The following is a 71,415-nucleotide window of genomic DNA, read 5'->3' as shown; positions in this document are numbered from 1 at the left end:
AATTTTCAGGCTTCTCTAAAGTGACAGCTTCTGGGTGCTTGAGGCTAAAATGAGGTTTGCGTGATATTGCATTCACAGATTGGAAACTAAGCTGGATTTGAAAGCTTATTTGGGAGGGGCTTCTGGAGCAGTCTTTCTTCTAAATCTAGACTGAAGATAAAATCAATAAGATACCTGAAACTAGAAATAGAAGGCCAAGTAAAAACTCTGAAGTCTTTCAGTCCTCTCCATAATAAAGATATTTTTTCTTAACTTTCTATTTTAGGATTAGAGAGTGTCACCAAACTATTAGAATCTTTAAATTGAGTCCTCAAATCCATCTTAACACCTGCTCTGACTCTTTCCCAATTGCCCATGCTAATGGAGGATATAAGAGGGAGGGGAAGAAAATACTCAATATCTTAATTTTCAGTAAAAAGTAACATAGAATTTCAAATACTCTATCCTTCCTTTTTACCAAACTATTTACTTGTAAAAGATTAAAATAGCTACTTTGTGTACAATCTAGATTATACTTTGAAATATTAACTGTTAAGAGATGCAAGGAAAGAATCCTTTGGCTTGGTGTTAACATGATTTCTTAAAGTTTCTTCATAGCTCCTGACTGTTTCTTAATAGCTTTCTTTTATCCTTTCTCCCTCCCACTGACACATGCCTTTTTTTTTTCTTTCTTCTTTTGGGCCTGGTGTCATTTACTCGCCACTTAGTGAAACTCAATTTTTATCACCAAGAAGCAGCAACAGATCAAAGTTCAAATTTATGTTGCCTTATCTTTGTTCCTTGTGTCTGAACCTTGGCCTAATAATCCACAGCACTAACTATAACCACAGGGAAGATCAAAATGAGGGTAAGGGCTGAGTTAGTGTTATAAGAGATAAAAGAATCAAAAACAACATTGATAGTGACTTTCATTTTAAAGTAATCAGTCAGTAGGTGGTTCTTACCTAAGCTGCAGTGGACCAGTTATTAAACTTGGATGTTCTCTTTTCACATGGTTGACTATTTGGGGAAACTAATTGTTCTCTTTGCTGTTGAAAACTCAATCTTAGGAATTACAATGGAAATGATTATTTTAGATTTCAGTAGTTGCAGTTAAGGAAGCCAAATAAATTTGAAGTCAGAATGTGTGCTGGTCTGTATTATCTACTAGATAAAGGTCCTCAGAGTTGAAGGTAGAGAATCATAAGGACAGAAAATCCAAAGAGGTCATCCCACTCATCTTTGAACCCTCAGTCGAGTCTCTCAACCGTCACAGGAAGATACTAACACAGGCAGTGGTACACTGAGACTGACTCACAAGAGCTCAAAGGTGCACGTCTCTTCCCAAGCCCTCCTTTGTAAATTCACAATGGTAGCTTGACTTGGCTGATTTCTGAAATTTACAACTCAGAAGTCAGAAAATGCTACAAATCAGGGTTTTGTTTTATTTTCTTGGAAATTCAATTGTTAAAACTGTTAAACATTTATCAGTGCACCACTGATGTCACTTAGTCTAGTGTTCATAAAGGGAGGAAATGTCCATCTCCCAGAGTAGCTGGTATCAGCAGGGAGTAAGACCATGGCTCAGTTGATGCATTTCTTACTTGTTAATCCCTCTGATTTTCCCCTTCAGTCTACACAGTGCAAAAGTTACAAATTGCCCCACAGGCTACTAAGTAATTTTATATCCAGTACCTAGTCTTCTGAGACTTGATTTTTTTCTTTCAAAACTATACTACAAATTTTACCTACACTGTTATTTATAGCTGAAGTATTCACTAGTGGAAACAGTGATAAACACAATTTATCACTATTTGATGAAAAATTAATTTTTTCCCCCAATTTTTTGCTCTTAAGTCTAAGAAGATTACTTTGTATTTCTCCTGGAGCATGTGAGTAAAATTTTCTTTTGAGTATATAGTTAGGATTGGAGTTGCTGCATTATAGGGCAAGTGATTAAAATAGAATAGACAATATTTTTAAGTAGTTTTACTAACAGCATATAAGCCACCAGTAATATATAAGGCATCCAGCGAATCTGTATCTTTAGCACTGGCAACTGTCAGCCTTCACAACTGTTGCCAGTATGAGTTTCTCCTTTGGCAAAATAGTCATTCATACTTTTTTCCCATTTATATGTTCTGTTGTTTTGTGTTTTTCTTACTGATTTGTAGTAGTTAACAAATCTGGTTACTAGTACTTTGTCAGATATTCATAATACAAATGTTTTTTCCTAGGAGTAACCACCCTTTTCAGGCTTTTCAAGGTGTTTTTAGTGAAAAGAAATTCTTAATTTTAATGTAACAAATGTACCTATAATTTCTCTGCTGGTTGGCTTTTTCTTTGTCTTAAGAAGGGGAGGCTATAGCTCAAGTGATAGAGCACATGCTTAGCATGCATGAGGTCCTGGGTTCAGTCCCAGCATCTTCATTAAAAAACAAACAAACAAGCAAATCTAGTTACACCCCCCCCCCAAAAGAAAGAAAGAAAGAAAGAAAGAAAGAAAGAAAGAAAGAAAGAAAGAAAGAAAGAAAGAAAGCAAGCAAAAAACAAAGCCTTTCTAACATCAAAGCCAGAAGAGCATTTCCTTAGATTTCCTCCTAACAGTTTTAACACTTCCCTTTTCATATTTCTGTCTTCAACCCTTAGGGTTGAATTTTTAATCCTGTGCAATGTAAGGATTCAATTTATTCTATGTTTTCATATCATTAACCAGTTTTCCCAACCTCATTTATGAAATAGTGTCTCCTCCTCTGTGGACCTACTTTGTCATCTCTGCGAAATATCAAGTTCCAAATATGCAGGTTCTACTTCTAGTCAATTTTTTTTTCATTATTCAATTTGCTCATCTCTGCACTAACACCACAGTGTCACAGTTACTATAGCTCTAAAAGAGTCTTGACATACGGTAAGGCAAGTGCATCTTCATTCTTCTTCTTCTTTTTTTTTTTTTTTTAAATTTTTGGAGTGTTTTGACTTTTCTTGACCCTTTGTTCTCCCTTACAAATGAGAAAATTAGTTTGTTAAACACCATGAATAACTCTGCTGAGATATTTACTGGCCTTGCATGGGCTCTGTAAACAGATTTGGAAAAACTGAATTATTAATGATACTGTCTCCTCATTCTTGAATTTGGCATAACTCTCCATTTTTGGAGGCTTCTTCAATATCTTTTGTAAAGTTTTACAACTATCTATCTTGCACCTTTTGTTAGATTCATTTTTATGTATTTTACAGTTTTTGTTGCTACTATAAAAGGTGCTTAAAAAACTATTTGCTGGTGAATGAAGACATAATTCATTTGTTTATACTGACCTTGCATCCAGTCATCTTGCTAACCTTGCCTTTAGATCTAATAATTTGTAATATGTTGTTAGATTTAAATTTTTTTTCATGTAGACAGTTATATCAAGCAAAATCAACAACAGATGTATTTCCTCCTTTCTAATCTTTATGCTTTTAATTTCTTTTTCTTGACCTACTGCATAGCCAAAACCTCTAGCAAATTGGTTACTATAAATAATGACAAGGGAACAGTCCAGCTTTTGGCTGATTTTAAAAGAAATGCTGCTGACATTTCTTCACTTAGAAGGTTGACTGTTGTGCCCATATAATAAGTGCTATCCAAGTATTAGCAATATTTATTATGACTTTATTGTTAGCTTTTACTTCATTGACTTGGTTTTACAGAATAGTATTCTACTCCTTTAAATAAATAATTTGTATATTTTTCAAAAGTATTTATAGCCAATAGAGTATTTATATACTAGAATTTTATAGTATAATATAGTAAATACTATACATTATAATATTTCTTATGCTCACCTATCATCCCTCCTTCCTTCTGCTGAAAAGTGAACACTTCTCTTTATGAAGAATGCACTTTAAGTGGTTTAGATGGGGTAAGCATCACCCACTCCAAACACAGGCCTGAATGTTCAGTTCTTCCAAGCCATAGTGACTGCCAGCCCAGTCAGAAGCCCCCTGAGCTGGAGCAACAGAGAAAGGAATGCTTCTCTCCTTCTGAGATCATAGGTGCCAAGGACTATGTAACCCTGAAGTACAAGGAGTTATCTCAGCTGAGATGTAGGAAAAGCCTGGTAACACACTACCCAAGGGGTGAGCAAAGCTGGAAAATGGAGAGTGACAGGTCCCTGGTCCAAGACTGCTTGAAAGATAACCTCCACCTTTCAAGGGAACCCTCCTACACTGCTGGTGGGAATGCAGTTTGGTGCAGCCACTGTGGAAAACAGTATGGAGATTCCTCAGAAGACTAGGAACAGACTTACCATATGACCCAAGAATCCCACTCCTGGGCATATATCCAGAAGGAACCCTACTTCAAAGTGACACCTGCACCCTAATGTTCATAGAAGCACTATTTACAATAGCCAAGACATGGAAGCAGCCTAAATGTCCATCAACAGATGACTGGATAAAGAATTTGTGGTATATTTATACAATGGAATACTATTCAGCCATTAAAACTGACAACATAACATCATTTGCAGCAACATGGATGTTCCTGGAGAATGTCATTGTAAGTGAAGTAAGCCAGAAAGAGAAAGAAAAATACCATATGAGATCGCTCATATGTGGAATCTAAAAACAAAAAACAAACAAACAAACAAAAACAGAACATAAATACAAAATAGAAACAGACTCATAGACATAAAATGCAAACTTGTGGTTGCCAAAGGAGGGAGTGGGAAGGGACAGACTGGGATTTCAAAATTTGTAGATATTGACAGGCATATGTAGAATAGGTAAACAAGATTATATGGTATAGCACAGGGAAATATATATAAGATCTTGTGGTAGCTCATAGCAAAAAAAAAAAGTGACAATGAATATATGTATGTTCATGTATAACTGAAAAATTGTGCTCTACACTGGAATTTGACACAAAATTGTAAAATGACTATAAGTCAATAAAAAAAAAAGTTTATAAATAAATAAACAAATACCAGATTAAAAAAAGATAAAAAGAAAAATAACCTCCAGTTTTCAGTTACATGTGCCAAAAATTCCTACTGACATCTACCATTTTTATCTCCACCATGTTAATTTTCCATTTCTTCTGCTTACAATGAAAAGAATCCTAAATATCACACAGATATTTATTCTCTTTACATCCCAGCAGTCCTCAAACTATGAACACAGAAGCCATATCTTTTTTTATCCACCATTGCATCCAGAGTACCATCACAATGGCTGGCACGTGGCAGATAGTTGATTTTTGAGTGCATTAGTGATGGGACTAATAAGCATGTAAAATTGTATTTAGTTTTATATACAGCGTATGAGCTGACATATTTTGTCACATCAGTTTAAATTTCTTTTGACAACTTAATCTTTTATGCACAACCCAATAATGATAAAGAATTATTTTTTATGAATCTTTTCCCATCATTTTAAAATTGTCACTCCTGTCCTTTTTCTCCTCCTTTTACTAAAAGGGTATAAACTCTGATTGCTGGTCTTGTTCTCCTCTCCTCCAAGTATTCACTCAACAAGCATGTACCCTGTGCCTATATGACACCAAGTTAGATATTCCAAAAGACTCAAGATGAATAAGGCATGATCACCAACTTCAAAAACCATCCCATGATCTTCCCTGTGAATTTCAGATGTCTTCTGTGTAATTCACAGAAGCAAAGTACAAGCAGGGCCGAGAACTGTGGTCACTAAATGGCTTTCTAGTAATCAAAAAAATTAAAAAGCTTCAGGTATATGATCTTGCCTGAGACAAGTGCAAAAGTAAAGAGGAAAAATAAGAGCAAGAAAAAAGGAGCATGACGAGGAGGTAAAAATAAAGAGAAAGGGAGACAGCCAGGAGCATGTAATTAGAACTGAAACAGATGCTGAATTACCAGCAGCATCTTTAAAATCGCATTTCACAAACAACCAATCATTTCTAAAGTTTTAGTCCATAAGCATTATTTTTCATACAAATTACCTACATTTGGGTGTAACCTCGGGAGTCTGCATTATGCCAGGAGACTCAAGGAAACAAAGCTCTTACACAGCATTCAAACTGTTTTCACTGCCAATATTAATTTGGTCATTTGTATTGGTGAAGCAAAATACAGCCTGCAAAGTATTGAACGTCCATTTCCTCATCTGTAAATGTTAAGATGCAGAAGTTCCAGCATGCTATTTCACAGTGATGTTGGGGAAATTAAATAAAATGACGCATTTGAAAGTACAGCGTACAGTGGACTTGATGCAGTTAGTGAAAGCTGCAAGGTCACTACATCCGCAGACATATTTGCCATTAACACAAAAGAAGTGTCCTAGGTTCAGTGTGCCAAGCAAGACTCACAAGTTACCATCAACCCTAGTGGCTGCTTCTTTCTTCTCCAAATCCTACAAACCCCTCCCACTGGCACAGCACAGATCAGACAGTTCACAGAGCAGAGATCAGACAGAAATCCATGAAGGAGAGAAAGCCATTCCCAGGATAACAGGCTACAGGTACTTCCCAGGAAATCTAAAGAAGGAAAAAGAACCGTCGTATAAAGCATCTTTGCTCAGAGAGGCACAAGTCATTAGAATGAAGGCAACACCTTTAGCTGACTCTTAGCAACCTGCAGAGAACCCCAGGCTCAGATCAGCACTGTGCTTCCCAGTGGGGCCGCCCCACTCTCCTGCTATGGGTGCCCAGTCTGGACAAGCTAAAGCTGAGCTTTCCTGTACTTGTATTTTTGACAAAAATAAGGGACAGTATGATATGAAGAGGATCAGAGGACGATGTCCCATAATCAGGACTGCAGAAATGGGGCCAGCGCAAAGGCAATACTGCATGCTCACCGGTTATGAACATATTAGATATTTGTTATGTATATGATTATGCGTATATGCATATGTTCATATAATATCCATATGCAAATCACACACGTGTGCGTATTCATACACACATTCATATTCATGCTTCAGCCGGTTGATAATGAATAAATAAACTAATTGACAAGTAAAAATAAATAGAGCCTATTTCATCGAGTGGACCCTAATTCTAAGGATGGTTTTTAAATGCCTACGTTAAGAACATCCCTATATGTTTTTCTTCATTTGTCCTATGTGCGGTGCTGAAATTTAAAATGTTTGTGTAGGCATCAACTCTTCAGTTGTCAGATCTGGATGGTGAGAATGTTCAGGAGGGTCTAGACAGCTTGGAGGGAGAGGGACGAGGAAGAAAGAACACCTAGGAGGATCAGGGAAGCAGCCTTTCAGCAACCAGTTCAGAAGCGTTTGAATATTTCAACAACCAGTATGACTGGGCCAGTATGTACCCTAAAGGCACCTCCAGTGAGCAAGAGCGGTTAAGATCCTGGCGCCCAGAGTAAACCAACCAAGTAAGCAGCCCCCCTTACAACACGGAGATTGAATAAGTCCTGCCCCTGCTTGGGTGGATTCTGTTATATAAGAGAGCCTGTTATATGACCCAACAGAAAAACAGTGAAATATTCACTGTAAATACACATGCATTCATTACAAACATGTATGTATTGCCTGGGTGTTGTGGGAAAGAAAAATATATATATACTGTTAACCCACCAAGGACTAGAGCTTAATCCTGTGATTAAATCTTTTCCAACAATGTTGATGCCCATGTGCTTGTACTCAGGCTCCCACAATTTCCTCCATGGCAACCAGCCACATCCTTCCACTAAGAGGCCAAGAGAAGGTTTCAGCATGTCTTGTGTCCCAGCAGAAGTAGACCCTGAGCAAGGACACAAGTACCAGCAGTTTGAGAAGCGCAGAATATTCCTATCAAGGAGTAGGGGTATAACAGCAAAGGGAAGGCAGCCAAAAAAGGCCGCATCACCAGCCAGCTCCCACTGCAGGTAATGAATGATATAGAGCACACCCTCAGAGTCATCCTCCAGGGGTCAGGAGTCAGACCCCATGGCCAGTTGCTGAGAGCTCTGAGGGTGGGGAGAGTGCTGGGTAACTTCTTGGTGCTTCATAGGCTGCAGACACACCTGCCTTTGGAGTCTTCAGAGAAATCCCTCAGACAAGTTACAGACAATGGCTACTGAACATGACCTTTGGGCAATGACACAGTGCTTTAGCTCAGACTTCCTTAACAAAATACCATAGACTGGATGCCTTAAACAATAGAAATTTACTGTCTCAAAGTCCAGAAGTCTAAGATCAAGGTGCCAGCATGGCTGGTTTCTGAGGAAGGCTCTCTTCCTGGCACCTACGTGGTCAACTTCTCCTGTGTTCTTAGATGCATGTCCCCAGTTGGCAGAGAGGGGAGAGCAAGCTCTATAGTGTCTCTTCTTCTAAGGGCCTTAATCCCATCATGAGGACCCACTCTCATGACCTCATCTAAACCAAATTATCTCCCAAAAGCTTTGTCTCCTAATACACTGGAGGCTATGGCTTCAACTTATGAATTTAGGGCAAACACAATTCAATCTATAGCATTGGTAAGGTCCTCAGGACAGGGAACAGGCTACTAGCATATTTCCAGACCTAACCTGGCCATATGGAAACAGGCTAACATCTTGATCCATTATCATTCTTGTCTAACCATACAGAGTCATCAGATAGCAACCTTTCCATCAAGGGCAGACCGGAAAATTAGCCCTCTCTAAAGAGATTACAATCATATTTCCTCAAGAATATTTTACTTACAATTATTCAAGGAGTAGGATGAACTGAATTACAATGTTTCCAGTTCCCTAGGCAAATGTAAACTTCACAAGAATTAAGTGGAATTTTTAAAAAATTTAATTAGTGAAAAACACTGTCTTATCCTAAAGAGTATTCCCTTTTCTGATAAAACAAAAACTATGTAAAAATATCAATGAATGTTGTTTAAATTGGAAGATCATTCACCGTGTAATAGAAGCACCAAATGGATTTGTAGATGGAAACTAAATGAGCTGGAAATGAAGAAGTGAGGCACGAGGGACGCTATTCTTTATATAACACATTTCTGTGTCTGATGGAATCAGAATTGGCCACCTCTCCAGCATCTCATGAGATGGAAATGCCATCATAGAAGAAAAATGCTAGAACTAAAATTCTGATAGTCCAGGGTATTCACGGAATTCTTATCATATGAAGCCTTAGAGCTTCAGTTATCTTTCTGTGCACACGTGGATTATCTTCCTGCAACTAAACTAAACTGAGCTCCTGCAGGACTAAGGCCGTATCTCAACAGATCATACCTTTTTTTTTTTCAAACTGTAAAATGATTCAACTTTAAAACAATTAAGCATACACAATGATGACTGTTAGTGCAACCAACCTAACACTTGGACATTTTTCTGTCTTCCTTTGAATATTTTTATCCATATTCACACAGTTTCATAGATATCATGATATCTCAGATACAATTTCATGTTGCCCAGTAGCTATAGCATCTTCAAAATATTCCATCTAGTTTAATCTTGTCCAAATTTTTCCATTACAAGTAATTTTGCAACAAACCGCTTCACACAAATAGACTTTATTTTAAATTACGTCCACAGGATACATTTCTTGAGTGGGAAACATTTTCTAAACCAACAACAGGGTCTGAAACTGCTTTGTATCAGTAAATACAAATAAATATAAAAGACAACATTGAAAATACTCAAGGAAAAACATGGAGAGTAATTAAGATCTACAGATCAGGAAAACTAACCAAAGTATGGAGTGGCATCTAAGATGTTAAAAGTCTACTAATTGAACTCAGCAGATGAAAATAAACAGTTTGCATTACCAGGAGAAAAAATATAGGGTAATTTAATAAAATTTAATTTAATTGAATGTGGAAAATTAAATTTAGTTTGAAAATTTTAAGATTGAATCTTTGCAGTGGTTTTTACAAGGTCATACAGTGTCATGTGGGTTTGGGACAACCCGCTCTGCAGGTTGTTTCCTCTGGCCCAAGTCCTGACCTTCCCACAGTCTCCCTGAGCTTGCACTCTGGGGGCTCCACCTCCTCAGTTGGGTCCCCAGTTTCAGGATTAGTGGCTGAGAATCGCAGTCAGGTTACAATTAAATCTTATCCTTCAGGGGAAGTTCTAGTTTCTTCTTCCCCATTTAAGAAGAATTACCCCCCAAAATAAGCCAGTAACATTTAATAACGTCTCATACCTTGGCTATTTTGGACTCTGCTAATTGTAATTACAAATCAGACAGGGTAAAAGATGATAATTTGATAGGTCAGTAAGAAAAATATGTTTTGATGGGTAAGCAGGACCTCTTCCATGGAACCTTTCCAAATATGACTTACAGGTGATGGCATGGCCTACCTAATTATGTATAAAGGCCCCTTATCATTATGAAAAGTCTATTTAGTATCTCATAAACAATTCTAAGTCACTTGCTTAAAAGAAAAATAGAAACCTCTCTTCTCTTTTTTTTATAGTCTTTGTACTTACAGGCAGATTAAAGAGGCAGACTAAGAAGCCACCCAGAGCAGGGGGACTTCAGGCAGGCCCGGAGGCCCCTGCACAGCACAGCCAAGGAAAATGGAACAAGAAAGCATATAGGCTGCTGAGCAGTGTGCATGTGTACACCCCTTTTGAAAAACAATTTGTTACTAGCTATCAGACATTTAAAAATGTTTTCCCATCTTTTGATCTACTAAATTTATCTCAAAGAAAACTCCTACATAAATAATCTCGTACAAAAGAAGTTCCATGCTCAAAATATTCTTCTTGGAAATATATGTAATGGGAAAAATAATTATCAATAGCTTAAATGTCTATTTATAGGGACCTGGGTATGAATCTTGGTTCTTCTACTTTCTGGCTATATAACTAGAGACAAATAACTTCTCCTGTGTCTCAGTTTCCTTATCTGTAAAATGGGGACAATATTACTTACCTCACAGCCTCATGGAATTATTGTGAGAATTATATGAGCTAATTAATATAAAATGCAAAGAAGATGTAAAGACAGCAGATAAGCACATGAAATGATGTTTGTCCTTATTAGTCATTAAGTACATGCAAATTGAAACCAGAATGGGCTACAACTTCACACCTATTAGGAAAACTAAAATTACATTTAATACTAAATACTGGCAAGGATGCAGAGCAACTGGAACTCTGATGCTTCGCTGCTGGGAATGTAAAATGACGCAGCCACTCTGGGAAAGTCTGGTGGTTTCTTACAATATGTAAACATTTAATTATCCTATGACCCAGCCATCCTGCTCCTGGGAAGATGAAAAATCATGTTGGCAAAAAAACTGGATGTGAATGTTTAGAAAAACTTATTTATAATCCTTCCCCAAACTGGAAATGACACAAATGTCCTTCAACTGATGAATGGATAAAAAAATTGTGGTCCTGCCATACAGTGGAATATTACCCAACAATGAAGAGATGCAAACTATCAACACACACAATTCGCGTGGTTACCAAAGACATTATGGTGAGTGAAAGAAACCAGTCTCAAAAGGTGATGTACCATGTAATATCGTACACATGACGTCCTTCAAAAGACCAGACTTCGGTGATTGAGAGCAGCTCAGCAACTGCTGGGATTGAAGGGCAGAAGGAACACTTGACCACAAAGGGGTGGCACAAGAGAGGTTTTGGGGAGGATAATGAAACCATTCCGTATTCTGATTGTGGTGGTAGTTACATGAATCTAAATAAGTGTCAAAATTCATAGAACTGTGTACCCCTGCACATCCACAGCCTCCCCACTGTCACCATTTCCCACCAGAATGGTATATTGTTTGTTTCCTGCATGCATTTCCAGGTAAATGGCCTTATTTTATTAAATATGGAGAATCAAATTATGTCCCTATTTCTAATAAATATAAATTTTAAATATTTACCTTAATATGGTATTAAATAAATTGTCGTTCCACCTCTCTTCAGAGTTACTTGAAAACCTCTTGCTATTTTTAATCCCAAAAAGGGCACATCTGTTAAAGCTGGCCTTTTTATTTTTTTTACCCCCTTCACTTCGTCTTTATTGCTTTATTTTTTCCTTTACGTGTAAGTGTGGGCTAGCTGATAAGATAGCTCAAGTGATGTGTGTGTGTGTGTGTGTGTGTGAATATATGCTATTTGGGTAAGGGATAAGTAAAATATAATTCAACATTAGCCTTAAGTAATCCTTTTTTTACTTCAGTAAATTCTACATAGATGCAAAATACAAACGACACTTAGTTAAGTCTGGTCCTTTTATTTGTCTAAATATCTACAAAGACATTAAGAACATAGGTACTGAATAATTTACTTTGAATTTTTATTGGAAGAAAAAACCTTTTGGCCTAGATATAAATATATATATTTGATTATGTTATTGTTAGGTTATGAAAAAGAATTTGGAATTTGTTAGAGATATTTTATGGGCATGTCTTTGGGTGCTACCTCAAATGATTCCAGTAACTCTGAAAATTTTGAAAAAACATTAGAAATAGAAGAAAATTAGAACTTCTAATATCATAGAAAACTGTAGTGAATTTCAATTAATATTGTTACAGGCAGCTGAGCAGAGCAAAATTATAAACTTCACTATGTCCCTGCCCATATTTGACATACAAAATAGTAAGAAACATAGCAGATTATTACTTAGAAGGATACTAAAGCTTGAAGCACATGTATTAAATTTGGGCAGTCTTGGTGAAAATGAGATCGGGTTTCCTCATTATACAATCTGACATCTTTCATCTAAAACCAAATGAGATAATAAAGTAAGAGAAACGAGATATATTTTCTGCATAAAGAACCATATAATCCTTTACCTCATTTAAATAATACTCATAATTTTATTCCAACTAAACTATCCTATGAAACCAAAACTTGCTTGATGTCCAAACCATACACGATATTCTTGTACTCTTATTATGTGCAGAAGAATTCACGTTTTGATTTTAATCTAGTCATTTTTATGGAGTATTTCATGTGCCATATACTAGAAACTATAAGAATATAAGGCAATAATTTTCCAAAAATAAGATGAGAAATAGTTTTTAATATAAAGCTGACAGTCAAAGAGGCTGAACTGACATTATTTAATGCCCCTATGAAAATGTTAAAACAACTAAAGTGTACCACCCTTTCTTCATACATTAAAAATCTCTTCCATATTCTGAAGCAAAGTGGGTAATGGGATGAACATCATGTGCCTAATTATTCTCTATATTTTTCTGTACCCTTGAAATTTTTCATTATATAAAAATAATTTTTAAATACTTCAAAATCTTTAATTTCACAAGTACCAACAAAATCTCTAAAACTTAGAATGTTATAAATGATTATATCTCACATTCAAACATTTAATACAAAAATGTAAATGTCAATTTCATGTAACAGTATATTATGCCCAGTATAATACTATATTTCTAAGTATGAACTAGCAGACACATCCCAGTCCCATCAACCCTACCAGTTTCTCCCTAAATTTCTTATAAGTAGGAAACATAAAAATTAATCCATTTTTCCAAGATTATTGCATAAAAAGGCTCTTAAAATGTAGTTACCCTAGTCACAAACCCTTTATGAAGTCACAAAACACAAATTCCTTAATTCCGTTCAACTAACAACACAGAGTAAAGATAGGAACCTTCCCTAAAGCTAATGGGGCTGTCATAATAATATACCAGCAGATACTCATGGAAGTGTTTTCATTAACTAGATTTTATACCCAATAACTCACATTAAATAGAGTTCACATTTCTTGAGCTATGCACTCTAATCAAGTTTTTAAAGAAAAATTAACCAAATCCAAAATAAGGAGGAACGTGGCTCCCTAGCAGCTGGAAGTTCTCACGGCTATAGTTGCCAAGTGGGGATGCTGGGCTTCTGCAGAGCAAGAGTAACACTTCCCATCTTCCTTCTTCTTCCAGCCTGATCAGCGTCATTGGAATGATGTCCAAATTCAATCCCTCTCTACTCAAAATACCCAGAGTGGTTTCTTGCGTCTGACTGGACACTGCTGACTGATAATACTAACATGAAATAGATCCATCTGTTTTATTTTCAATTTAGCTGGATAGCTGGTATATGGGAGAGAATGCAGAGAAATACCAACTGTGTTCAAATTACAGATTATTCTTATCATCATCATTTTATAGAAGCTGCATAAATATAAATAGAAGAATTCAAGGTCAAAAAAGAGTAAAGTCTGATAGAAAACAAACTTATGGTTACCAAAGGGAAAAGTGGAGGGGAAGGATAAATTAAGAGTTTGGGATTAACAGATATACACTAATGTATATAAAACAGATAAACAACAAGGACCTACTACATAGCACAGGGAATTATAGTCAGTATCTTGTAATAACCTATAATGGAAAAGAATCCAAAAAAGAATATATATATACATATATATATGTGTGTGTGTGTGGGTGTGTGTGTGTATAACTGAATCACATTGCTGTACACCTGAAACTAACACAACATTGTAAATCAACTATACTTCAATTTAAAAAATTAAAAAATAAAGAGTAAAAGTCTGGAATAAAGGGCAGTTACACAACAGGCTATATTCCAAATAATGTATCCTCATACTCATAACAGACAGCCCCAGCACCTATTATCTGAAGAGAAGACAATGTGCACTAGAGGGCCTTTCCCTAAATAAGCTTTGGGTAGATATCCACTCACTGACCCACAGTCCTTCAAACAAAATCCTCATCAATCAGAATAACTGTAAAACACTCAACTCTTCAACACACTGTGTAATAGCTGCCAGAACAGTAAACAAATAGCAGATCTAAATGATTTAACATGTGTAATAAAATTCCATGATAAAATAGGGTGGAAAAAAATCAATATATTTATGTAGGCCACCAAAAGTTAATGCTGTATTTGAAAATTCTGATGGAGTGTGCAAACGTAGAATGAATTCTAACTCTATGAATTTTTCTGATAGAAGTTTATTAGCTAAGAAATACTAAGATCACATTTATTATTTTAATAATACATTTAATAACATTAGCATTCACTGTCTGTTGATCTAATGTAATATTTATCAATTTCCTACTATGAGCTAGGAATTTCAAATATAAAGACAATTAGAATAGTACACCCATCACCTTAAGAACCTCAAGACCTAATCATTTTTCCCTTTAAACAATGGTCTTCCTAGCTATGTTTGAATATTCAACTTTGAAGATATGACACTCATTTTTGAAGCAGAAGATCTTAGTTTGTTTTCAAAAATTAATATTTTACTTGAAAAATAAAGTTTTAACTTACCCAATAAATTATGACACTTTAAAGAAGAAATCTATCTAAATTAAAGTGTCCATATAAAAACTATATAACATTAAAATAATGTGTAAAGTGATGCAACAATGAAAATCCAATGATCCAAATTATCCTTCACTGCTTGGAAAAGATATTTACAGTAAAAAAAAAAAACCACTATCTGGAAAATAGACATTTTTGTCTTTTTACTATGAGCCAGACACTGTGTTAGACACTGGAGTAGAAAGGACTTCTAATCTAAAGGACTCAAAGTCCAATCTAATCCAGCCTTACATTGTAAAACTAGTCACTTAAAAATACCGCAGACAGAGGAATGCAATATACTTATAAGAAGAATAATTGACTATTATTTCCCTTACAAATTCATTACCAGATATGCCTAAAACATTGAAATTTGCTATTTTTATTTTAATTCAACAACCTACAAAAGCATATTTTCAATGTAAGGAAAAATATATAATGACTCTTTGGTTAGTTTATTTCTTAAACTAATACATATTATAAAGCTCAGTTCATGCAAATTACAGCCTTTTTGGCAGAAAAGGCAAAAAAAATTTGATTTAAAAGAGAACAAAAAGTCACCTTGGATGCATCCCATTTTCCCATTGTTGCCAAACTTTAATTGCCTTCAGTGTCATGAGAAAGGAAATACCTGGTCATTTAACCAGGAGTTTTGAATAACTTACCTACACTTATAGTCAATTTCCATATAAATAAGCAGTTTCAAAACAAAACACTTTTCCACACACCTAATGCCAAGTCTCTACAATCCGTGTTACCACTGACACTTTTTTTTTTACATGTTTTTAATGATCGATGAACTGTCAAGTTTACGTATAACTCTAGCTATTGATAAACCAGTATTAATCACAAGATTCCACTTTACTACAAATTAGTTGATCAGCCTTTGTTGATTTTCTCTAAACACACAGTGGTTACTATGCATATGTCAGGCAACAAGCTAGAATACCTGTAACTGATTTATTTCTCAGTGTGAATCAGGTGAGTTGCAGATAGAAAACATTTCTTGTTTGATTGGTTGTTCACTTTTTTAAAAAAATCTGATTTCAAAAACGCTTTTTGGCTTTTCCTTCCCAAGATACCTTAAGACACATTCAATAATGTATGGTTGCTTGAGCATATTAAATTCTGTACAGACTCTCCTTCTAGTAACAGCAGAGTGGATGACCCCTCCATAGATAACAATTATATAAACTCTAAACAAAACAGGTATATAAACAATCATTCTAAGTTAAGGTACTAAAAACTGAGCAAAACTTTCCGAATTTAAGGAGAAAAGACTTTTGAAAGAGTAATTGTATTGCATGAAATTCGTGTTCACGCAGCTTTTTCTATGAGGGCACTTCCCAGTCTGGGCAGCTCTGTACCTTGTGAACTCAGAAAACTGAGTTCAGGTCTGAAAGAGAAAACTCCCAGTGAAGAGAGCTATAAAGATGAGAGACCAAATCTGCTTGTAGATTCTACCCAAATCCTTCACTGATCCCTGAACTACACATACTCCAGGGCAGCGGGTGAAATTAACATTTGGAGGCTCAAGGAACTGAGAGGAGATTTCAGCTGCTTGCTCACCAGAGAGATTATAGAGTTAGGATTTGAAGTTCAAGTAAGTTAACTGTCTGCTGGGACAAAAGCCAAGATTGTATATGAAAGACAACAAAATCCAGAGCCCCTACAATACATCAAACATAATGGTCATTATACAACAAAAAATTATTTGACATTTAAAACCAGGCAATATGGCACAGGGAACTATATTCAATAGTATATATATATTGAATACTATATATATAGTATATATATATATATTTAATATACTATATTCAGTAGTAACCTACAATGAAAAAGAATATGAAAAGGAAAATAGGTATGCATATATATGACTGAAACCTTATGCTGTACACCAGAAATTGACCCAACATTATAAACTGACTATACTTCAATTAAAAAAAAAAAAAGGTTAAAGAAAAAAAAAGGCAGAACAAAACCAAAACTTGTCCCATAGTCAAGAGAAAGCCCAGCCAACAGAAACCGCCTCTAAGATTATCGTGATACTGGAATAGCACAGAATTCAGAGTAGCTATGATAAACATGTTCAAAAATGTAAAGGAAAATATTTTCAAATGAACAGATGAAAATGTTATCAGAAGTTTGGAAACTATAATACTGAACCAAATGGAAATTATAGAACTGAAAAGTACAAAAAAAAATTTGCTGGATAGTCTTAACAGCAGCTTTGTGGCACAACAAACTTGAAGAGAGATAAAATGAAATATTCCAATCTAAGGAATAAAAAGGAAAAAATATTTTTAAAAATTTTGTAAACAGGCCAACCAAGTTAAATGTTAAAGGGTAGCGAAATAAATGTCAGATAAGCTTTGACTGCATGTGTTTGAGATTCCACTGACCCATCATTAAAAATAAACTTAAAATAGAATTATCCACCTACCATCCCAGAAAATATCATATGATGCTTCCAGTTTCTATAATAAACTTACTGAGAAGGGACCCTGTGTAACTGGTATTTCCTGCAGTGCTTCTAGCTCATTAACACCCAGTAAATATGTAACAACAAAAATCAAAGAATAAAATGCCACGTGGAAGAAGTTAAACAAATCTGGGAAAGCCAGGCACACAAAGGAGAAAATGTAAGCAGACTGTAAATCTGGTTTGTATACTCAACTGAAATACCAGAAGCCCTGCTCTGGACTTCCTTCCACACCAAGAGCCAATGAGACAGAAAACTTTCTGCCCTTCTGATCAGCAAAATAAAATAAATATTTCCCTCTCCTGTCCCAGTGTTTTGGTCCGTATGAATCAGATGAATATATAAACCTAAATCATTGTTCATGGTTTTGGGCTATTCTAACCAAACAGTCTCAGAAGCCAATAGATAATGTCCAGGCCTGGATGGATGACATTTTTTACATAAAATTTCCCTCTAAAAACAATTTCTATAATAGCAATGGCAGATGTGTCTTTTCTAAGGATGTGCTTGGCTTTGATTTCTCTGTCCTTAACGCAACTGTGTCTTGTCTGTTTCCAAAAAAAAAAATAATTCAGAATATGCTTTAGGTGTCCACTGATGAAGCTTCTCCCATAAATTCTGACAACTAGATGTAAAGCAACCATTACTGATTATACCAAATACTCTGGATAAGTAATAATAGAGTAGTTCAGAATTCAGGATCGGCAGTCGGAGAGATCTTGGTTGGAATCCCCACTCTATTTTTCTATTAGCACTATGATGTTGGGCAAGGTACTAAGCCTCTCTAATCTGATCTGTTTTTATGAGGGTTAAATTGCATTAAGTACAGAAACAATTTTGAGGATTTTTAAAAATTTACCCAAATCAAGAAACAGCCCAATGATCAATAGATTATGTCTCTCTGCTCAAAAACCCTTCAATGACCTCCCATCTTAGTATAAAAATCTAAGAGAACCACAGGGCCGCCCCCATAACCATGCCACCTGCTCCTCTTTGACCTCCCCTCCTTCTGTTCTTCCTTTACACTGGCTTTTTCCAAGATCCTCTAACCTGCCAAACCTCATGGCATGTTCCTCTGCTCAGGACACTTCCTCCAAACGGATAACTATGTAGTTTATGCCCTCAAATTCCACAGATCTCTGGTCAAAAGATCATTTATCAGAATCGCCTCCCTTAATCACTCAAAAATGGTAAATCTCTCTTCCTTACATGTCCTTACCCTGCTTTATTTCCGAGTATATGTTTACCTATATCTACCTAAGTGATATACTGGGTTATTGGTTTACTGATATGTGATTGTTGGTTTATTATCTGATTCCTCCCACTAGATTGTAAGCCCCTCGAGGTCAGGGCCTTTGCCTATTTTTTTCACTATTATATTCTCAATGCCTAGAACAGTGCCTGGAGCATAATACTCATTGAACAAATATTTGTTGTTAAGTAGGTGAAGATGAGTTCCATACACTTCCTAGTGGACATCTTTGTAAGATTAACCAGGAGGTCTGGACACATGTCCTACATGGGCTGAGTAAGATGTGCTGTGCTCTGCTTAAAAAATGAAAATAAAAATAAAGAAAGAAAGGAACGTAGCCTATAGTTCTCAGAAGAGAGATGACAAAGGACAGAAAACCTTATTTTACTTTGAAACAATTGTTCTTTAATACACATTTGTTTAATTAACTTTGTTTTATCAATATCACACATTTTGTTCTTTTCATTGTGGCAATAGGTCAAAATGGCAATTTACATATTCTTCCTATCATATTTAATATCACTTTTTTCTCCCTCAGAAAACAACCAATATTTGTAATAATTCGCTCATTCATAATCCCATTTAGTTAGTGTTAAATGTGGAAAAATTCATCCTCTTAAAAAAAACTTATTCTACAGACATCACAAAAACAATTTCAACATCTAAAATGAGTGCAAATTCAGCAAGAAGCTTTCTTTCAAATTCAGTATTTAATTCAAGCATATAGTATATGTTTTCATGGCAATTTTGTATTAAAATGCCTGGTGTGTTCATTAACCCTCACCAATAATATATTTTTCTCAGAGCCAAATTTACTTTTAACTCTCATGCTCTAAATAATGATGCATGACATAAAACAAATGTGTTCATATTTGACAGTTCCTTCCAATTTTCACCAGCCCCGTAAGGATGCATGATACCCCCATCAAAAATAATTTTAAGAGGGATCCCGCTACCAGCGCTGGTACCCGCCGCGGCTTGCGAGCCGGCGCGGGCGGCGGCGCCACGGCCCGGGCTGCGGTTCCGGTCGCGGGAGCTTCACGGCCGGGCGGTGCCGGCCGCTGCAGATGACGGAGGAGCAGTGAGCATCGCCGTGGCCTTGTGGAGTTCCAAAAGATTAGTCGTGGACATTCAGAAAACAACAATTTCCTGAACAATAACAACCAAATGGTATTGGACATGATCCTTTATCCATCAATTGGAATCCATCAGACCATCAACTGGGAAACTGTGGCAAGGCTTGTGCCTGGCTTAACGCCCAAAGAGTGTGCAAAGAGGTTTGACGAACAGAAGAGCGGTGGAAGCTCACCCGTCGACAACCAGTATAGCCCCCTAATGGCTGCTGGCGAGAGCCCTGTTGAAACTTTAGCCACGTGTATCAAGTTCTCACTTCTTAACACACAGGGAGAATTTCAGGAGACTCCAGTTGGTCAGGACGCAGTTTCTAAAACAGGCCAAATGCGGTGATCCACGTATGAGATGAAGCCAAAAACTTGAAAGATTTTATTTGCTCATGAGATCTTTTGGTATCAGAAATGAATTACTTTGCTTAATCATTATCTATGGATGCCCAGTGCTGGAAAGAGGTGAACATTTCAGTTCATTGTGACGTTCACATTTTCAACTGGTTGATAAAATATGTTAAAAGGAGCACTAAGGAGAATAAAGATTGTGAGATGCCCACTTTAGAGCCAGGAAATGTCTTTTCAATTCTTATTTCTTCAGAGTTTTTGAAAATGGATTTATTGGTTGAACAGTGTATTCACAACAATATGAATGCCATAGTAGCTACCCCATGCAACATGAACTGTATTAATGCAAATCTTATTACACATATAGCTGATCTTCAACACAATGAAGTTGACGACTTAAAGGACAAGAAAGGTAAGTTTAGGAGTAAACTTTTTTGTAAGAAGATTGAAAGACTGCTTGATCCTGAGTATTTGAATCCAGATTCTCGGAAAAATGCAGCAACATTATACAGATGCAGTTTGTGTAAGAAGCTTTTAACAAAAGAAACAGAAAGAAGAATTCCTTGCATTCCTGGAAAAATCAATGTGGATCAACGTGGAAATATTATCTACATTCACATAAGTGATAAGACTTGGGATGTTCATGAGTATTTGAATAGTCTTTTTGGAGAACTAAAATCTTGGAAAGATATATATTGGTACTTGTGGGGAACAGTCAACTGGCTAACTTGTTCAAGATGTTATCAAGCTTTTCTCTGTACAGAATTTTCACATTGTCAGTATCTCTCAGAAACAGTGATTTATCCTACTGCAGGAAGTTCACTGAGTACTGTTGGCACTGGAATTTATCCCTGCTATAACCAAAAGGTTCTTTGGTTTGACCCCACTCAGCTTACAAAGTAAGGGACCACATGGTTGCTCTTCATGATCAAGGTGAGGGTAAAGATTTGCTGTCCTGTCCAACTGCTAGAATCCTGGATGATCTGCACAAACACAAAGATGTCATTCTTGTGCCTTTTGCTAAAGACACAGTTAGTGATTCTGGGGTTGGTCTCCGTGATGAAAAAGGTCTAGACTGTGATGTTTTACTGGAACCAAATACACCATGGGGCCCCAAAAGTGGGGAGCTCAAAGCTTTCTGGTCACTGAAAAACTGGACTCTGCAACTGAAACAACAGTCATTATTTTCAGAAGAAGAATATACCACTGGATCTGAGGTCACTGAAGTTGAAGTTGGAGATGAAGAAGAAGTATCCAAGAAACAAAGGAAAAAGAAAAAGCCAAAGAAGTTCACTAAACAACCAAAAAACAGATGTCTTCACCCTGTGGTCAGAAGAAAGAAAAGGCATTGGAGAAGTCAACTTCTAGAGATGTGTCTCCTTTCACTGTGAGTATGCAGAAGAATAAGTGGGATGCCACAAGATCCTTGAGGTTCAGTCAAGATGCACAAAGAGAAGATGATCAACGGCAGATGTCTGAAATTACCAGGTACCTAATAAAGATGAGATTGGGTGACCTGGACCAAGTCAAGTCAAAAGAAGCAAAAGAATTTGCAGGAGGCATTCACTCCAGGTTTGAAGCACAAATCAAGGCCTCAGTGCCAGTCACTGCACGGCAGAGCAGCTCAGAGAAAAGCACAAGGTCTAAAAGTCGTTTTGGTCAAGGTCGTCCTGTGTAAATCACCTTAAAATATACCTAAGATGAGAGAAGACACACCTGTGGATGTCTGGAATTGCGTACTTCTTAAAGATCTTCAGAACAATGACTTCTAAATATTTTAAGTTATTTGTTAATTATTCTTGCAAGTCACATAAGTCATAGTGCTAAGGGAGATACATAGTTAGGTCTTATGAAATCTAATTATAAATATGAAACTTCTCAAATCTAATTTTCCTTTGGTGTGATGCTAGGCTATGTTAAGACTAATAATATTTGTTATCTTTATTTATTTGAAAGAGAAGAAGCCTAAACTCTCAAAGTAGCTAAGAGATTTTAGACTGAATAATTAGGGGAACAAAGCTGATTGTAGTACTGTGCATGTGCACTGATGATAGTGTCTTTTGGGCTGTAAATCTCAGGATAGCACTGAGAACTGCAATTTGTGTGATGAAGTTTCCAGTGATGCTAATTTTAAGTTTGCATGACTGTTAAGGAGCAACAGATCTTAAGACTGCATTAAATAAAGTTTCAAGGGGAGGTAAAATAATAATAATAAAATAATAATAAAATAATAATAATAATAATAATAATAATAATAATAATAATAAATTTTGAGAGGAATATAAGTTAGGGAGTAGAAATATCTTCTTCAAATTCAATTCTGAAAGGTTTGAAAAGAGTAGAACATTCTTCAAAGAAATGATTTCAAACCCTGAAATGATGCAAACTAACACAGAATTCAAATGTGTGGCTAAGCCAACACACGTCCAATGGGAATGTTTCCTACTGTGTAAAATTCCTATTGCCCAAAGGTCATGTATAAACTTGTCAAATATAGTAATGAGCTTCACGCATCTGTGTACATCACAAACTTAGCAGGGCACTTACAAGTATATAAACCATTGGGATAAATTATTTCCTTGACTTCTTGGATTACAGTGTTATTAGAACTTGGCATTCGAGGGAATTGGAACCTAATGAACTTCAGATGAACTGGGACATGGGCAGTTGCCTCTAATGAATCATTGTGACAGAGGCTTCTTTCCTTCCCTTTTTCTTTTCTTTTTTATTATTTTTTAATAGGAAAGTGAGCTGGGTGAGAGTCACAGTTTATTTCCATCAAAAGCTCACTGAGAATCTGCAAGGTGAGTGGGGATATGAGCCTTTGTTTTGATGAATAGCTGAAAGGCTTCACTTGCTGAACACGAGTTATCCAGCAGTTTGCCAAGTGTCTAGAGGACAGGTCTTTCCACTGTGTTTTACAAAATCAACTTGGAAGCAATTTAAAGCACAACGATTCTCCCAAACAGTTCATCACTCAAAAGCCACCTAACTTCCCACTGGCACACTCTCAGCATCAACCCAGGAGACTGCCCTTCGGTTTTCAGGCATGAAGAAGGGTTTCCTTCTATTTCAAAGGAGGAAGTTCCAAGGCAAAATAAAAATGATGCAATTACACAATTCGGAAACTCAAATCAAAAGACACGAATGCTGACATCAACTACCCCCCCAAGAAGAATTTCACTTACAAGTGATCATTTCCATATACCCAATGTCTGACTCAGAGTGTTATGCTTCTTAACAAAGAAGACAAATTTGAGCCTACCACATACTCACTTAATTTTCCCTCCCTCTTCTCCTTTCTCTCCTCCTGCCAACCCCACAGCTACATGTAAGTTTGCATCCCTACCCATTTGCCTATGAACTTCGGGGCAGCAGCTACCATTTTAGTCCCTAGAGCAGGCACAGAAATCACAACTAATCACCAAGCAATTAATCTGAGTGTAAGTTACACGATATCCTGAATAACCGCGGGGAACCAGAAAAATAAAAAGGAACATCTTCTTCCTGATGCAACTTTTTTTCTCCTCTCTACTCCAGATGAAAGAACAATGCTTATTAATGACTGAGATATTATATAATTTAAAGCAACACGATGATCAGTGGGACATGCTTCAGGCAGAGCCCAGCTCCTCTGTGTTCGGCTTGGCTAAACAAGGTCTCACTGGCAATTAAAAAGCCTCCACCTTTATTCCCCTGAAAGGCTTTTCAGAGGCTGATGCTGCCAGTTTCTACCAACATGCTCAATCAGACACATCGTTAGGTTAGCAGCCTCTTAAACTCAAGCAGGTTGAAGTCTACCACTAACTTCAGAATTTTCTCTTTGATTCTGACGGAGCTGCACAGACTAGGAGAGACAGACCCAGATAGGCACTGCCTCCCAGAGGTGTTGGTGCTGTCACAAATGTCTGCTCTCGTGGTGATGGAGGTCAGAGGGAGAGAGGGGGCCAGCTGGCTAGGGAGACTAGAAGGTTGTACTTTCCGTGTCCTTTTAGCTCATCACCAATCAAACTATTTACAGGCTACTCTCTTCGTCAGACTGTACTGGTTCTGAAGCCAGACCATCAGGGTTAGAATCCAGTTACACCACTCCTGGGCAAGTTGCTCGTCCTCTCTGTAACTCAGTTTCCACATCTGTGACATGGGCATAATACTTCCTAACCTCATGGGATTGTTGTTCTGTAAGAACTGATTTAGTTCATCATTATAAGTCTATCAAGTACTTGGTGGTGGTAATGGCAGTGATTATGTTGAAAGAGACCAAATCTTCTTTGTATCTGTACTCCCAATGGTTCACCCAGTGTTTAACCAGTAGGAGAGACTTAAAAGCATGCTAATCATGTAGCCTTGGGCAAGACATTTAAATTCTCTGAGCTGGAGGAAGGAAAAACATGCTGGGGGGGGGGGTGGGCAGGAGAGAAAACAGAGATGAAACAAGATTGGCAAGTATCTGTAATTCTTGAATCTGGGTTTCACAGGCTTTCTTGACACCAATTTCATTATTCTTACGTATGCTTAAATATTTCTATAGTAACATCTAAACAAAAACTATTATCTGAGCCTCATCTCTTTCACCTGTAAAATGAGGATAATGATGGCCTTCTTGCTGGAAAGGATTAGAGACAGGTGAAGTGTGAGGTGGAACATGGTAAGGGCTGGACCAACAGTAGTTGTGAACCTTATTCCTCTTACTAGCACATCAGCCCAACTGCTACACCAGCAACACCAAATGCAGGCACCATGTTCCTCAGTCTATAGCTTAGATTTTTGAAAGTCTAGAACCTCTGTTATATCAATGCACTCAAATAGTTTCTCAAACCATGATTCAAGCTAACCAAACACATAGAAGTTAATAAATAAACCTGCGCACCAATTTATTGACTTACTCTGGAGCTGCTTGGGAGACTCCAATACTAGTTGGAAAAGGCAAAAATCAAGATCAACAGGATCCCAATAAGCATTTCTTTTGGCTAGAAAACACATAATAAAACCAGAATTCTGATAAGTTCATGACAGCAATTGAGCTATGCTTGTATCTCAACGCTTAGTCTCTCCCAGACTAAAAACAGGAAACCAACTAAAATCTCACCTCAACCCCCTCCCCTTTCCACATACTGTCTGTCCCACCTTCCCTCATGCTTCCCTCCAAGCCTCATTTCTTGAGAAAACATTCTATGTGTGTCTCCATTCATCATCTCCAACACTTACCCTTATTCTAATTTGGCTCCCACATGTCTTCAGAACTACTCTCCACCTCAGGTCACCAGTGACCTCACTGCCTATCTAATGTCAGTCATGCAACATTTTAGCCTTAGGGTTTCATTGCCATAGTTCACACATCGCCACCTCATTCTACATGGATGACCCCTCTTTCCTTTCTAAAGCCCTCTTTTCACTGACATCATGATATTCTGGCTCCTTCTCCCGTGTCTGGCCTCACCTTTACAGGGTCATCACCCCTTCATTGCCTTTAGAGGGTATGGCCTGGCTCAGTTCTACCCCTTTCTTTCATCATTATATGCTCTCTTCCTAGGATCACCCATATTCCCAAAATGGACACTTTTCACCCAGAACTCTCCTCTGAATTTCAGAACCACATAATAAGCACCAGTTGACATTGCTTTTTAAGATGCCACAAAGTTACTTTGTAATATGTAAAAAATTAAAGTAAGACAGCTTAATCTTTTTATTTTATTTTATTTTTGTGTGTTGGGGGTGGCTAATTAGGTTTATTTAATTTTTAGAGGAGGTACTGGGGATTGAACCCTGGACCTTGTGTGTGCCAAGCATGCGCTCTGCCACTTGAGCTGTAGTCCCCCCCACTGTAAAAAAAATTGGATTCATCATCTTCCCCTCAACCCAGCTTGCCTCCTGCATTCCCCACAAGATCTAGCTCTTCATGTCAAAAGGAGTTACACTGTTGGATCATAAAATCTATGTTGAGTAGTAGAGAAGTTAATATTAAAGCGAGCAAGGACTGACAGAAATCATGGCAAGGTCAACGGATTAGAGGTCTCCAGGGGTGGTCAAAGAAAATGAATGGAACAGGCTGGAGATCATCAATGAAATGCTTACAACTGAGGAACAGACAGGCCAAGTTTTGATGAAGGGAAAGAACTACATTACAGTCACTGCTAACCATGACAGGGGAAAAAGACACCTCCAAATTAGTCTCATTCATTCATTTTTGCCACGGCTCCCCAGTACATGTCACTATGTATGGAAGTGTCCAGCAGTCTTCACACCAGGTTATTACAACACACGTCACAGTTTTTATATTTATTTCTATGGGCAGGACCAGAGTTATTTCTAAATTACTTATAACAGTATTTTTCTTAAAAAGAACAATAATAATAAAAAATAAGTAGACCTACTGAGGATAATATCAATGTTCACTAGAGTCTTATACAAAAAAAAATAAAATTAAATTAAAAAGAACATTACAGAGAAAACATAGCTATAATAGGCACATTAGTAAAATTCTGCACATACAAAAAGTCTGGGAGTAATACCTAAAACAGACATTGAAAAAAATTTTACTTCTGTAGTAATGGCTTAAAAGGTAAATGTGGATAAGCAAAATGAGTCCCAATATATTTTATTCTTCAGAAACACCTTACACATGGCATTGTAAAAGAATGATACTGCAGCTAAGGTTAAAAAAATAAAAGCAAGAATTTGCATTCCTAGTAAATAGCTATGACACAGGAGATGTGACTCAGTGCTTCTTATAAGGTGACAGAAACAATGAAGTTTACATTATGTTTCTTCTTTAACCAAAAATATCCAAGTCAGACAATGAATGAATCATGTAGTAGAAAGTCTATGACAAAGTTGGCTAAGATGTTCTGACACATTGTAAAGACATTCCAACTGCTTGTAACTGTTATGATTTCTGGGCCCTACAATTAACACTTTTATTTTTAAAAGACCATTTGGGAAGTAAATATGTTGTGTTATATATAACAAACAGCATTATTTCACAACAATTTTTAAAAACCACAATGAGATGTATGTCAGATAATGTTTTGCCTATATTTTCTTGTAGGAGGTTTATTGTATCTTGACTTATGTTTAAGTCTTTGATCCATTTTGAGTTTATTTTTGTGTATGGTGTAAGGGAGTGTTCTAGCTTCACTGATTTACATGCTGCTGTCCAGTTTTCCCAACACCATTTGCTGAAGAGACTGTCTTTGTTCCATTGTATATTCTTGCCTCCTTTGTCGAAGATTACTTGACCAAAAGTTTGTGGGTTCATTTCTGGGCTATTCTGTTCCATTGGTCTATATGTCTGTTGTTGTATCAATAACATGCTGTCTTGACTACTGTAGCTCTATAGTATTGTCTGAAGTCTGGGAGAATTGTTCCTCCAGCCTCTTCTTTTTCTTCAGTAATGCTTTGGCAATTCTAGGTCTTTTGTGGTTCCATATAAATTTTATTATGATTTGTTCTAGTTCTGTGAAATATGTCCTGGGTAATTTGATAGGGATTGCATTAAATCTGCTGATTGCCTTGGGCAGTGTGACCATTTTAACAATATTGATTCTTCCAATCCAGGAGCATGGGATACCTTTCCATTTTTTAAAGTCTTTAATTTCCTTCATCAATGGTTTATAGTTTTATGTGTAAAATTCTTTCACCTCCTTGGTTAGATTTATTCCTAGGTATTTTATTACTTTGGGTGCTATTTTAAAGGGATTGCTTCTTTACTTTCTTTTTCTGTTGATTCATAGTTAGTGTAAAGACATGCAATTGATTTTTGTACATTAATCTTGTAACCTGCTACCTTGCTGAATTCTTTGATCAGCTCTAGTAGTTTTTGTGTGGAGCTTTTAGGGTTTTCTATATAGTAACATGTCATCAGCATACAGTGATGCTTTTACCTCTCAAAAATGTTCTCCTAGGACAGTCTACACAAACAATAGAAATAAAAGCAAGAATAAAAAAAATGAGACTTAATGAAACTTACAAGCTTCTGCACAGCAAAGGAAACCATAAGTAAAATAAAAAGACAACCTATGGAATGGGAGAAAATTTTGCAAATGAAACCAACAAAGGCTTGATCTCCAGGATATATAAGCAGCTCATACGACTTAATAAGAAAAAAAAAAACAACCCAATCCAAAAAAGGACAAAAGACCTAAAAAGCAATTCTCTAATGAAGAAATACAAATGATCAATAGGCACATGAAAAAAATGCTCAATATCACTAATTATCAGAGAAATGCACATCAAAACTACAATGAGGTATCACCTCACACCAGTCAGAATGGCCATCACTCAAAAATCCACAAATGACAAATGCTGGAGAGGCTGTGGAGAAAGGGGAACCCTCAAACACTGCTGGTGGGAATGCAGTTTGGTGCAGCCACTGTGGAAAACAGTGTGGAGATTCCTCAAAAGACTAGGAACAGACTTACCATATGACCCAGGAATCCTGCTCCTCGGCATATATCCAGAAGGAACCCTACTTCAAAATGACACCTGCACCCCAATGTTCCTAGCAGCACTATTTACAATAGCCAAGACATGGAAATAGCCTAAATGTCCATCGACAGATGACTGGATAAAGACGATGTGGTATATTTATATAATGGAATACTATTCAGCCATCAAAACTGACAACATAACACCATTTGCAGCAGCATGGACGTTCCTGGAGAATGTCATTGTAAGTGAAGCAAGTCAGAATGAGAAAGAAAAATACCGTATGAGATGGCTCATATGTGGAATCTAAAAAAAACAAAAACAAAAACAAAAACCATAAACACAAAACAGAAACAGACTCATAGACGTAGAGTACAAACTTGTGGTTGCCAAGGGGGCAGGGGGTAGGAAGGTACAGACTGGGATTTCAAAATGTAGAATAGATAAACAAGATTATACTGTATAGCACAGGGAAATATATACAAGATCTTGTGGTAGCTCACAGAGCAAAAAAAGTGACAATGAATATACGCATGTTTACATATAACTGAAAAATTGTGCTCTACACTGGAATTTGACACAATATTGTAAAATGATTATTACTCAATAAAAAAGTACTAAAAAAACCCACCACAATGCTTCCCCATAACCTCTAAAGAACATTTTGTTCTAGTAAGAACACAGTTACACAATTCAGTTGTGTTATTTCATACCCTCTTCAAGATTCTCTAAATAAGTATTAGACTGAGATTCAGAATGTCTTACTGTCTAAGTTACTCAGCAAAGCACACACTCAAACCAACAGTAATAATTTCATACTTGTGATTATATAACATTTTAAGCCTGTGATTTGTCTACAAAATGCTTCTAAAGAAAAGGAACTATTCAGTTACCTTATAAGCATATCCTTTTATGTAGAACCATCCTTTTAAATTGATGATAAAAATGCCAGGCCAAGTCCTACCCATACAGATAAACTCTTCAAATACAGGTTTTGTAGTGCTTTCGAAATTTTTAGTTCAACGTAACTCACAGACCAAGAACAGGTGTGAAATCCAAAGATGTGAGAACCCTGTCTTATTGCTGATTTCCTCAAAGTTTAATTACAGAAACAGCACGGGGAGCACATAGACTGGTCCTTCCTACTTTGAGACTACATGAGAAAAAGGCACTTTTCCAAGGTAACGCAAGTCCAATCATAACACATTTCCATTTAAACTCAACATTTCAAATTGCAACCTGGAGGTGAATTGCAAAACTGCTATAAATGCTGATGAGCCTCATATTTCAAGCAGCTGAACGAAAATGTCCAATTTTAAGAAAGCAGAATATTTCCCAGGTATCACGAGGCCCTTGCCTGAACAGAAAGGAAAGTCTTAAAATGCAAATAATACTTCGTGAGATTTTTTTTTCTGAAGCACCAAAAAAGGGGTTGGGGGGGCAAACTGCAGAGATTCTAGGAATGAGAAAATAATTAAAGTGATTTGTCTTCAGATGTCAGGTGTTAACTAGCACTGTTGAAGACAGAGTATCAATCGTTCCAAAAATTCTTTTTAAAAATATATTCTAAATTTTTAAACATAAAACTGAGAGAAAAAATAGTATCTCAGAAGTGGTAATTGTATTTTCCCTCCTTTTTCATGATTTTGCTACTCATTATCAGAGAACAGATTGAAAAAAGTTGGGGATCTCAAGTCAGAACATTCTGCTACTTGCTCCTAGTTCCCAAGACTGTTTTGGTGGCTGTGAGCACAATGAGATATCAGCTCACACCTGTCAGAATGATCATCATCAAAAAGAACACAACTAACAAACATTGGTGAGGATGTGGAGAAAAGGGAACCCTCATACACCATTGGTGGGAATATAAATTGGTGCAGCCACTATGGAAAACAGTATGGAGGTTTTACAAAAAACTAAAAATGGAACTACCATGTGACCGAGCAATTCTACTCCTGGGTATACATCTAAAAAAACCCCAAACCAAACAAACAAACAAAAAACCCAGTAATTCAAAAAGATACATTCACCCCAATGTTCATAACAACATTATCTATAATGCCATGGTATGGAAGCAACCTAAGTGTCCATCAATAGGTGACTGGATAAAGAAGATGTGGTACACACACACACACACACACACGCACACACAAATGGAATACTACTGAGCCATAAAAAAGAATGAAATTGTCTTATTTGCAGCAAAATGGACTTGAGGGGCATTACGCTATGTGAAATAGCTCAGACAGAGAAAGACAAATACTGTATGATATCACTTATATATAGAATCTAAAAATTACAACAAACTTGAATAAAATAAAAAAGAAGCAAACTCAGATATAGAGAACACACTAGTGGTTACCAGTGAGGACAGGGAAGGAGAGAGGGGCAATATAGGGTAGGGAGGAAAAAAGGGTTACTATGGCATTATACAAAATCATGTGTGAAAATTTTGAATGTTATAAAGCACTACAGAATTTAAGGAATCTTTCATTCAATAAAAAAAATTTAATTTAAAAATTTAAAAAGTTAAAATAAATAAATAAGGAAAAGATCTTATGCACTGACTGATGCAATTATGATTTCCAGGGCTCTTTTATTCTTTTGCTTGGGATCTGCAGAATTTTCCAGCTCTCTGTCTACAGCTTTGATCAAATTTGGAAAAGTTTCAGCCATTATTTTTTCAAGGTTTTTCCTACTCACCTGACTTGAGAAATTCCAATTACATGTATATCAGGTTACTTGAAGTTGACCCTAAACTCAGTAACTTTTTAAATTTGTGTTTCATTTTTGACTGTCTATTCCTATGCCTTCGAATTCTCTAAACTCTTCTTCTGTGAAATTAAATCTTCCATTAATCCAATCCAGTGTAGTTTTTAATCTTAGATGTTACAGTTTTCATTGCTAGAAATTTGAGTTATATTTTTATATCATTCATATCTCGACTTAATTTTTTGAATATTTGAAAGTGTTTACTTTAGGACTAATTATTTCACACTACTGAGTCAAGAACCTCTGAGTACTCTACCCGGGGCTTCATAATTGTGAAGTTTTCCAGTCTAGCTGAGGAGACAGGCACTATTTTGACCTTGATCACCACCTACTGCTCCAGCTAATCCTTTCAAAAGGTTCCGTCCTTGGACTCAGGCCCATTGGTTTCTCACATGCATGTGCCGAACTTGTAAGACCCTCTTGCAGATCTCAAGGACTCTTTCTTTGTACAGCTCTCTTTTCCAGGATGCTGGCCCACAGACTCAAGCTGATCTGGTCACCTTGAACTCTCAGGTCCATTTCTCAATTCAGGGAGTCTGCTGGATTGTACCAGACTTCCTTCACCCTGCACTACAGCCTGGAAATTCCCTCAAGGCTGCTGTAACAACCACAGGGCTCACCTCACTTGATTTCTGCCTCTCAGCCATCACTGTCCTCCACACACAATGTCCAATGCCTTTAAAACAGTTTCATATATTTTGTCTAATTTTTTATCTGTTTGTTTCGGGAGGGAAAGTAAATCCAATAGGCACAAGACATTTTTAATTTTAGAAATTTATGACCTAAGTGATGGTAGGATTTTTATTTCTTAAAAGTTATCGGATAAGGCCCCCAAGGGTTTTCAGCCAGGGCACAAGACAAATCAGACCCACCAAATAAATGTGACTATGTATTAGTCATTAGCCTTTATACAAAGGACCATTAGATAAAAAAATAAAATTACCTTTTCTTTATACTCCACAAGTTATTTTTGTTCATTGTACCGGTTATTCCACTACAGGAAAAACTTCGATGACTCTGAGTTGTAAATGGGATTCATTCACTCATGAAATCCTTCACTGCCATTCGCATAACTCCAACCACCTTCTATCAATGATAATTGTTGAACTTTCTTGTAGAATGAGGCATTTACTTTGTCCTCCGAGAGTTTTCAGTCCACATTTCCTGCCCATTAGCTGTCAATGGAACTTAAAACCTGCTGCACCCTGGTTATATTCACTGCTCACACGGAAGGACCTGACCATGGGATCAGACTTCACACAGAAAGCTGTTTCTGCAGTCACAGATCTGGGAATCTTTGGATCCTGGATTACTCGCCCTAATGGCAACCCTGGGCCTGGGTCACTGGCCTTAAAGACACACCCTGGGCCTGGACACTGGCCCTGAAGACACACCCTGGGCCTGGACACTGGCCCTGAAGACACACCCTGGGCCTGGACACTGGCCCTGAAGACACACCCTGGGCCTGTGTCATTGGTACGGAACGCACATCCTTGGCCTAGGTCACTGACCCTGAAGAACCACACTTATCCTGGGTCACTGGGCTGGAAAAACACCCTGGACCTTGGTGTCTGGCCTGAAAGTTCATTTGGGTCTTTTTTGTTTGTTTGAGATTCCACATATGAGTGATGTCATATGGTATTTTTCTTTCTCTTTCTCTGAGCCATGATTTCTTGCAGGTAAAATAATGCTGCCTACTTCATGGAATCAAATGAGATAACATTAAAATGCTTTCCTATTCTAAATTACTACAGAAATCGCAGACATTATTAAAGTAGAGCAGAAGCAAATTCCTTGTCAATTGATGATCATTTGTCACCAGCCAGAGATTGATGAGGATTTTTTTTAATGGAAAAGGGGAAAAAAAAAATTCCTGTCTTGCCTTGGAAGCTGAATGAAATCTCTTTAGAACATGAACTGTTATTTGGGAGTTTAAAATAATTCAGTGTTTGGAAAATGGTGTTTAATCTGGAGTCCTGTTGATTTAAATTTATTTGGACTTTGGGGCTTAATTGAACCCACCCACACAAGAAACTCCTTAGCACTTGATGTCCTGATGCGCGAGTGTAAGGCACTGAGAAGTCCCAAAGTCAGACATGATGATGATGATGACAATGATTATCATTAGCATTAATCATTTATACAAATTTTTAATTAATGATTAAAAAAAAAGAAAATGCACAGAAAAACCTCAGACTGGGAGAATAAATAGTAATCAGTTGCACTTTTACATACCAATGTATATAGGAAGTACAATGAAAATAATATTCCATTTATATAGTGTAATACATAAGATATCTGTATTCCAGACATAAACTTCTAATGATGAAATAGCAGGAAATAATAATTGGAATGTTATACCTTATGCCTTGTATAGACCATAATAAAGATGACAACAGTTTGTAATTTGTAAACATATTGCAATGTAAGACTAGTTAATTTTTCTCAGGATATTTTAAATAATATTTTAAAATGGGATTTCCAAGCCAAGACAACATGCCTTTGTTTTTAGTTTATAAACTATTTTTAATAGTGCATTTTTATCAGATTGGATTGGGGCAATAATTCTGTAATTGGTCTTTGATTTGTTAATGGCTATTCAAACGAACTTAAAAAAAAAAGGTTAAGAATACAGGAATAAAAATTAGGCCATGAGCAGCTCCAAATACCATAACAAGAAGCATAATCTTAAAAAATGTCCTGAAGACGTATGCTTTAGCTGCAGATAAGGCACACACCCCTATTATTGTTGAAATTGCACTTTGTAACACGGGGTAGCCTAGCAGATACAATGCCTCGATGGTTTTTTGGTTTACTGAGGGCTTTGGACTGGAAACAAACGCGTAGGAAATGTGCGCAGAAAAATCAAAAGAAAACCCTATACAAATGACAAGATTAATCATGGATATGGAGTCAAGGTTGACATTCCAGAACGCCATGAAACCTGTTACTCCCACAATCACAGAAGCAATAGAGAAAGTTACCCACAAGCAACAGAGAGGGTGTGGAATTAACAATAAGGAAACAATTAACATGGCTGCTGATGCAACAATTACATTTTGAATCGTGTTTTCTAATATTGCAGCATACTGATCAAAATATATGAATGCCTGGTTATACACCATTAGGGGAATTTCACACTTTTCAGCCAAATCTCGGAACTGGCGTAACATCAGCTTCTTATTGGTTGAAGAAGAAATACCCATGGTCTGAATGAAGGCCCGGGAGCAAATGATTTCATCTGATGTAATATTAATATCATACATAAAAAGTGGAAAATCTGATTCAAAACTGGGAATATTGTGTATAAAAGAATTCTTATTATTTATATCTTGGTGGTGACTGTCCATAAATTGCACATAGTCTCGTAACCAAAACTCTGTAAGATTTTTATCTGCATAGTCACTGTTTTCAAAATCTGCCAGACAGTTTTCCAGCTTTTGCCTAGCATCCTTATCCCAGTAGTCAAGAGGTTCAGTAATGATGACCATAACTCTGGGACCGTAACTTGAAAAATTCTCTTCTTCCACATTGAAATATGGTGCGATGTAGGAGTCGTCGCTTGCTAAATTCCGAAGGTCTAAACCTTCCTGCACTTGGAAACACCCAAGTATACCGCTTACAATATACAACACGTATGTAAGCACTACAAAACACTTGGACACAGTGTTGGTGAGGAAGGGACCAAAGTAGTCTCTAAACAACAGACTCACTGGGTGGGCACCTGTCTGATGTTCATCTGGGAGAGAACCATATGGGAAACAACAGCACTTTTTTAACGAGGAACATTTTTGGTCAGGAGTTTCTGGCTTCTTCAACCAGTGTAGACAGACCACATTTCTTTTACTATCCAGGGCCATAAATGCTCCAAAACAGGTGATGTTATATAAATAACAAAAGAATAGGGTTGTTCCCGTGTAGATGCAAAAGTATTGTACGGACCTGAAAGAGGTCATGATCCCTGTATAGAAGGCCAGGACGTTGGTGACAGTGGTGATTGTAATGGACACTGCCGCTTCTGAATAGACGTCAGACATCCGCTTTCTTATGCTATCCGTGACGCTGGTCTTCCACCAGGCAGAAATCATGATAAACATGTCATCGACCCCAACACCTGTTAAGAAAAAGAAATTTCATCTTCATACATGTTAACATCCATTAAAAATTAGCCAGATCAACTCAAACCACTTTCTTTGTCCATCTCTTCAGGTCTTACTGATCTTGCCCAGTCTGTGTTTGACACTAGTTTCTCCGAGGCTTTCTTTTTTCTCTGAATCCACAGGAGAATTTCTCTCTCCTTGCTCTGTAATAACTCTTTGCTTTGCTCACACTCCTGTTTACACACAGCACAGTGTACTGTACTCCTTGTCTTCACTTAGGGTGTTTCAATGAGTGCGGGAACCTGGCTGACTGGATGTTAGACGTCAGCAATGTATATTTGCTTCCATTAGAATAGTTGAGAGACCATTTTCTCTCCTAAACCATTTCACTCTTATGTACTAACATCAAACCAACATTCTGTTGCTTAAAATACAAGCTGTATTTATCTGTTCTCCAGCTAGCATCTAGCTGTTCATGTGGTATGATTTTAGAGGTATCACATAGTTTATACACACACAAGCAGTATCCTGATAGCCTGTTTTTGATACCCACGTTGCTGTCATTCAGGATTCACTTGCCCAGGTGAAGGCATTATCTCAATAAAATGCAAGTGCTCTTGGGATCAGAAATATGTACCAAAGTAAATCTTAAGAATCCACCGCACATTAAGTGCCTGTTAGGTAATCAGTCTTTCCCACAATGATGTCATGACTGGTTTTGGAATAAGGAGGGCAGGACAACATTTGAGGACTTTGGAGTCATCACTGAAATCTATGGAAGGAGGTCGACAAGATCAGAAAGGACAGCGTGGGCCTGTTGCGGACAGAGTTCACCCCCCTCGAGCTTTCTGCTGCTTTGACGCATACACACCTTTGTTTCTGTGTCTGCTGGTACAAGGTCAACACTTGGAACTGAAACGCTCGTCTCAATTTCAACTCAGGGGGTTTTCTCCATGGATTACATGGGAGGGTACCAGGAATTTCACTCTGCCTCTAATTCAGGTTTCTATGTGTGTGATCAAGGTCAAGGGGTCTGCACTGACACAGGTTTATGTAGTCCGACATAAGCTTCCTCCTGAAATTCCCCTGCTGCCAGCTTTGTGGATTTCAGTTGCACCCAGCTGGACAAAAGGGAAGAGAGAGTCAGAAGTACTAACGACCACAAATGAACTCATTGATATTTATTAGGTATTTTAAAACCAGTTTTATTATGTATAGAACATCATTCAGAAAGTCAGGGGAGGGTAGCACTCAGTGGTAGAGTGTGCGCTTAGTATGCATGAGGTCATGGGTTCAATCCCCAGTGCCTCCATTAAAATAAGTAAGTAAGTAAGTAAATAAATAAATAAATAAATAAATAAATAAATAGAATGAATGAATTACCCACCTAAAACAAAACAAAACAAAAATTAGAAAAAATTAAAAATTCCTTGCTTGAATTGCTGAAATCAAACCCCCTCACACACACACCCTCATACTTCTATGAATACACAGACAATGCAAAAATGGTTTGTATTAAGTCAGTTATATATACTTTAACTATAGTTATGTGTGCCTGTGGGGAACACTGAGTAATTTAACGTGAGTATGTACTAGGAATGTGAATATCCAGTGTAACATTTCCTCTACAATCTCCCCCAGGAAACCAAATGTTATTTCTTCCAAGTTGCTTACTTTCCAAAATATAAACACCTTTGTCTTCTCATGCTTATTGTAAAATAAATTCTGAAAGTATTGAAAATTACAAAGAAAAAAATTAAACAATGGTAATTCTACCTTTCAGGATACTCCTTGCTAATATTTTATGTATGTCCAGCCAGAACTTTCTCTATACAAACATACACATAAAACTGTGTCTCTCTATTTCAAACATCTTGTTTCATGACCAGCATTTTTCATTTACCCTTGTATATTTATCTCTTTTTAAAGACTGAATCGGATTCCAAACCTTTAAAATGCTGTGTTTGAGTCTACCAGTCCCATGTCAATATGCGATGAGGTGGTTTTGTTTTTTCCTATTCTCAATCACACCGAAATGAACACACTTCTACTTTTTGAGCACTTGTCCAATAATTCAAACAAATTCCTAAAAGTGGAGTTGGTAGGTCAAAGGTATTTCCTTTCAAATTTTGAAGTCTTTTGATTTGTTTCAAAATTGGATTTAAAAAGTGTATCAACTTACAGTTTTCCCCCAGCAGAACATGAGTGTTCATCTGCATACAACCATCCCTAAACCTTATAAGTCCTTCAGTCTTGTTGATACTCATTAATCTAACAAGAAAACAAGGTGTCCCACTTTTGGTTTAATTTGCATCCCTTGCTTAATTGAGAGGTCACATTTTCTCCCCTGTATTTTCAGTGATTAGTATTTTGGAGTGAGTGAGTGGGAGAGAGAGAGAGAGAGAGAGAGAGAGAGAGAGAGAGAGAGAGTGTGTGTGTGTGTAGACTGCCTATTTATGTATTTATGTCCCTGGTATGCATTTTTGCATTTGGGGTACTAGATTTTTCCCAACTCTAAAGGCACATAATTCCATTTGACTTTCTTCTTTCATCATTTTGGATCTGTAAAACTGCCCAAATGCAGTTATTTTGCTTGACCCAGCACAAGCTCCCTCCTTGATCTACCCCCCCCCCCCACACACACACTGTGTAGCCTCATGCTTTGTTTTACTCACCTAGAACAAGAAATGGTGAATTTGCAACTATGGTCACAAATGGCACCCCAATGAACAATAACAGGCCGAAGCTGCTCACCACTGCCAAGACGACAGAAATCACTCCAAAGGCTGCCACCCACATTTGGTTTCGTGCACAGTCACACCTGTAAATTTGGAGGGAAAAATCATGGAATTTGTGGTGATAGCTTCCATACTGAAACTCCATCAATTCCTAACATTCCTGACTTGGACAGCTATTCAGAAACCTCTCAGACAGTAATTCCCACACCCGACTGCCAGAGAACTTTAACTTTCAGGTACTAGCCCAGACCAACTGAAAAAAGAAATAAAGAGGGAACAGGAAAACTGTGCATCTGTACTTTTACCAGACTATCCTGGTGGATTCTTCTGCAGCTAGCCAAGCACTAATCCACTGAATGGCGTTTCAGAACCACAAAGATACACTAAAACATCGCAGACAGTTAATTCCACTCTGATCATCAGAGGAATGCAAATAGAATACAGCAGCAAATGGAAGGCAAGCAGCAAGAAAGTACAAACATATCCAGTCATCTTCTCACCCACCCCTGACTCCAGTTGGCCATGAGCACAATTGTAAATAGCTCCTGCATTTCAAAGCTGGTTCAATATTATCATGGCTAGCAAAAAGTATGAGAGCCTCCTTCTAAAAGGTATTTGAAATTCTCCTCTTCTGGAGAAGTTGGCTCTAGAAAAGTGGCTACAAATTGCTAAAAAAAAAAAAAAGAAAGAAAAAAAGTTAAGCAGGATTTGGGGGAGGCAATGGGGGGGTTATTGCTTAAAAGTCACAGTTTCTGCTTAGGGTGATAGAAAGTATTTGTAAATAGTTGTGATGGTTGCACAACAGTGTGAATGTAATTAACACCACTGAATTGTACACTTAGAAACAGTTTTTAGAATGGTATATTTGATATATATATATTATATACACACTAATATAACAATAAAATGTTTTTTAAAGTTAGAGTTTAAAAAACTAATAAAAGCATTTTTACCTGTAGCATGATGTGATTGCAAATAGTACGATTAGAAGGTATGCCATGTAAAACAGAGGGATCACTGTCCTAGAAGTTGCCTCAAATTCCAGTTGTCTAGAAAGTGACGTAAAGAAGACCACCTGCCATGGAAATGCACTCAGGTTAGTTTCTAAGTCCGATATTTGTGTGTGAGTTTAAAATGCTATTGAAACACCAGCTTCTTGACTGAAATGTTAAAATTCAGTTTAAAAAAAAATCAAAATACGTGGATTATGATTTTAGAATAAAAGTAAGAAAGACTTGCTTCCTCCCACAAATCTCTGGCATGCTTTCCAAAGTTTCTTTCAAAAATCTAAAGTTTAAAACTCCCACATATACAGAATCTGAATCTTACATAAACCTGTGTAATCGTTAGTAACTGTAGACATTTTGGCTTTTTCTGAACTTCTATCAGGATGTTATCTTTTACTGTTTTAATGGCACAAGGGTCATTTCAGAAGGCCTGGGTACTTGAAGGCGTTTTCCAGTAGGTGTCTCACTCTCACCAAGCTTATCCAGCATATTAGATTTGCCAGCCCAACGATTACTGAACAGCTAACTGCGTGGCACTATGTGGTAATTTACTTTAAAAATACTCAGGTATCTTTCTCAACAACACCATGGAATTTTTGCTTAAAGATTTGTTTCTTGATTCCAATGAACTCCAAATCAATTGTTAGGGGGCTCCCAGGAACAGCAAAGACTTTAACCAAATGTAAGAACTTCAAAGTAATCTGACTAGGAAACCAAACCCCAAAACTAAACTTGAAGGTCAGTGTCTGCACTGGACAGACCTCCCTTGAGGATGTAGGATTTGTGTCTTCCACCAGAACGTTACCAAGGACTTAAGATGTGTGGCATCCTTCAGTGTGTTATTTTAGGAAACTGTTAAAAGGACCAGTTACAGCAGAGCACAGCCAGCTTCAGGTCAAGGACGCCATCACATAATCAGAGAGTGCTATTGCTATGGTCCTTGGAACACATCTTCTTACCCCTCCCCCTTCTCCTGGCCCTCCCCCATGCGCTGGGTACCTGGATCTTCTTCAAGGCCAGACTCTTTTCCATGTTGCCGAACTCCTGCAGGAAATGCATCAACCACGCCTTGCTGCGCTCGTTATCCCCTGCGTCCTCGGTTTTCAGGTAGTACTGCAGTCGCATGGCTTTGGCCTCCAGAAGTAACTGGCTCCGTCCCACACTGTCACCTAAGACAGTTCCTCCAAGAAGATTGGCCAGGTAGAGGACCTGATAGCCTAGCGTATAGATGGGAAAGGTGATGTTTCTCAGGTTGAGGTTACTGTTCCTTTTCCAGGCGAACAGGAGCGGGTTGGAGGGCACGCAGTGGCCCTGGTTCGAAGAGCACACCTGTTGGTAGTGGATCTGGGTTCCATTTTCGTTGGTCAAAGACAAAGCCTGCACCATCTCGTCCAGCTGACTGATTTCCGAAAGGACGTCTTGTTCCAGCAGCGAGTTGCTGTTGGAGACCACTAGAATTGATGCGTAACTGGCCTCGGTGCTCTGCCTGGAGACGGAGAAGTGGTCATGGTCTTTGGCGATGAAGTGCTTCTGCACAAAGCGCCGCTCGGCCTTGGCCGGGCTCCCTATGGGGGTGTAATGCTCCTCGAGGTTTTCTTTGCCCTCGGGCAGGTAGATCAGGCCAGTGCCCAGGATGGCTGTTAGAATCACAGGCAGCAGCAGGAAGATCCAGGGGTGCGAGCCCACCTCCCACCCCAGCCTTCGGAAGGCCCGGGAGAGAGGCGCCTCCAGGCAGTTGGTGTGGCAGCGGGGCCCCCCCAGCAGCTGGGTTTCTGACTCTGTCGCTGGCAGGGGTTGCTGACTTGACCCCAGGGGGCTCTCACTCTCCTGCCGCGAGGCCACGACGTGCTCCGGGTCCGGCCCTTCGGGCGGTTGCGACCCGCTCCTCTCAGAGTCTGGCCCAGGCCCTGCCTCCATCTCCAGCACAACCTTGGAGGGTTTGAGGCCCACTTTCCGCAAGGAAGGGCACCACATTGGAAAGCAGCCACTGGACGGAGCGGCCATCTCCACCCCTCCTGACAGTTTCCTGCAGGAATTCCAAGGGAGTCCGTTGGAGCTCCAGCTGCTCGTGCCCAGATGTTGGAGCTTCCGTTGGCCGAGCTTCCGTTGGCCGAGCTTCCGTTGGTGGAGCTTCCGTTGGTGGGCATGTGGTTTGACCCATAGCCTACCCAGCCCCAGATTTGTCCCTGGCGCCCATCCCCCCAGGATTCAGTTAATACAAGAAACACTTCTTGAAGGCGAATGAAATGTGTGGCCATCCTACAGGACTCACAGTTTACTGGGACAATTTGACTTGTTCATGGACATGCGCGCACATGCCCCCCCACCGGCACAGGTATCACATGTGTTCTGAGAGGTACCTTTTACCTCTGGGGGATCAGCTAGGAGCATGGTTCTTAGCTAAGACTTTGGTCTAATTCAGTTTCTCTCTCTCTCTCTATTTTTTTCTTAATTGAAGTATAATCGGTTTACAATGCTGTGTTAACTTCTGGCGTACAGCATAGTGTTTCAGTTATACCTATATATATTCTTTTCACCTTCTTTTTATAGTATAGGCTATTACAAGATATTGACTATAGTTCCCTGTGCTATACAGTGGGACATTGTTGTTTATTTTATATATAGTAGTTTGTATATGCAAATTGTGAACTCCCAATTTATCCCTTCTCACCCCCTTTCCCTCCTGGTAATTTGTTTTCTATCTCTGTGAGTCTATTTCTTTTTGGAAATAAGTTCATTTGTGTCATTATTTTAGATTCCACATATAAACGATATCAATGGTGTTTGTCTTTCTCTTTCTGGCTTACTTTACATAGGATGACAATCTCCAGGTCCATCCATGTTGCTGCAAATGTCATTATTTTATAACTTTTTATGTCTGAGTTGTATTCCATTGTATAAATACACCACAATGTCTTTATCCAGTCATCTGTTGATGGACGTTTAGGTTGCTTCCATGTCTTGCCTATTGTATATAGTGCTGCTATGAACATTGGGGTGAATATATGTTTTTGATTTAGAGTTCCCTCTGAATACATACCCAAGAGTGGGATTGCTGGATCATAGGGTAACTCTAATTTCAGTTGTTTAAGAAATTTCCACACTGTTTCCCATAATGGCTGCACCAAACTACATTCCCACCAACAGTGCAGGAGGATTCCCTTTTCTCCACAAACTCTCCAGCATTTATGGTTTGTAGACTTTTTAATGATGGCCATTCACACCAGTGTGAGGTGATACCTCAACGTAGTGTTGATTTGCATTTCTCTGATTATCACCGATACTGAGCTTCTTTTCATGTGCCTATTGATCACTGACCCAGGCCAAGGGTGGGACTTCAGGGCCACTGATCCATGACAAACATGTGCATTCTGCATGAGTGACCCAGGCCAAGACTGTGACTTCTACGGCAGTAAACAAGTCCCAGGGTGGGTGTTCACAGACAAAGACCGAGGCCGAGGTTGTGCTCTCAGAGTCAGTGACCCAGACCATGGTTTGCCTTTAGAACCAGTGACGCAAACCCAGGGTGTGCCTTCTGCACCAGTGACCCAGGACCAGGGTTTGGCTTCTGCGCCAGTGACCCAGGCCCAGGGTGCTTTTCCGGGGCAGGTGACCCAGGCCAAGTATGAGTCTTCAGGGCCAGGGACCCAGGCCCAGATTTTGCCTTAGGGCCAGTGACCCAGGATCAGGGTGCACTTTGAGCACCAATGACCTAGGCCAAGAGTGCCTTGAGCGCCAGTGACCTAGGCCCCGTTGTGCGCTCAGTTACAGTGACCCAGGCCCATTGTGTGTCTTCAGGGCCCATGACCTAGGCCAATGGTGTGTCTTCAGGGCCAGTGAGCCAGGCCATGTGTGTGCCTTCAGGGCCAGTAACAAAGGCCCAGGGTGTGCCTTCAGGACCAGTGATACAGGCCCAAGGTGTATCTTCGGGGCCAATGACCCAGGCCCAGATTTTGCCTTAGGGCCAGTGACCCAGGACCAGAGTGTGCCTTGAGCGGCAAGGATCCAGGCCCAGTGTGCGTCCTCAGCCTCCGTGACCCAGGCCAACGGTGTGTCTTCATGGCCAATGACCCCAGCCCAGGAGGTGCCTTCAGGACAAGTGACCCAGGTCCAGGTTGTTCCCTCAGCACCAGTGACTCTGGCCCAGGGTGTGCTTCAGGGCCAGTGACCCAGGCCTAGGGTGTGCCTTGATGGTCAGAGACATAGGTCCAGGGTGTGTATTCAGGGCCATTGAACCAGAACAAGGGTGTGTTTTCAAAGCCAGTGACACAGGCCCAAGTTGTGAGTTCTGTGCCAGTGACCCAGGACCATGGTGTGCCTTCAGGACCAGTGACACTGGGCCACGGTTTGTCTTCAAGGCCAGCGACCCAGGCCCAGGGTGTGTCTTCATGGCCACTGACCCAGGCCCAGGGTGCTAATTTAGAGCCAGTGACCCAGGCCAACTCTGTGTTCTAGGGCCTGTGACCCAGGTTCAGGGTTTGCCATCAGCACCAGTGACCCAGGTGCAGGGTGCGTCTTCAGGCTTAGCGACCCAGGCCCAGGCCCAGAGTGTGCTCAGCGCCAGTGAACCAAGCCCAGCATGTGCCTTCTCCGCCAATGACACAAGCCCAGGTTGTGCCTTCAGTGCCAGTGACCAAGGCCCAAGTTGTGCCTTCTTCACCAGTGACTCAGGACCATGGTGTGCCTTCAGGGTCAGTGACCCAGGCCCACGGTTTCTTCTCAAGGCCAGTGGCACAGGCCCAGACTGTGTCTTCATGGTCATTGACACAGGCAGATGATGTGTCTTCAAGGTCAGTGACCAAGGCCAAGAGTGTGCCTTCAGGACCAGTGACCCAGGCCCAGGGTGCTAATTCAGGACCAGTGACCCAGGCGAAATGTGTGCTCAGGGCAAGTGACCCAGGCCCAGGGTGTGCCTTCAGGGCCAGTGACCCTGGCCAATGGTGTGACTTCAGGGCCAGTGACCCAAGCCTAGGGTGCTAATTCAGGGCTAGTAACACAGGCCAAGTATGTGTTCCAGGGCCAGTCACCCAGGAGCAGGGCCTGTCTTCAAGGAGAGAGACAAAGGCCCAGGGTGTGTCTTCAGGGCCAGTGACCAAGGCCAAGAGTGTCTTCAGGGCCAGTGACACAGGCCAAGTGTGTGTCTCCAGGGCCAGTGATCAAGGCCAAGGGTGTGTCTTCAAGGCCAGTGACACAGGCCCTGGCTGTGTATTCATGGCCAGTGACCTAGGTAAATGATATGACTTCAGCATCAGTGACCCAGGCCTAGGGTGTACCTTCTGCGCTAGTGACCAAAGCCCAGCGTGTGCCTTCTTTACCAGTGACTCAGGTCCAGGGTGTGCCTTCAGCACCAACGACTCAGGGCCAGGGTGGACCTTCAGCGCCAGTCACCCAGGCCCAGGGTGGGACTTCAGGGCCACTGACCCAGGAAAATCATGTGTGTTCTGAGCCAGTGACCCAGACCAAGGATGTGACTTCTACGCAAGTGACCCAACCCCAGGGTGGGCATTAACAAACAAAAGCCGAGGCTCAGGTTGTGCCCTCAGCGCCAGTGACCCACGCCAGGGTTTGCCTTCAGTGCCAGTGACCTAGGCCCAGAGTGTGCCTTCTGCACCAATGATCCAGGCCCAGGATATGTCTTCTGCGACAGTGACCCAGGCCCAGGGTGTTTTTTCAGGGCCAGTGACCCACGACAAGTGTGTGTCTTCAGGGCCAGGGACCCAGATCAACTGTGTGACTTTAGAGCCACTAATCCAGACCAAGAATGTGCCATAAGGGCCAGTGACAGAGTCCCAGGCTGTGCCTTCAGTGCCAGTGACCGAAGCCCAGATGTGCTTTCAGCTAGACACCCAGGCCAAGGGTGTGTCTTCAGGACCAGTGACCCCGGCAAAGGGTATGCATTCAGCACCAGTGACACAGGCCGAGGAGCTGCCTTTTACGAAAGTCACCGAGGCCCAGGGTGTGCTTTCATGTCCAGTGACACAGACCAAGGGTGTGCCTTCAGGGCCACAAAGCAAGTCCAGGGTTTGACATCAGTGCCAGTCACCCAAGCCCAGGGTGTGCTTTTGGGGCCAGTGACCGAAGCCCAGATGTGACTTCAGGCCAGATACCAAGACCCAGGGTATGTCTTCAGGGCCTGTGACCCAGGCTAAATGTGTTTCTTCAGTCAGTGGCACAGGCAAAGTATATGTTCCAGGGCCATTGACACAGGCCAAGGGTGTGTCTTCAGGGCCAGTGACCAAGGCAAACTGTGTGTCTTCAGGGCCAGTCACCAAAGCCAAGTATGTCTCTTCAGGGCCAGTGAAAAAGGCCCAGGGTTGCCATTAGGGCGAGTGATCCAGGCTGAGGGTGTGTCTTCAGGGCCAGTGACCCAGGTTGTGTGTTTCTTCAGGGTCAGTCACCGAGGCCAAAGATGTGACTTCAGGGCCAGTGACTCAGGTCCAGGGTGACAGTTTAGCACCCGAGACCCATGCCCAAGTGTATGCCTTAAGGGCCAGTGACACAGACCAAGTATGTGCCTTCAGCGCCAGTGACACAGGCCGAAGGTGTGCCTTCTACGAAAATGACCAAGGCCCAGGGTGTGCTTTCATGCCCAGTGACAAAGACAGAGAGTGATCCTTCAGAGCCAGTAACCCAGGTCCAGGGTGTGCCTTCAGCTCCAGTGATCCCGGCACAGGGTATGTCTTCAGGGCCAGTGTCCCAGGCCAATGCTGTGACTTCAGGGCCAGTGACCCAGGCCAAGAGTGTTTCTTCAGGGCCAGTGACCCAGGCTCAGGTTGCTATTTCAGGGCCAGTGACCCAGGCCCAGGCTGTTTTTAGGGGACCAGTGACCCAGGCCCAGGTTGCTATTTCAGGGCCAGTGACCCAGGCTCAGGTTGCTATTTCAGGGCCAGTGACCCAGGCCCAGGCTGTTTTTAGGGGACCAGTGACCCAAGCCAAGAGTGTGTCTCTACGTCCACTGAACAAAGCCAAGGGTGTGTCTTTAGGGCCAATGACCAAGGCCAAGACTGCGTCTTCATGGCCAGTAACCCAGCCCCAGGGTTGCAATCAGTGCCAGTGACCCAGGCCGAGGGGATGGCTTCTGCACCATTGATCCAGGCCCAGGCTGTTTTTTTGGGGCCAGTGACCCAAGCCAAGGATGTGTCTCTAGGGCCACTGACCGAGCCAAGTGTGTGTCTTTTGGGCCACTGACAGAGGTGAGGAATGCGTCTTCAGGGCCAGTGACCAAGGCCCCCGGGATCTTCCCAAGGCCACTGACGCAGGCCCAGGGGATGGCTCTGCACCAGTGACCCAGGCCCAGGCTGTTTTTTCGGGGCCAGTGACCTAAGCCAAGTGTGTGCATATTTAGGGCCAGTGACCAAGGCCAAGAGCGCGTCTTCACGGCCAGTTACCCAGGACCAGGGGTGTAATCAGTGCCAGTGACCAAGGCCCAGGGGATGGCTTCTGCGCCAGTGACCCAGGCCCAGGCTGTTTTTTCGGGGACAATGACCCAAGCCAAGAGTGTGTCACTTGGACAACTGACCAAAGCCTAGTATGCGTATTTAGGGCCAGTGACCAAGGCCACAAGTGTGTCTTCACGGCCAGTGACCCAGGCCCAGGGTGTGTATCAGGGCCAGTGATCCAGACAGAGTCTGTCTTCACAGCCAGGGGACCCAACCTCAAGGTTGCAATCATTGCCAGTGACCCAGGCCCAGGGTATGCCCTCAGCCCCAGTGACATAAGCAAGGTATGTCACTTCTGTGCCAGTGACCCAGGCCAAGTGGGTGTTCAGGGCCACTGACCCAAGCCAAGTGTGTGTCTTCAGGGCCAGTGACCCAGTCTAAGTGTGTTTCTTCAGGGTCACTGACCCAGGCCAATTGTATGCGTGCAGCACCAGTGACATGGTCCCTCAGTGTTCCTTCTAGGAAAGTGACCAAGGCCCTGGGACTGCTTTCATGTCACGTCACACAGTCCCAGGGTGTGCCTTCAGGGGCAGTGACCCAGGACCCTGGGGTCTTCTCAAGGCCAGTGACCCAGGCCCAGGGGATGGCTTCTGCACCAGTGACCCAGGCCCAAGCTGTGTTTTCAAGGCCAGTGACCCAAGCCAAGAGCGTGTCTCTAGGGCCACTGACCAAAGCCAAGCGTGTGTCTTTAGGGCCAGTGACCAAGGCCAAGAGTTCGTCTTCAGGGCCAGTGACTCAGGCCAAGAGTGTATATCAGGGCCAGTGACCCAGGCCCAGGGTTCAATCAGTGCCAGTGATCTAGGCCCAGGGTATGGCTTCTGCACCAGTTACACAGGCACAGGCTGTTTTTTTGGAGGTCAGTGACCCAAGCCATGAGTGTGTCTCTACATCCGCTGACCAAAGCCAAGCGTGTGTCTTCAAGACCAGAGACCCAAGCCAAGATTTCTCTCTAGGGCCACTGAACAAAGCCAAATGTGTGTCTTTAGGGCCACTGACCAAGGTTAGGAGTGCGTCTTCAGGGCCAGCGAACAAGGCTAGGAGCGCGTCTTCAGGGCCAGTGACCAAGGCCCCCGGGGTCTTCCCAAGGCCACTGACGCAGGCCCAGGGGCTGGCTTCTGCACCAATGACCCAGGCCCAGGGTTGCCATCAGTGCCAGTGAATCTCGTCGCCCCCTCACCGGGTGGTCCCACGACCTTAAAGTCGCGGGTCGGGGTGTCCCAACGCTAAGAGGACCTTAGGCGGCACCTGAGTGGGACCTGGAAGGACTGCACGGGGCGGAGACCGATGCAGGGGGCCAGCAGGTAGCGCCAGAAAGAAGACAGGCCCGTCGGGCGAGCCGAGCCCCTGGCGAGCCAGGCCGGGTGAGCGGAGAAGTTTCTTCCCAACTTCCCGACTCTGAGCCGGCGGGGGCTGGTAGGGGTGGCGCGTCCGGGCGCCGGGGCCTAGCGCTGCGGGGCCGGGGCCGGGGCCCGGGTCGGCCGCCTCCGCCCGCGAGTTGCGTGGAGGGGGCGGCGAGCGAAGGCGAGGCCCACGGGCCCTCTCCCTCCTCCATCTCGTAGCCCCGGACACCCGGCCGCGGAATCTACTGCACAGCCGACCGCACAGTAGCTTCTTCACCGGGAGTGAACTCCCGGGCTCTGCTCCTTTGCGGGGAGGGGCGCGACGGGATTCCGGTTTGTGAGCCGGGCGCGCGCGCGACTTCCGGTTTGCGGTCTGGTCGCGCGCGCGACTTCCGTTTACCCTCGCGCGCGCCCGCCTCGCAAACCGGAAGTCCCTCCGAGCCCCTCCCCGCGAAGGAGCAGAGCCCGGGAGTTTACTCCCGGTGAAGAAGTTGGTTCGCGGTCAGCTGTGCAGTCGTCTCCACGGCCGGGTCTCCGGGGCTACGAGATGGAGGAGGGAGAGGGCCCATGGGCCTCGCCTCCGCTCGCCGTCCCCTCCACGCAACCCGCGGGCGAAGGCGGCCGGCCCCGGATCCCGGACGCACCACTCCCACCCGCCCCCGCCGGCTCAGAGTCGGGAAGTTGGGGAGAAGCTTCTCCGCTATCCCGGCCTGGCTCGCCAGGGGCCCGGCTCGCCCGACGGTCCTGTCTGCTTTCTGGCTTTACCTGCTGGCCCCCTGCATCGGTCTCCGCCCCGTGCAGTCCTTCCAGGTCCTGCCCAGGTGCCACCTAAGGTCTTTCTGGCATTGGGACACCGCCACCCGCGACTTTAAGGTCGTGGGACCACCCAGTGAGGGGGCGGCGGGGTTCACTGGCGCTGATGGCAACCCTGGGCCTGGGTCATTGGCGCAGAAGCCATCCCCTAGGTCACTGGCCTTGAGAAGACCCCGTTGGCCTGGGTCACTGACCAAGAAGACGCATTCTTGGCCTTGTTCACTGGCACTGAAGTAACTCGCTGGACTTGGGTCACTGGCCCTGAATCCACACCCTGGGCCAGGGTCACTGGCGCTGAGTGCACACACTGGACCCAAAGGTACACCCTTTGCCTCGGTCACGGGCACTGAAGGCACAGCATAAGGCTGTTTCAGTGGCCCTGAAGGCACACCATTGGCCTGGGTCAGTGTTCCTGAAGACACACCCTTGGCCTGGGTCATTGACCCTGGAGACATACCCTGGGCCTCTGTCACTGGCCCTAAAGACACATCCTGGGCCATGGTGACTGACCATTAAGACACACATTTGGCATGGGTCACTGACCCTGAATACAAATCCTGGGCCTGGGTTACTGGCCCTGAAGGCACATCATGAGCCTGTATCACTGGCTCTCAAGGCATACCCCTGGCCTGGGTCAATGTTCTTGAAGACACACACTTGGGCGCTGAAGGCACACACTGGGCCTGGGTGACTGGCACTGAAGGAACACCCTGTGCCTGGGTCTCTGGCCCTCAAGGCAGACCCTGGGCCATGGTCACTGGTGCTGAGGGCACACCCTGGGCCTGGGTGACTGAAGGCACACCTTGGGCCTGGTTCTCTGGGTTTGAAGGCACCCCCTGGGCCTGAGTGCATGGCCCTGAAGGGACACCCTGGATGTGTGTCTATGGACCTCGAGGAGCACCCTGGGCCCGGGTCACTGGCCCTGAATACACACCCTTGGCTTCAGTCACTGGCTCTGAAGACAACCCTTAGCCTGGGTCAGTGGCCCTGAATACAAACCCTGGGCCTGGTCACTGGTCCTGAAGATGCACACTTGGCCTGGGTCACTGGCCCTGAAGAGACACCCTGGGCCTGGGTCACTGGCTCTGAAGGCCCACTGTGGACTTGGGTAACTGTTCCTGAAGGCATACACTGGGTCTGTGTCCTTGGACATCAAAGCACACCCTGGGCCTTGGTCACTTTCGTAGAAGGCATACCCTGGGCCTGTGTCACTGGTTCTGAAAACACACCCTTGTCCTGGGTCACTGACCCTGAAGAAACACAATTAGCTTGGGTCACTGGCCCTAAACACACCCTGGGCCTGGGTGTCTGGCCTGAAGGCACATCTGGGCTTCGGTCTCTGGTGCCGGAGGTACACCCTGGGCTTGGGTGACTGGCTCTAAAGGCAGAACTTGGGAATGGGTCACTCACCCTGAAGTCACAAATTCTGCCTCAATAACTGGCCCTGAAGGCACATGCTTGGCCTGGATTACTGGCCCTGAAGTCACACCTTTGACTTGGGTCAGTGGCCCTGAAGGCAATCACATTGCCTGGGTCACTGGCCCTTGAAGCCACACCCTGGGCCTGGATTGATTGAGGCACATCTGGGCTTTGGTCACTGGCCCTGAAGTCACACCCTGGACGAGGGTAACTGGCCCTGAAGACACACCCTGGGCCTTGGTCAGTGGCCCTGAAGACATACCCTGGCCCTGAGTCATTTGTGCTGAAGGCACACCCTGAACCTGGGTCACTGGTCCTGAAGCCACACCCTGGCCATTTGTCACTGGCGCTGAAGGCACACCCTGGTTCTCATCACTGGGGCAGAAGGCACACGCTGCGGTTGGGTCACTAGAGCTGAAGGCACACCCTGGATCTGGGTCACTGGCACCGACAACAAAACTGGGCCTGTGACACTGGCCCTGAAGACACACAGTTGGCCTTGGTCGCTGGCCCTGAAGACACACACTTGGTCTGGGAATCTGGCCCTGAATTAGCACCCTGGGCCTGGGTCACTGGCCCTGGAACACATACTTGGCCTGGGCCACTGACTCTGAAGAAACACACTTAGTCTGGGTCACTGGCCCAGAAGACATACCCTGGGCCTGGGTGTGTGGCCTGAAGGCACATCTGGGCTTCAGTCACTGGTGCCAAAGGTACAACCTGGGACTGTGTCACTGGCCCTGAAGGCACATTCTTGGCCTGGATTAGTGGCCCTGAAGTCACACCCTTGACCTGGGTCCTTGTCCCTGAAGACACACACTTGTCGTGGGTCACTGGCCCTGAAAAAACACCCTGGGCTTGTGTCACTGGCGCTGAAGGCAAACCCTGGGCCTGGGTCACTAGTGCAGAAGGCACACCCTGGGCCTGGGTGACTGGCGCTGAAGGTACACCCTGGCCCTGAGTCACTGGTAGAGAAGGCACATACTGGGCTTTAGTCACTAGCCTGGAAGGCACACCATGGGCCTGGGTCACTGGTGCTGAAGGCACACACTAGGCCAGGGTCACAGGCGCTGAAGTCGTACCATTTACCTGGGTCACTGGACCTGAATACACAGCAGGGTCTTGGGTCACTGGCCCTGAAGACACACCCTTGGCCTTGGTCACTAGCCCTGAATTAGCAATCTAGGACTGGGTCAGTGGTTTTGTAGACACATTCTTGGCATGAGTCACTGGCCCTGAAGTCACACCATTGGCCTGGGTCACTGGCTCTGAAGTAACACCCTGGACCAGGATAACTGGTCCTGAAGGTGCACTCTTGGCCTGGGTCACTGGCCCCGAACAAACAACCTGGGCCTGGGTCACTGGTGCAGAAACCTTACCCTGGGCCTGGGTCCCTGGTACAGAGGGCACACACTGGGCCTGGGTCACTGGTGCAGAGGGCACACCCTGGGCCTGGGTCACTGGTGCAGAGGGCACAGCCTGGGCCTGGGTCACTGGTGCAGTGGGCACACCCTGGGCCTGGGTCCCTGGTCTTGAGGCACACATTTGACCTGGGTCATTAGCACTGAAGACACACACTTGTCTTTGGTGACTGGCCCTGAAGACACACCCTCTGCCTGGGTCAATGGCCATGAAGAAACACCCTGGGCTGGGTCACTGGCCCTGAAGACACACTCTTGGCCTAGGTCACTGGCCCTCAAGTCACACCATTGGCCTGAGTCACTGTCCCTGAAGACACACCCTGGACTTGGGTCACTGGCCTTGAAGGCACACCCTTGGCCTGTGTCACTGGAGATGAAAGCACACCCTGAACCTTGGTCACTTTCGTAGAAGGCACACCCTAGGCATGAGTCACTGGTGCCTAACGGACACCCTTGGTCTGGGTCTTGACCCTGAAGAAACACTTAGCCTAGGTCACTGGTCCTGAAGACACACTCTAGGGCTGGGTATTTGGCCTGAAGGCACATCTGGGCTTTGGTCAATGGCCCCTAAGGCACACATTGAGCTTGGGTCACTGGCGCTGAAGGCACACCCTGGGACTGTGTCACTGGCCCTGTAGTCATAACCTTGGCCTGGGTCTCTAGCCCTGAAGGCCCATGCTTGGCCTTTAGTAGTGGTCCTGAAGTTACACCCTGGGCCTGTGTCACTGGTGCTGAAGGCAAACCCTGGCCTGGGTCACTGGTGAAGAAGCCACACCCTGGGCCTGGGTCACTGGCCCTCGAGTCACAACCTCGGCCTGGGTCACTAGCCCTGAAGGCCCATGCTTGGTCTGGATTAGTGGCCCTGAAATCACACCCTTGACCTGGTCACTGGCCCTGAATATACACACTTGCCCTGGGTCACTGGCCCTGAAAAAACACCCTGGGCCTGGGTCCTGGTACTAAAGGCACACTGTGGACGCAGGTCACTGGCTATGAAGACAGTTCCTGGTCCTTGGTCACTTGCCATAAATACACACACTGGGCCTGGGTCACTGGCCCTGAACGTACACCCTGGGCCTTGGTCAATGACCCTGAGTGTATAACCTGGGCTTGGTTCAATGGTACTGAAGGCACACCCTGGTCCTGGGTCACTGCCGCTGAAGACAGACACAGGCCTGGGTCACTGTTCCTGAAGACACACCCTTCGCCTGGGTCACTGCCCTAAAGTCACACCATGGACCTGGGTCACTGGCCCTGAAATCACGCTATTGGCTTGGTCACTAGCCCTGAAGACACACCATGGGCCTGGGTCACTGGCCCTGAAGACACACTCTTGTCCAGTGTCACTGACCCTGAAGTGACGCTATTGGCCTGGGTCATTGGCCTTGAAGATACACCCTGGGCCTGGGTCACTGGCCTTGAAGACAAACCATGGGCCTGGGTCCCTGATCGTGAAGGCACACCTTTGACTTGGGTCACTGGCGCTGAAGACACACAGTTGTCCTTGGTGACTTGCTGTGAAGACACACCCTGGGCCTTTGTCTCTCTCCTTGAAGACACACCCTGGTCCTGGGTCACTGGCCCTGGAACACACACTAGGCCTGGGTCACTAGCCCTGAATTAGCACCCTAGGTCTGGGTCAATGGTCCTATAGACACACTCTTGGCATGGGTCACTGCCCCTGAAGTCACACCATTGGCCTGGGTCTGGCCCTGAAGGCACACCCTGGGCCTGGGTCACTGGACATAGAAGCACACTCTGGGCCTCAGTCACTTTCGTAGACGGCACACACTGGGCCTGTGTCACTGACCCTGAAGAAACACACTTAGCCCGGGTCACTGGCCGTGAAGGCGCACCCTGGGCCTGGATGTCTGGCCTGAAGGCACATCTGGACTTCGATCCCTGGTGCCGCAGCCACACACTTGGCCTGGGTCACTGGCCCTGAAGTCACACCATTGGCCTGGGACACTGGCCCTGAAGACACACCCTATGCCTAGATCACTGGAGCTGAAGGCACACCCTGGACCTGAGTCACTGGCCCTGAAGGATCACCCTCTGCCTGTGTCACTGGCCATGAAAGCACACCCTGGGCTTCAATCATTTTCGTAGAAGGCACACCTTCGGCCTGTGCCACTGGCGCTGAAGGCACATACTTGGCCTGTATCACTGGCCCTTAAGACACACACTGGACCTGGGTCTCTGTTGCTGGACGCACACCCTGGACCTGGGTCATTGGCCCTGAAGTCACATCTTTGGCCTCGGTGACTGACCGTGAAGAAACGCACATAGCCTGGGTCACTGGCCCTGAAGACATCTCCAAATTCAATTTTACTGCTCCAGACACCATATTTGATGTTCCTTTATATAAATAAACCTACCCTGGTCTATGTCTTTGATTTCCTGGAAACCCTGAATAAAAGGTTTCAGTCCAGAAACTTTTTTTTTTGTACTGCAGCAATAAAAATGTTTCCAAAGGCAAGAAAAACATTGACTAGTAGGCTCTTTATTGTAGAAATAGGAACCACTGAGTACTTTCCTTGTTTCAAGATTTTCAGAGTTTTTATTGTACTTAAAGCAGCCTAGAAATGTTGAAATACTTGATGCTCCAATTAAAATACCTATTATCTGTTTAGTGATGGGCACTACACTATGCACTGAGAACACAGAAATGAAGTAAATCAGTTCTGCTCTTAAGATGCTTATAGTCTTGAGTGGGTCTCAGGGTTACATAAGTAAGTGCAAAATTAGAAAAATTTGTTTTGTTGCCATAAAAAGCCAAACTCAAGATGAGCTATTAGAGAATTTTTAAATTTCAGAATAATCAAGTTTAAAAGAAAAAAAAATCACAGAGACAGAGCTCACTTAGTATCCTCTCTCTTAAATTCCACCAAGCAAATTTTTAAGTCTTCTACAGGAAAGTGGCTTCAGACTACAGGGCTGGCAAACTATGGCCCAAGGCTCAAATCCCACCTACATCTTGTTTTTATAAATAAAGATTTATTGGAACACAGCCATGCTCATCATATACATATTGTTTAAGGCTGTGCCATCTGACTACATCAGAGTTGAATAGCTACAGCAGACGTCACATGGTCCCCGAAATTGAACATATTTACTATTTTTTTAATTAAAGTATAGCCAGTTTACAATGCTGTGTCAATTTCTGGTGTACAGCATATGAACATATTTACTATTAATCCTTTATGGGAAAAGCCTGCTAACTCCTCCATCAGATGATTAACTTGGCAGTCCTGTGTCTAAGCAACAATCTGGACCCAAAGGTTAATAGTTGGCTGCTTTGAAATCAGTATTAAAGGAAATGAAACAACCCATGAGGCAATTTTGTGTTCAACAGCTTGACAGTGGCTTTCCCTGCGCTTAGCCCATGTCTGTCTTGTTTGCTTGGATAATGTCAATTGCCTGCACCTGCAGGGAAGGTGGTGCACGCCTGACCATCAAACTATTCATCATAGCCCTCTACGTGTTTTTTGTATGTCCCCCTTTTCCTCAAAACCCAAAATATTTTGAGGTCCTTTGAGTCATCAAAATGCAAATGGCACAATGAAAACCTTGACCCTAGTTTCACGTGCCACATGATTCCCCAATACATGATCCTCAGCAAATCCTCTTCTTTGTGTTACCCTGATTTGGTAAATGTCATTAAAAAGTATCAACTATTTTCTTGAGAGATTTTCTTGTAGTCTTTGTAGAAGGGAATTATTCCCTCAATATCAATGTCTCACATTCTGCTTTTCTAATTTCGCCTCCTTCCAGTAACAGGTGTTCTCATTTGTTTACAAATACTTCCTTGTGCACCTTAACAATTTCCCATGAGACAGCAGATTCCTTAGTGCCATTTAATTTGGAATCACTTACATGAGGTAGACCTGCATTAAAATATTATCTGTTACTCCCAAATAGATCATTAGGCAACTGAACAAGCTATAATAACTTTTTTTTAAGTGGGGGAAGTAATTAGGTTTATTAATTTATTTAATGGTGGTACTGGGGATTGAACCCCGGACCTTGTGCGTGCTAAGCATGCGCTCTACAACTGAGCTTATAATAACTTAAAAGTACCCAAAAATCTAAAGGTGTTCAAAAGAAAGTAGTTTAGAATGATAAATAAACTTCCTTAAAAATAAGAAGTCAGCAGTGTTAAAATAGGTGTTTCTCATAGAAGTACAGGATAAGATAAGAAGATACTGGTATGTCCTAAGTGAATGTTGATTCTGGGGTGGAGGGACTTGACTTGGTTTTGGGCTTGGTTTACGTTTGCTGTTTGTTGTGTTTTGGTTTGGTTTGAGAGAGAATACTTCGTTTGATTGAGCTATTCCTTCACCCCACATTTATAAGCTTCCCTCTGTGACTACAGGTTAAACCTGGGCTTTTGAACAAACTGACCCCAGTGGTCTGCTTGCTGATCCTCAATATCACTTTGACCTTTGACCTTTGATGTTTTAAAGCCAGAATGGCTCTGGGTCAATCAGAAACTTACCCCTTCATAAAAATTGTTCCTTCCTGACATTTTCTAATGATACTTCCCAGCTTTCTTGACATAAATTAATCCTGGCTTATAAATGAGTTTGAGCCCCAAGAAGCCTCTAATATAAATCTAACCCTGATGTTACACATTCTGACTTTATATTCAAAAAAGAGTCAGGAAGAAATGGTGATTTTTCTCTGGAGTATTTACCTGCACCTGTGTCATCCATAAGTCTTCCTAATGACCTGCAAATTTGCTTTTAAAAAATGTCTCCAAAGGGAACAACTCAAAGTAAACACTAATTCTTTTCTTGAGACACTTTGGAGAGTTCGCTCGTATACAGTGTTTCTTTTTCCTTTTAACTTCATCTGAGCAAAGCCTTGTTACAAGTGGATTGGAGAGGTCCTAAAAGCCTGCTGATGATAGCTGTGAGGAAGAGAAGGAATTAACACACACTTCAGAAAAACAAGCTTAGCAAACAAGTCCCTATACTTAACAGAGGATGGTAAGCTCTTCTACCAGAAGTGCTGTTTCATCTGAGACTTTTAAGGAAAGGATATTTTTACTAAAACACAAGAAAAAGATGTTGTGAGCAGACATCCTTTGTTTAGATTTATGGAATTTAAGAGAACCTACCAAGTGGGACAATCATAATTAACAAAGCCTGCCTGTCAAAAAATGTTGAAATTGGGTGTGATTTCTTTTTTTTTTTTTAACAATAAGAAAAGAACTTTATTGTTTATTAATGTTTCTGTGTAAAACTTAAGCCTTTTTTTTTTTTTAAAGAAACCACCAAAAGGAGATTAGCTCAGTCCATCCCTTCCTCTGTCGTCGTCTGCTTCCCACCATCCTCCAAATACTATTCCAAAACATTTTGGAGGAAGGGAGGAGTGGGAGGCAGTTAATCAGAATCTGAGAGCACAATGATCTCCTCTGGGATGATCTCCTCTGGATCGCACTGTGTGGCCACACTCATAAATACCAGGCCTGGAGGGTTGTGACTGAGGGGTTTGGGACAACCAGGGTGGAAATGGACTACAGAGGGAGCTGGTCACCAGGCTATGGCTAGGAGAGTCCACCCTCATTGAGGAATCAGCAACTGGAGCCATGGAACCCAAGGGGGAAGGTGGGCTGTGCAGCGTACATGTCTTCTTCTCATTCTTCCCACGCAATGCCCTTTGCCTTTCCACGTAGCTATTTCTTAATGGCCCTGCTTCTGTTTGCTTCTCCATCCGAGATTTCTTCTGGCATCTCCCCAGGTGTGAGGAGAGACACCTCCGTTGAAGGAAGTGGAGGTGACCATGGCTGCTCCATTCTCCAAAACAGTGGTGAGGGGTTCCTCTGATTGCTTCCTGGAAGAGGAAACATCCCTCTTCTCAGGAGAAGGGGTAGTATCCAGGAGCAAGGCTTCAATCTCTAGCTCAAAGAGCTGAGACATAGGGCTCTCTTCCCAGGGGCAACTCCTCGAGGTGTTCTCCACTGCTTTCAGCATCTGTGCTGGAGAGGGCTGGGGGCTCTTCTGACAGTGAAGATGGTGACACTGCAAGTCTTTTGTTTTGCTGCTCCCCTGAAGACCTGCTGATCCCTTTGTTAGGTTCCAGGTTCTTTTCAGTGGAGATCTGTAGCGGGGACATGGGGCTCTTATCTCCATCCTTACCTGCTTCCTCCTCCTCCTCTTCCTCCTCCTCATCAGTTTCCTCATTTTCTTCATCATCTGTCTCAGCCTTGGAGGTGATAGGGCATTCCTGGGATGCCATCCCACTAGGGCCCTCACCAGAATCCAAGGAGGCTTTGGGGTGATCTACAGAGCGGGAAGAGGTGGCTTGGGGGAGCTGGGATCTTCTCTTCTATCTCTCGCCCTCCTCACTCTGGTCTTGCTTCATTGCATATTTAGAGATGGCCTCATCCAGACAGCTCATAGCCAAGCTCCGGTTCTCCCGCAGGTGCTGGGTGAGGACAGGATCTGACAGTGTGGGATCAATGCCTGGCCTATAGTCATCTGTGACGTGACAGCCAAAGTTGTAGATGAGATCAAGGTGGCAACGCTCCTGTAACCTGATGCCCACATCTCGGAAGGCATCCTGAGCCATCAGCTGAAGCTGCTGTCGGGGGAGGCCAAGACTGTGCTGAGCAGCTGCCTTCTCTACAGCCCGCAGCACATCTCCATAGTCAGGGAAGGTGTCAAGCCCTGGTTTGTTGATGAGCCGCTCAGTGGGCCTGTTCACCTCTGGGTAGCGGGTACCACGGTAGGGGATGCGCTGCTCTATGACCCGGCCTGTCAGTGAAGAGCAGTCTTTCAGCTCACACAGCCGCCCAAAGAGGCGGATCAGCTTACGCTTCAACCTTGCCTCCTGCAGGTAAATGGAGTCTGGGTCGTCTAGTTCTGAGAGATCCAGCTCCTTTTCCTGCAGCCGCCGGATCTCCGCTACATAGAGTGCTAGCAGCTGCTCCAAGTGCTGGATCTGCCGCTGGGGACCACGGGTCCTTGGGGCCTCAGAGGCAGTGGTCTCAGCATTTGTGGGGTCCGAGGAGGAGTCTGTGGGAGGGTTATTCCCAGAGGACCCACTAGAGGTGGCGGCAGCAGGGGCCAGATTCAGCTTCTTCTTGGCTGATTGGGCCTTGAGGACAGTGCAGAGCTCATTAATGTAGACATAAAGCTTAGCTGGTCGGCTCTGAGCCCAAGAGAGGACCCGAGAGAGGATGTTGCAGAACTCCGCTGAGGCCAAAAACAGAGTGGGCACGCTGCTGCTGGTTATAGAGGAATGGACACTGTCTGCGTCTTAGACAGTTCAAGGAACTCTTTAAACAGCTTCTCATTCTCCAGCTTGTAGCATTTCTTGCCACCTGAACTACTGCTTCCTCTGGCCACATGGGGCTGGGAGGAGCCAGGGGCTTCTGCCTTGGGTGAGGCCGGATTGGGGGGTGGGTGGGAGGGCCCTGGCTGAGCAGCTGCTTCATCTTCATCATCATCATCCAGCACAATGATGCTGTTAGCAGTGGCCATGGGGGATCAAATCCCCCTGAGGGAGGAAGTGTTGGGGATTTTGTAATTCCTGCTGGAAGGGGATGAGGCCTCAGAAAGAGCCCCTCCAGCACAGCCCCATCCCTTCATCTCACACATTTTCCAGTCTTCCTGGGTTTCAAAAACACCCAGCCATGCTCAACAGTGTCCTCACTGCCTGTCTTCAGCAACCATTAGTACCATATGTTTTTCTGGACCTTTACTGTGGGAGCCCCAAACTGTCTGAAAACCTTAAGTCCCACTCCCAGCTCTACCCCTCACGTCGCCGTCTGGTCTTTCGGTTGCGTTTCCGTACTATTTCTCATAGTTGGCAAGTTGATTCTTCCTCCCTGAGCTGATCACACCCCACAACCCTCTCCCTCATCCTGGCTTTAAAACACCCTCCCTGAAACAAACTGGGGACTTGTCAGTTCCTGCAATAAACATTGCGCTTTCTTCACCGCAACCCAGTGTCACTAGATTGGCTGTACCGCGCTCGGACAAGGGATCCAAGTTTGGTTTGGTAACAAATGGAAGGAGACTGGAGTGAAGGTCGCAAAAGCTTCATATGCTCAGTAGTCTATGTAACGACTTTTTAAAACCTTCATCCCATACGGTCTGGGGGAATCAAAGGGAATCTAAAGAAGTGAAGATAAAAAAAAGGATGAAAAACATGTAAGAGGTATTTACACATCTGACTATAACATGTGACGAATTGTTTAGTTTCACAACAAATATGACAACATTTATAAAATTAACACATCTTTGAACATAGGTACATTTGAGGCTTTTTTCACTCTTGATGGTGAATTTCATTTAAAACTATAAATTTGGGGATGTTTTGGAACAAGTGACAGCTTCCATGTCTTAAAGCTAACATTTATGCATTCAGTGATAAACTTTAAGTGCTTCTGTCCTTTCATGCCTATAGTCTATCTCGGTTCCACATTTTTATGATTTTAGCTTCTGACTTCTGCCAGCACCCTACTGCAGTCTGGCTTGAGTGGGTCGTGAATCATCAATCTTTCTTAGCATCACCTAGAGACTTCCTCTGTGAGGCAGTTCATGTGAATGTCAACTGAACACTCTCCTAAAAATAAAATAAAAGTACATAAATATGCATTGAGTGCTTTAAAAATTGAACTGTGAACACCCAATGCAAAAACAGAACAGAACTATAAAAATGCAATTTTGTAAGGGCCTTTCAAGTTCTTAGAGAAGTAATTCTCATAGTATACAGAGTGATAAAATATATATATATATATATATATATATATATATTTTTAACTTTACTTTTTCTTTAATCGAAGTATAGTTGATTTACAATATTGTTAGTTTCTGGTGTACAGCATAGTGATTCAATTATATATTTATATATATATTTTTTCATTACAGGTTATTACAAGGTATTGAATATAGTTCCCTGTGCTAATACAGTAAGACACTGATGTTTATCTATTTTTTAAAACATTTTTATTGAGTTATAGTCATTTTACAATGTTGTGTCAAATTCCAGTGTAGAGCACAATTTTTCAGTTATATATGAACATACATACATTCATTGTCACGTTCTCTTTTGCTGTGAGCCACCACAAGATCCTGTATATACTTCCCTATGCTACACAGTACAATCTTTTATCTATTCTACATCTTGAAATCCCAGTTTCTTCCCACCCCCTGTCCCCCTGGCAACCACAAGTTTGTATTCTATGTCTATGAGTCTGTTTCTGTTTTGTATTTATGTTTTGTTACGTTTTTAGATTCCTCATATGAGTGATCTCATATGGTATTTTTCTTTCCCTTACTGGCTTACTTCACTTAGAATGACATTCTCCAGGAATATCCATGTTGCTGCAAATGGCATTATGTTGTCAGTTTTTATGGCTGAATAGTATTCCACTTTATAAATATACCACATCTTCATTATCCAGTCATCTGTTGATGGATATTTAGGCTGTTTCCATGTCTTGGCTATTGTAAATATTGCTGCTAGGAACGTTGGGGTGCATGTGTCATTTTGAAGTAGGGTTCCTTCTGGATATATGCCCCAGAAATTGTTATTTATAATTATATCTAGACATAGAAATGTACAATGAATACCATCTGGAGATAATCAGACTTTTTTGGGTTTTTGGGCTTTTTTCTTTTCTTGCCTCCAGATAATTCTAGTGGCTTTAGACCCTGCAAATAATTAGTCCGGAGTTTCATCTCCCAGCAAAATACAAAATTGATATCTGGAGAACATAAATGCCTATCATTTGAGAGGCATTTGAATAAATAGATTGACGTTATCTCTGGTCTTTTAAAAGCAAGTCAAAGAAGGAAATTTCAAATTCTATCTGCCATCATTCTATTTTGAAAGCATATTGTCTATCCTTAACTCAAACGATATGCTATGTTGAAGAAACAAATAAACATGGTCCAAGGGATAGAGATAGCACTGCTTTCTTTGTATATGGTACATAATTTCCGAATACTATCTAAATTTCTTCATAAACACACCTTGTACCCACCCAAGAGGCAACAGGATTTAGCAGTTAAAAGCACAGACTGTGCAGTCATGCTGGCTGGTTGGATCCAGTGTCTACCACTTAATTGCTGTGGGCCATGGAGAAGTCATACAACTTTTCATTGCCTCAGTTTTCTCATCTGTAAAGTGGGGATGATTATAACACATACCCCATAGGGAGTTTTTGCAAGGAGTAAATGAGTAATATAGTAAAGGACTTAGAGAAGTGTCTACCATGTCACAAGTGCTATATGTAAATTTTTTTCTGATAATTTCTGTTCTTGTTGCCACAACTTTAATTCTAGAATACTTAGTTTCCCCCAAAATTTCTGGGAGGCCTCCCAGATGACCTCCCTGCCTCCTTTCCTCTCTACATCTAATATACTTCTTATATTTGAGAAATTAACAAAGAAATTTATCTATTCACAAGTCCCCTTCTCAAATAACTTCCCTAGTTCCCAATTTTCTCCAGAATAGAGAAAAATCTCATCTTCGTGGTCTCCCACAATTTACCTCTAACACGATGTTCTGACATTATCTGTCCCCATCTGCCATACAAGTTGGTTCAACCAGTCCCCTCCCTATCTTCCTTCAGCCTCCCAAGACTCTACTGTATTGTTTCTCCTTTTGGAATGTCCTCCAGTGACACCTCTCATCCCCATCACTGCAGAAACTGCTTCCTCTCCTGCCTCTAGACAGCCCATTCTCCTCAAGGCAGCAGGAAGCATCTTCTAAACTGCCCACGGGATTATACCTCTCACCCCCTCCCACCCCCTTAGGGATTCTGTTCTATTAGATTTCAACTCTGGCTTCTCACCGTGGAGGCCTCCAGCGTGTGGTCTCAGCTCCGGCCTCACTGGCCTTCTCTACCCATTGGTGTGAACAAACCAAGCCCCAGTTTGCCTGAGGCTACCACACCCGCTTAAATGCTGCCATCCCAGAGCAGGGTCCCTGATGGCTGCATCTGAAGTCGATGCACCTTCCCTCTCACAACCGTCATTTACCCTCAGAGCACTTATCACAAGAAAACCATGTGCCAGGTCATAAGCACCACGGGGACTCTGTTTTTCTTTGTCCACCTTTCAGTCTAGAACAATGCCGGGCACATAGTGCCAAATACATGGAGAAGTAAATCCAAAGTGCTTTATTGCAAGCACACAGTTTATGATAAAGCTCTTCAAATTGATTATGAAATGGGAGGGGAATAGTAAACATAATTAGAAAAGACATGAATATCCAGATGACTTGGGGCAAGCCATCTAACCAGCTTGGACTTCGGTCTCCTTGTTTGCAAAATAGGGCATGTGTTGTTCTGCACATCCCACAGGGCCAAGCAGGTTGGTGACAGGGCATGGGAGGCGCTGTCCCCAGGGGCTGGGCCACCATTAGGCTTCCTGGACTTTGCCTGGGGGTGAGGGGCAGTGGATAACAGTCTGTGCTTACTTCCAAGTGCTGCAGATTTGGGCCTTTGAGCTGTCTGTCCTCCCTGCCCCAGGCCAGAACCAGAGACCAGCTTGGCCTCTCCCCAGCCCCAACTTCTCCCCTCCCTCCCTCTCTGCCTTCGTCTCTCTCTATCTCTCCCCTCTCCTCTCCTCTCCTCCTGTCCAGTTCCCAGATCCAGCTGGGAGTTTCTTCCCACCTCCTTCCTGGGAGACTCAGAGCCTTTGAAACAAAGGTGCTGGGTGCTGGCCCATCAAACACAGCTGGAGGAAGAGCAGGAGGTGGTTTAGGGGAAGGGCCACCCTCTCCTGGGGCCTGAGGGATGGCATTTCAGACTCTCTGGGTCCTGCCCCTCCCCTGGCAGCTCGGTGGAAGCACATCCCTTCTCCTCCCGGATCATCTCTCTGATTCCTTGTCCACTGGCCTACACCCCTGCCACGCCCATCACCTCCCATCCCCTCCCTTTACTGGCAGATAGGGACTTCCCTTCACAGGGTTAGGCTCCTGGGGAAACAGCAGACAGCACTGCCTTGGGTAGGAGGGAGGCACAAGGGCTGGGAATGAGTTTCCTCTGGAAAACATTCCCAGATGCTAATGGTTTCTTCTTACATGACCCCCATCTCTGAGCAATGGCCTCTGGGTCTGGGAGGGGCCCCCAGAATGTGGCCTGGGGGACAGCCCGGCTCAGGTAGCATCCCTCATCCCACTGCCGCTGACCAGTCCCTGAGGAGTGATTCTTGGTTTGTCTGCCTGGGTATCAGCTGATGCAGCCTGAGGCTGAGAGGTAATGGTGGGTCAGGACATGGGATCCACTGGTGACTGGATAACCTCAGGCAGGTCACTGTCATTCATGGGTCTCAATTCTGTCTCCTGGTAAATGAGGGGTTGGAACTAGAGGCCTTGGGATAATGTTTGCTCTAAGAGACAAAAATCTGATGCAGAGTTAAGGTGCTATCGATTGTTCCTTGTCAGACTCAAGTGAGCTGTTTCCTGTGCCCAGTGCCCGGCTTCCTGGGTCCCTGCGTCTCAGTCAGTGCAGGCAGGACCTGCTCCAGCTCAGCAGAAACCTTATCATCACTGTCAGCATTGCTACCATTTGTCACAAAAAACTCTGCTTGCTGGCTGTTCCCATGCCTTGCCTCACTCCAGTGTGCAGCAGATAAAACTTGCTTTCCAGAGTATGAAATAGAGCTGCCCTTAAACGAGGTTGGAAATGACCAAGCCAGGATTTGTCCCGCCGCCAAGGCCCTGCTCAGCCGCCAAGGCCTTGCTCAACCCACAAGGCCGGACCGCACCCTCGTCCCCTCCGGCCTCCAGCCAGTGGGCAGAACTTTACATAAATGACCTCCAGCAGTGGCAGAAGATGGGGGCCCTTCCCTAGACACCTCAGGAAACAGGGTGGGCAGCTCCCTTTGCCTCTCCTTGGACAGTTGGCCAGAGCCCGCGTGTTTGCAAAGACACTGGCGCCGTGATGGAACATGTCTTCAAAAAATGGACTTCCTGCCAGTGTGGCGTGTTTCTTAAGAAAGGCAAAGGGCTAGCGAGGCAGGCATGATCCAGAAACAGCTGCAGGGGCAGGCCCGAGTGAGGATAAACAGCATGCTGCCTGGTGCCGCAGGGAAAGTGAAGTAAAGGGATGGGTAAATAAGGAGACAGCCGCTGAGCATGGGGCCAGGGGGAGGCATGTGGGAGGCGCTGGGGTGAGGAAGCCACCTGTGTACGTGGTGGTGCCTGACAGACCAGGGTGGGTGTGAAGGGGCAGTGGGGCAGCTCCCTAATGCTTTCATTCAGCTATGAGGCGATGGGAGTTGGAGGCTCTGAGGCTGGTGGGAACCATTTTTGTTTCCAGCTTCTTGTTCTGAAAAGCCCGGGAACTAGAAATAGCCTGTGTGCCCCTTGCCGGCTGAGGAAGGGTCTCAAGGAATCCAGCTCTCTCCTGCTCCCACCCCCTCACAGGACAGATGCACACTTCAATACCTAAAGGCAGAGGGATAAAGAAGGCAATAAACTGATCGGAAGGCAACACGCCAGTCTGATGGTTTCCTTCTAATGCCGCCTTGCAAATAAGAACACAGCACCTAAAACAAGTCTTCTTCACCTGCCCTCTATGGGAGAGGAAGAGGGTCTCAAGGCACTGAGGGGGCCTTGTCAGCCTGGCAGAGTCTAAGGAAACTTAAAACACACCTGGGGATGCTCCTAAGCACCAGCCCCTTCTGCACCTTTGGGTCTGATGTCATTCTGGCTGACACACTGCCCCCAAGACCTCCCTTAGGGCTCTAGTTGGAAACAGCAAAGGCCAAAACAGAGAGCATATACCCTCTTTCAGATGGCCCCAGAGTTCTGGGGAGGGCAGTGCCACTCAGGGCTCTGGAGACAGTCCAGGGACTGCAGGCTGGATGTCAGCAGGGGCGGGAATCTACCTGCCATCAGCTGTAGATCTTGGGAAGACACATCCATCTGATAGCACGCTGGCTCATTTGTATCCATTTGGTGTCCTCCTCAGATGCTAGGATTCATCTTCCTTAGGGAGGGGAAGACATCTTCTGATAAGGTCTGAGGGATGACTTCACCTTCATCCCGCCTCACCCCAAAGCCAGAGACCTGGGTGGGGTGTTTTTCTGAGTCCTTACCAGGGGTTGAGCTGTTGTCTCTCTAAGAGGAGGAAAGAGTCTGGACAAAGGGATTCCTGGGCAGAGGATCTCTGGCTTCATGCCCACCCCAGGTAAGGGACCCTGGAAGAAATTGAGGGCTATTCAGCCCGCAGCCTGGGGAACCTTTGTTCTGAAGACAGATGTATCAATTATCTGCTGCTGTGTAACAAATCATTCCAAAACTTAGTGACTTAAAGCAACACGAGTCAGTAATCATCCCCCATAGTGTATGGTGCTCAGGGGCAGCCTGGTTGGGCAGTTCTGGCTGAGGGCCACTCATGCGGCTGCAGTCAGGATGCTGCTGGGGCTGCAGTCGTCCAGAGGCTGGGTGGGGGCTGAGGCTGTCCTCTCACATGGTGGGCAAGTCAGTTCCTCTCCTCTGGGCTCTCAGCAGGAGCTCCTTGAGTGTCCTATGAATACAGTGGCTTTTCCCTCTGGAGCGAGCCATGCAAGAGATGGAAGGTGCGATGCTGTCATGACCAGTCTTGGAAGTCACACGTCATCACTCCCACTGTATTTTATCAGTCACTTGGCCCAGCCCTGATCCAGTGGGAGGGGTCTACACAAGGCCTAGTTCCAAGAGGATCAATGGGGACCATCTTGGAATCTAAGCACCACAGCAGAGATGAGAAAATGCTTGGGGTAGGGTTGGCTTTGGGGTGAAGGCAGCTCACAGGACTGGAAGCCTAGGGAATGGGGAGGACAGAAAGAGCACTGAGCTTGGAGTCAGAAAGATCTGGGATTGAATCCCAACATAGTCACCTGCCTGCTGTGGGACTTTGGGCAAATAACCTTGCACTTTGAGCCTCAGCTTCCTTATCTGCTAAAAGGGATCACTTTAGCATAATATTCTGCATTGTACTCTGCCCAAGACATGATGAGGGTGTGTGACCCGTGGTCAGGCTCAGAAAATGATCATTCCTTCCTTCCAGGACCTGTCCTTCCAATGCCAGACAAATCCCATAAGCTTTCTGGTCGCCTAACATCCACCTTCTGGGCCACTGACAAGGACAAGGAGGTTCATTAAGGTTCCTGATTCCACTGCCCACTGTCTCCCCAGGCTCCTAGAGGTCCACCCACAGGGGCCCCAGGGCTGGGGGCGGAGGAGACGTGTCTTCTCCTTCTCCTGGGCTGGTCAAAATACCCATGCTGGCTCATGGGCCCCAAATTCTGCCTCCTTTGCTGGCTAGGTGAGCCCCTTGCCCTCGGTGATCACAGGCCTAGGGATGCAGAAGGCTACAGTAAGTAGCCAGTCTGATGTGTCGGGAATATAGTTTGTGGTTCTGAGAGATGACACTGGGAAGGCAGATGGGAGTGAGGCTGCAAGGGACTTTACTCCCCAGCTAAGCATCGCATCCTTTGTCTGGGGGTTCAGGGGAACTATAGGAGGCCACCACAGTCCAAGCTCTGCTTTAAAGCAACCAATATGAGGAGGGCCTGGTTCCAGCTTCCTTCTCTCCCCACTGTCATTATTGTCTTGTTCGCAGCCACCACCCAAACCCACCACTTCCGGGAAGGGCTGAGGGAGCTGAACCGTCAAGTTAATACTAAACCCCGGGCCTCGCTGCTGCTCCAGCCCAGGAGGGAGGCAGCTGTGACAAGAGGAGAAATGGCCACAGCAAGATGAAGGGAAGGTAGGGGCTGGCAGAAAACAACCAAGGTGTCAAGGCAGAATCAATGACCATCACCATGGAGAGAAGATGGGATTCATTACAGAGAGGGTAAAACAGACATTACCCGGCCTGCCCACGTGGCTCATTGCACAAATGGGAGAACTTTCAACTCGGCAAGTGCTGATGGTGGAGATGCTTGACAACACAGTGATGCAGGAGAAGCAGAAGGGAGAGGAGGGAGACAGAGGGAGGGACAGAGAGCGAGACCCACAGGGGGGCTGGAAGAGACAGTGGAACACATAGAGGGACAAATATGGGTGGAGTTGGGTTGGTTTTGTGCCCAGGTTCTTCAGCCTGGGGTGCAGAGGGACAGGGACCTGTGATCCTACAGGGAGCTGGGAGAGACCTAAACCTGTCAAAAGTGAAGGAGGAAGATGAAGGCATGGAGACTGACCAGACCAGTGATGCAGGGACCTGTCGGAGGAGAACCCACGTCTTGGATGAGGGGCTGAAAGATGAGCATGTTCACGTCAGCCACCTTGTCCTGTGCGAAGAGAATAGGACGATGACTCAAAGGGTGGGGCTCATGGGAATGTCTGAGAAGGACCAGAGTCTCTGTGTCCCATGCCCCATGTCCTGGGGCTTATGTTCCCCCCTCACATCCGTCCTGGAGGCAGACAGGACAGAGCTTTCCCCCTACTTGGGTAGGGACACTGATGCTTAGGGAAATTCCAAGTCTTCAGGCCACTGGAAGTGCAAAGAGGGAGCTGCTGCCAGGTCCCAGAGGAGCTGGATTCCAGGGCAGCATCCTCTGGACTAGGCAGTGGGGCAGGGCTAGGGTCCGGGGGGAGGCCACCCCCGGGGTGGGTAAGGGAAAGAGACTGAGTGTTAGCGCCAGCTGCAGGAGCTCAGGGAAGGTGGGCTGACAGGCAGGGGTACAATCTTCAAGCCCAAGTGATGACCATGGGAGATGGAGTTGCAGCTATCCTGACAGGTGGGCAGAAAAATGAAGGGGTCAGCAGGCAGCCTTGGGGTGGCCTGGGGCTGGCCGCAGGGTCCTAGCCCCAGCAGGAGGTCTGACACTAGCAGGACGGAGATCCGAGCCTGGAAAGACCAGGGTATCAGGAAGACTAGAAAGAAAAGGCCTTAAACAAAGCAGATACAGAGCAAAGCAGACACTACCTTATCAGTCCCAGGGTCCATGCTGACCAGCAATGGGGACCATGATGAGCATAACCATCAGGCCAGAGCTGCTAAGATCCCTCGGCCCTAAGGCTGGACCTGGGCTGCGGCAGAGCCCACTGATGGGGTGTGGGAGGAAGGGTAAGAGGGTAGAATGAGCGATCCCAGCCTCAGGACCAGGAGGGCTGTTCAGGCCAGGGCCCAGCCAGGTCCAGGGACCATGAAGCCTGTCCTCAGGTCTGCCAGGACCTCCTCCGCCCCGGACGGCTAAGGCTGGCAGGTTGAGTGCTGGCAGAACAATGAGCAGGGCAGCTGTGGGCGGGTGTGTGGGTGGCCAGGGGCCAAGGGACTAAGGAGGAAACGCTGGCTGGCACCCCGTGCCCCTAGGCACCCTGCACCCAGGGGGCGGGCACCCGATGTGGCTTGCCTGGAGAGCGCTGGAAGTCGCATTTGGTGCTGGTGTTTAAAGCGTGTACCTGTTGGGGCCAATCTGGAGTGTGAATGAGAAGGGAGTTGGGAGAGCATCCAGGGCCAGTGCGCTCACACCTCAAGAGGACGGGCCTTGGGCCACAGGTCATCTGTTCAGTCATTGCTCTTTCCGACCGGGAGACCAGTGAGTAATAGTATCACCAGTGGATGGTTCCTCCGTACGGTGTGCTTACTGCATGCTAGTCACTGAGCTCAGTGCTGCATGTGCTTCATCTCATTTGAACCGCACAGAGCTAATATTATGTCCATTTTAAAAAGGAGGAAACAGGTTCAGAGAGGTGATGCAACTGGCCCAACGTCACACAGCCTTGAAGTGGTAGAACCAGGATATCAAACCAGGCAGTGTGGTTCCTTAACCTCATTATCTTGTCTTTGTCTAAGAGCCATCTCTAAGCCTTTTAGATTTCTCATTTGTTTTCTTTTTTTTTGAAATATAATTGATTCACAATGTTGTGTTAATTTCTGGTGTGCAGCATAGTGATTCAGTTATACATATGTATACATATATACATATTCCTTTTAATATTCTTTTTCATTACAGGCCGTTACAAGGTATGGAATATAGTTCCCTGTGCTCTAGAGTACGACCTTGCTGTTTATCTATTTTATATATAGTAGTTAGCATCTACAAAGTCCGAACACCCAATTTATCCCTCCCCAACCCCTCTCCCCCTTGTAATCATGAGTTTGTTTTCTATGTCTGAGTCTGTTTCTGTTTTGTAAATAAGTTCTTTTGTATCATTTTTAGGTTCTACAGATAAGTGATATTATATGATATTTGTCTTTCTCTGTCTGGCTTACTTCACTTAGTATGACAGTCTCTAAGTCCATCCATGTTGTTGCAAATGGCATTATTTCACTCTTTTTCATAGCTGAGTAGTATTCCATTGTGTAAATGTACCATAACTTCTTTATCCGGTCATCTGTTGATGGACTTTTAAGTTGCTTCCATGTCTTGGCTATTGTAAATAGCACTGCTGTGAATATTGGGGTGCAGGTGTCTTTTCAGATTAGAGCTTCTTCCAGATGTCTGCCCAGGAGTGGGAATGCTGGAGCTTGGAGCAAGTCACTTTCAGTGCTTTAAGGCACCTCCGTACTGTTTTCCATAACGGCTGCACTAAACTGCATTCCCACCAACAGTGTAGGAGGGCTCCCTTTTCTTCATGCCCTTTCCAGCACTTATTGTTTGTGGACTTTTAAATGATAGATTTCTCATTCTTAAAGACATCCCGCCTCTGGTCTCTGCCCCGGTGGGCCACAGGGGTCCCTTCACCCACCTTCATCTTGGTCTCTCTACCAAAATCCCGGTTTCTTTTTCCTTTAGGTCAATCTTTCTATTTGTCTCTGTGTGTCTCTCAGTGCCTAAACCTCCCTTTCTGTCATTGTCTCTTGTGTTTTTTCCCCATATTTTGCTTCTAGCTTCCTATATTCATTTTGTGGTTTCTGCACGTCTGGCTCTGCCTCTGCTTCCTCCTGTCTGTCATTCTCACACACCTTGCAGAAAAGCCATGGCTATTCGGGAGGATTTGCTTGGCAGATCTCCTAGACTCAGGTATTTCCTGTGGGCTCTGCCCTCCTCCCATGACCAGCCCCTTCTCTTTCCCTGATCCCAGCTCAGAGCTGGCTTAACAGGCGGGAACAGTTCAGCCCGAGCAGACAGAGGCAGCCAGAGCCTGGGCCCCCCAGAGCAGCTTGCAGGGCAGGCACTCAGCATGGAGACAGCACCCTTAGCCCCTGGGGAGGCTGAAATGATGGGCTGGAGAGGAGCAGGGGGTAGTTTAGTTGAAAACACATTGATACTGCCAAAGAAATCTGGTTAAAGCAATTAAATTGGTCAAATGTAACTATTTTCACTCCCTAACATTTTGGGGTGCCACGGATGTGCCCCATTCTATCCCCAGTAGACACTCAAGCCCAGCCCTCCTCCAGCCATGACTGCCATGAGAGCAGCAAACCCAGACAAGCCCCTCCCCATCCCAGGTCCCGGGGCCCCGGGCCTAACGAGTGTTTGCAGGGGCTGGGCCAGACTCACTGGCACCTCAGGGCCTCTGCACATGCCCTTCACCTGCGTGGACCACTCCTCCCCAAGGTGTCTGGGTGGCCGGCTCCCTTACTTCCCTCAAGGCCTTTGATGGGATGTTACCCTCTCAGCCACCCATCTTCCTCACCTGCTGTCA

General features: G+C 43.5%; 2 protein-coding genes and 1 pseudogene across 2 annotated transcripts; 1 reads left to right on the top strand and 2 right to left on the bottom strand.

Moving 5' to 3' along the window:
- The first annotated feature begins 20,304 nt into the window (after positions 1–20,304).
- On the top strand, positions 20,305–22,090 carry LOC105101643 (SANT and BTB domain regulator of class switch recombination-like). Its single transcript, XM_064479231.1, is given in 3 exon segments — positions 20,305–21,289; positions 21,292–21,693; positions 21,696–22,090. Coding segments are annotated over 3 exon segments (1,584 nt in total). The 5' UTR covers positions 20,305–20,481; the 3' UTR covers positions 22,070–22,090.
- A 12,109-nt stretch (positions 22,091–34,199) lies between these two features.
- LOC105101642 (patched domain-containing protein 3) lies at positions 34,200–41,439 on the bottom strand. The gene is made up of 4 exons (XM_010994859.3): positions 40,435–41,439; positions 39,382–39,503; positions 38,366–38,511; positions 34,200–35,704 (listed from the first exon to the last, which is right to left on the bottom strand). Exons 1-4 carry the CDS (start codon positions 41,437–41,439, stop codon positions 34,200–34,202), a joined length of 2,778 nt encoding a protein of 925 aa, XP_010993161.3.
- Positions 41,440–57,254: 15,815 nt separating this feature from the next.
- LOC116150465 (death domain-associated protein 6-like) lies at positions 57,255–59,738 on the bottom strand (annotated as a pseudogene).
- Positions 59,739–71,415: the final 11,677 nt, after the last annotated feature.

Source organism: Camelus dromedarius, chromosome 26 (genome assembly GCF_036321535.1).
Source record: "Camelus dromedarius isolate mCamDro1 chromosome 26, mCamDro1.pat, whole genome shotgun sequence".
NCBI lineage: Eukaryota > Metazoa > Chordata > Mammalia > Artiodactyla > Camelidae > Camelus > Camelus dromedarius.
Note: the sequence above shows the minus strand (reverse complement) of the source record. Positions and strands in the feature narration are given on the sequence as shown.

Excerpts from the sequence above, each read along its gene's own strand:
- LOC105101642 (XM_010994859.3), bottom strand. The coding sequence starts at position 41,439 with ATGGCCGCTCCGTCCAGTGGCTGCTTTCCAATGTGGTGCCCTTCCTTG. Across the intron at positions 39,504-40,434 it reads TGGCCTTGAAGAAGATCCAG|GTGGTCTTCTTTACGTCACT; the intron begins GTACCCAGCGCA and ends TTTCCATGGCAG. Across the intron at positions 38,512-39,381 it reads GCAATCACATCATGCTACAG|GTGTGACTGTGCACGAAACC; the intron begins GTAAAAATGCTT and ends CCAAATTTACAG.